We start from the raw sequence: 72,089 nt of genomic DNA, 5'->3' as shown, positions 1-72,089 counted from the left end.
ATATGGGGCAGAAGGCCCACAGGAAAGGTGAGAAGCCACATTTCTGGAACACTCCCCTTTGTTAAAAACTCCCTGCAGCTAGAAAGCCAGTGCATCAAGCCAATGGCAGGGTCAGAGTGTCTCTCCATGGTGTGCAATTTTCCAGTTTGCCTGATGCTTTATTTTGGGACTCTCCTTCCTGTGCAGTCAGAGCAGGGCATCTGCTACCTCACAAATGCAGGCACCACCGTATATGCCAATAAAGGTTACAACAACAACAGTAACACAACCTAAGAAGCCTCCATTCATGATGCAAAGAAAGCCCTCAGACATCTCCACAAATTCCCTACAGGCAGGTTGTCTGTGCAGGACCCCCCAGAGCTGCTGACACCAACTGAGAGAGGAAGGAGATTTGCTCCTTGCCTCCCCCACAGCCTTCCCTCCTCACCACTTGGCTTTGAGCTCTAGCTGGGCAGCGGGTTTGCCCAAGTCCCACCTCTCAGCTGAGCAGCAGTGGAGGAGGGAAGGGGGCTCTGCTGTGTTAGCTCACTCACTCCCCCCACCCGGCCCCTTGCTGCTTGACACAAAGCAAGTGCCTTGTTCCGGATGCGGCCCAGTCCCAGCTCCGCACTGGGCAGTGGAGAAAGGGCTCTGCCTCTTCCTGGCCCATGCCCAGGAGACAGTCCTCATTCCTCCACTCAGTGCTGGCCGGGGGGGTGGGGTGGCCAGGCCTCTCCAGCACATTTGCTGGCTGCCGTGGGGGGAGGGGGCACACCCGTGTGCTCCTTCTCCGCTGACCAAGCCCAACAGAGCGATGGGTTGGCTGAAGCAGGTGAACTCACCCCTCATAGTTTCCTCCCCGGGGGCCTTGGGCTGGGAACTTCAGCCACTGCATGCGAGCCTCACTTCCTCATTGCAGTGGTGTTTGGCGTGGAGACTGAGGAACTTCCAGCTCTGCCCTTGTTTGCTGCTGAAGGTGGAGAACTTCTCCACTTTGGCAGAAGCCCTGAATTCTGCCTCCTCTGTACCTGCACAAGCAGTGGTTCTCTCAGGGATAGTTTGAGAGCCTGTAAGTTCTTGCGGGGGCGGGGAGGGCAGTGACGCAATCCCCAGGATCACATCGCTCAGGGGGCTGCAGGGACTGGGATGTGCTCACCTCCCAGGGGTGCGGGGAGCCTGCACTTTCACTTTTAGAAGGCTGGGGAGCCCTGCAGACAGTCATGCAGGGCTCCCCACACCTCCAGGAGGTTGCTGCAGGGACTGGTGAGTAAATGCCAGCCCGGTGCCCGCCCTTAGCGATACGATCCTGGGGATTGCATCACTGCCCCCTGCCCCCGCCCCTTAAGGGAGCAGAGGCCAGGGCCCTCACGCTGGGGCGTCATGAAGCCCCAGTTTGAGAAGCCCTGTGCGCAAGGATCCTGAAGGTGACAATGTACAGATAAAGGCACAGAGATCACTCTGCGCTCAGAGTCCAGGACACGCCAAACCCTGCCTGGGAGTTCCAGAGAAGTTGGGAGGGGGATCAGAAAGTCATCTTATGCTCCGACATGCAGCGACTCTCTTTGGACTCAGTGGGTCTCTCTGGATGAAACTGCCTGACAACGCCGTCCACCGTGTGGTTAGAAACAGTGGTGCGCATGTCCTGCCCCCCATCCTGTGCACTGTCCCATTCCACATGCTCACTTGGGGGGTGGAATTCCGAACCATCCGGGGGGAAGAACGTGCAAGAGGAACCATGTTCTGGGTGCAAGTGGGACATGCAGGCTCTCCTGTTCAGTCCTGTGGCGGTGGGTCTACTGGACAGAATCACCTAACTCTGGTCAGCTCAACTGACCTTCAAGTGAACCAGCGGAAGGTGAGGTGCCTGCTTACAATTTTGGGAGTCACAGTCCAACCCTTCCCCAGTTTCTGCTTTGGAGTTTCTTAAAGGTAATGCATTGCCTGTGATACTTTCACACCTGATAAAGAGCTTGTGTGTGTTTTGTGCTCAGGAAAAGCAGCACTCACTTGGGGAAGTTGAGCGAGTTGACCAGCTTGTATCTTTGGGGGATTCCCTTCCTTGCAAAGCACTGAAAGTTGTTGAGGGTTTTGGTTTTTTTTAAATTTGTGGGGCTGTGTGCATAGATGATTTCACAGTCCATGAATTTAAAATTTTTTCTTGACCATTTCTATTTATATGTTCATTTTTGACTGAACAATTTATGTCACCCACATGGCCGAAAAGCCTTATTTGTTTTGGCTGCGGAGAAGGGCTGAAACCTGTTTGATGTTCTTCGTGTTCCAGGCTACAGGAATCTGCCTGCAAAATGCCCAGGGCAGCCCCCTGAACAGCCCCCATAAACACCCAATTCTGCAGCTAAGAGGAAACCTGATCTTTCACTCCAGTATATGCTGCCCCCAGTTTTAAGCACATGTAAATAAAACCCAGTGCTTTACCTCATGGCCTGAGAGACACACCTGGGTAATGTATTGACTGGAGAAGAAATCTTACAGATGGAGAGATAGAACTCAGCAGGCACAAGCTAACCATTAATACACACACACACACACACACACACAGAGAGAGAGAGAGAGAGAGAGAGAGAGAGAGAGAGAGAGAGAGAGAGATTATTTAATAGTCTGATGGAGTCTGTTACTATACCCTTGGTTTAGAAATCTAAGAAATCACAACAACAAATCTGTAATATGTAGAGGTGGCAATTTGTAACCTGCAACCCCGAAGGCTTTGTGTCTGGGAAGCCTCAGGGTTCCCTCAGCCTCAGAGTCTGCTCTTGGTGAACCTTGACGGGCCCCATGTGCTGAGAGCTCTGTGAGCCCCTGATGAAGGCACATCTGAGCCCCCTCACTTTGTGGGTAATTTCTCCAATCATATGAGGGGGCTCTTTGCTCAGACCTCCCCTCTACTACCAAACCCACTCCAAAAGGCAAAGAGCTCCCCCCCCCCACATGTGATGAAAGAAACTAAGCAGGAAGTGAGGGGAAGGGCTGGGATATGCACCTGTGAGAAATGCACATGGCTGTAATCATGGGGGGGGGGGGTGTCTTCAGGCTAGAATGACACGGGACTCAAAGAAAAGGCACCTACAGGCCTGCACTGGGTCTCTTTCATTTTCATTCTTATCTGAGTGGCAGATGGACATTTGCCCCATCACCACCCAGAAAAACAAAACAAAAAGAAACCTGGGCAAGTTTCTGCTCTTGGTGACCTTGGAGCTCGCAGCACCCACCTTCAGCCCCACAACGCAGGGGGAGGCATCATGTACTTGCCACCTCTCTCCTCCCTGTGGTCCAACCTCCAAGGTGTTTCTATGCAAGGGAAGGTGTCTACTGTGGGCAAGTTCCTCACCTGTCTGGTGGAACCTTCCCCCAGCAGATTCTGCAGTTGTATTTACTGTAAGAGCGGTGAGAGACACAGCCCCCAAGCCCTGTATCAGTCCAGCTCAGATCACTGTTCACTAGACATCATTTTCTTGAAGGCACCACCCCCACCACCCCCAGAGGTCTCTTTGCCCCATTAAGGAGAACTTCTATAAGCTAGAAGGCCAATGAGGCCAACAGCAGCTTTGGGAGGTAACTTTCATCTGGGGAAAGGGCGTGGGGATGAATGCTCAAACACCTGCCCTCCTCTCAGCACCTACATCCCTGTTTGAATCCAATCCCCACCACCCCAACACCTTCTTTTTGCAAACACTTATAGAGAGACCAGAGATCCTGTCTCTGTTGCCTCGTGTAGTTGGACCTGGAAAGAATATTTGGAGCACATTTCTCTCCAGTGAATTACCCTGGAATGTCAGCAGTGGTGGCCATCCCTTTGTGGTGAAGCATCAGGACTTGATTAAGTCAAGTGGAATTGCAACGCATTGTGAATTTTTAGGAAATTCAGTCTTGACCTCCAGACAGCCACAGTTTGGTGGCCAACTGAAGTGCAATATGCTCTCCTGCTCACATCCAGGTTTGTTCTTTCACTGTTCTGATATCTAAGCTCAACATACAGAGACATTATAATAAGAGCAAGTCTCTTTCCATAGCAGCAACAGCAGGCCAACACAAGTGAAAAGACTTTGGATATTTTCAGTATTTAAACTGATACAAACCCCACCTTTTCCAACAGAAAGTCAAGGCAGCTGACAGCACTCAAGAACACTGCAGAGCTGTGCGGGTGATGAAGCCATTCTGGGGCCCAGGCCCATGTTTGGAGTGGATGGAACTGGTCACAGATTAGCAGGTGGTTCCAGGACTTGCCTTGGGCCAAAGGGGCAGGTGGGATCTGAAAAAGCAGTGGATAGCAGGCTGTTGGAGATCAGCCTCAGCCATAAATGCTGCATTTCGTGGAGACCGTTCCTGGCCCTCCACGACATGCAGCATCAAACAAAAACATCAACAGCAGCATGAAACAGAGATACTATCAAAACCATATTAAGCATGGGAGGCTGCCCACAGTCAGCCAGCAAAGGTCTGCTGGAACAAAACAAAACAAGGTTTCGTGCTCGGCGGCCAACCAGGGTGAGGCTTCACAGCCGTGAGGGTTAGGAATGTGGCTGTCAAGTTTTGCCTTAAAGCCCAATTCGCAACAGGTAAGTTCCAGACTCAGCGTCGATGATGACACCCAGGCCTGTCAGTGAAACCGCCTTGATTACTCTGGCCTTCTGTTATGCTGAGCTCAAGTGCAGTGGCTCAGGAATACATCCTGCAAGACAAAGCTGGCAATATCACTTGACCTCACATTCCTCTGCATTCAAGCTGCAATCCAAGTTTGACCAGCTGGCTGTACTTTGCTGAAGGGGGGGGGGGTTATTATGTGGCTGGCAGGAATCACTGAAGTAGAGAAGCCAAAACTAGCTTTACATTTACTCTCCTTGTAATTAAGGATCTTCCAAACTCTGAAGTGGCTTTTGGTTGAATCCATATTTATGGAAGCAGAGTCACTCCCGAGGCATTGCTCCAGATGGAAGGTCAGTGAGAAGAACGGCCCTGTCCTTGGAAGCCACGTGTGTCCATTCCTTCCTCCAAAGAGGTCAGCACAGGTCGCCTGGCAGTTCACTCTCAGACCTGCGTAGCGTCAGCAGCTTTGGGAGTGCCAGTACAGTTGCAGCTGGGATGTCATGCAGCCTGCCTCTCACCGTGATCTTGGAAGCCACGTATGCCAAACTCTTGTCATGTACTCTACATAAGGCTGCCCTTAAAGACAGTCTGGACAGTCCAGTTAGTGCAAAGAGATGCTGCACAGATGCCCAGGGGAGTCAGGCATCGTAATGAATTGACCCCAATCTTGCATCAAATGCATTGGACCAAGCAGAACGCTGGCATTAATCTCTGGCGCTCTCCAGGACCTGGGGCCTGTTTCCTTGCAGGGCCATCTCTCCTCATACGAGCCCAGCAGTCTCTCTCTGGCCTGCTTTCCATACAGTTTTGCTTAGCAGGCCCCAAGAACAGGGCCTTGCTCAGGTTGACTCCCAGGGATACACCTGATACCCGTTTCAAGCAGGGGGTGAGAAACTCCTCTTCCGCAAAAGCTTTAATTGAGCTGATCTTAGCTGGTGATCTGACAAGTCTGCTCTTTCACTGCTCTCACTGTTCCAGTTTAATGTCATTGTTTTATTGACATTTGCTACCCTGGGAGTACTTGTTTTTAAAAATATACATATTTTAACAATTAAATACATGAGGTTAGAAACCCTGAGCATTCTTAAGAGGAATAACATCCAACTACAGCATTTGTTCAAACTGTTTGGCCTGCTTCATTAATATGTTGAACACAATATTTTGGCCAGGATGCAGCAGGATTGCTGACAACCATTTTGACCAGGTCTTTCTTTCTTTCTTTCTTTCTTTCTTTCTTTCTTTCTTTCTTTCTTTCTTTCTTTCTTTCTTTCTTTCTTTCTTTCTTTCTTTCTTTCTTTCTTTCTTTCTTTCTTTCTATCCAAAATTCAAGGGAAAGATTCAAACGCTGTCTCATGGCCAGCCTTCTCCATTAACTCTGGTTATAACCAGCTGAAACAAATAGATTCAGAAAATACAGCAAATTCAGGCTCTTCAGAAGAGCCAGAATGGAAAGATTAAAACTGGGAATGCCACAGATGCCCTGCAGACCCAGGATAGTGTGGGATGCCCTGGTCATTATCTACCTCCCTTCAGTACCCGGAGGTGGTGTCTGCTCTCAGTCTTCTCTCTTAGCCTAACGGTGGGTCTGCGCTGCGATGCTGAAGAAATTTTACAAGGCAAATAAAATCCAGGATGCAGAACATAGAAAACAGGAGACTGAGCTCTTCTGCGGCAAAGACATGATTTCTTTGGACACAGTCATTCCCTGCACTCATGTCTATAATAGCAGCTTAAATAAATGCAAACATATATTTAGGCTTTCTTGTTGTCAATCCCTCTGATTGTGCATCTCATTTTCTGTGGACCTGCCAACCATGAAGCCTCTTGCCATAAAATCCCGGCTGCGCTCCAGCCGACATCCGCCAAGCTCCACTGGCAAGTTGCTGGTGCTGTCCAGGGTCTTGAGGGGTTTTGCACTCTGCCCCGTGACCCAAGAAAGATCAGATATCCGGCTCCTGAGATTAACTAGCAGAAGATGAACAGTTGTGAATTTCAGCACCACACCTTTAAAAAAGAATTCCTTTGTAAAGAAATAAACGTTATAACCCACTGCCATAGTGCCGATGGGACCAGGGTCAGTTTTCATTGCTATTGTGCAAGGGGAAATATACCTTAATTGCGTTACACCAGTGCTAGCTGTTACAAAAGTGCCGCGATGGCATAGCAGTTGCTGGCCCCAGCAGGAAGGCCCGGGCTGGGCTGTGTGCGCCAGCAGAAGGAGCAGCATATGCCAGGCGCAGTGAGTTCTGCACTGGGCGGGAGAAGGGTGGGGGGGAGGCCAGGAATGGGGGCAGGGCGGATGGATTGGGTCTAGGAGGGGATGAGATGGGTGGTGCACCACATCCTATCCCCTTCCCAGACCTTATCTGCAGCTTTCTCAACCCTTCCATGTTGAGCTGCACCTGCCAAAATTCCCTCTTCTATACAATGGTTAAGGCAGAGGCGCTCCGTCCCCCTTTGTATCTGGTCACCCTGTCTAGGTTGTTAGTAAGAGTTGATATGGCATTTGAAATAAAAGAAAATATTTCAAAATGAGCAAAACTCATGATTAGTGGAAAGAACATTATTTAATCTCTCTGCCACTTCCCAGCCAGGCACGGTGGCCGAGTTGGTGTCTCACAACAAACACGGTCTGGAAAGTGCTTTGTCTCCAGCTTTTTGGAAACAGAGTCAGTCGCGGGACATCTGGGCTTCCAGGCGCTCCAGGCAACCGTGAGCTGCGCTGAGGTAGACGACCAGGAAAAGAACCGACTGCCTGCGCCAGAAGAGGCCGCGCTGCCGGGGCTCTCCCGCCCACTCCCTTCTCCAGTTTGCTGAACAGATTCGGTCCAACTGGGCAGAAAAGGCTTCTGAGCCTGTTGGATGCTACCAGGATATACAATGACTCAGAAGCATGAGATGACACCTGACTGCAGGTTGCAGATGATTGTGCTATCACACACACACACACACACACACACACACACACACACACGTGGGTGGTCACATTCTGACATTCGGGTCACGACCCAGAACGTTCCTTTAGGGCTGCCCAATCCTGAGCTGCCAAGAGTGCAGGGCTGCCGCAGCACCAAAATGGCTGCCACGGCACCCTGAGCTCCGTGGGCAGTTGCCGTTGCCTCCTCGGGAGAAGGGGACATTCAACCCCTTCCCCCGAGTAAGGGGAGCAGCCCTGCGATGGAGCTACTCGATTCAGCAGCCCACCACACCTCCTCCTGCCCTCTGCCTGCGTCTCTCATCCTGGAACACCTCCTCCCCCACACCCCCACTCACTCGTCCACCACCAGGTGGTCCAGGCAAGTGCCGGGTGGGGGAACGCGGACCCAGTGCCGGAGCTGGGCCAGCAGAGGCTCACGCTGGGCTAGCTCCGGCACGGGGCGCACAGTAAGGGTTCACAAACGTGCCTCGTGGCACATCTGCGCCACTGCGTGCCAGCAGTGAGCCAGCGCGCATTGTTCAGGAGCAGGCCCTAAGTGATGTCAAATTGCCTTTAGAGAGTAAAATATTCATGTCCTTTGCAGAGCCAACATTTAATCTGACAACCTGGCTGTGTGAGCAAGTTTACAATCCTGGACCACCCTGAGAGTTGTTAAGGTCAGTGGGAGTTTTGCCACCCATGTTGGTGGGAAGAGGCTGCATCCCTCGTGGGGTCTGTGCCGCTTTCTGGAACGCGCGTCCACTGAGGCTTCTGCAGGGACAGGCCCTGGAAGCACAGGAAACACCGATTAAATGCAGGGAAGTGCCGTGGAACGGGGCAGGTGTGTCCTTCGCCACAGCTTCAGCGTGTTTATGTTGGTGGATGAGCTTTACGAAGCGAACTCTCAAGTCAGTCCTGCATTTTGGCACACGCCTCCTCCACAGCTGCAGGTCATGGAATTGGAAGCAAATGTGGAAATAGATACCATCTCCATAGAACTTAGCAAAGCTTGACGTGTGTGTGTGTGTGTGTGTGTGTGTGTGTGTGTGTGTGTGTGTGTGTGTGTGTGTGTGTGTGTGTGTGTGGTTGTGGATGGGTGGTGTGAAGTGAAGCATCATGTCAGGAGCTCACAGTTGCCACTGCTTCCTCTGCTCTCCACAGCTCTACCTACATCTTTTCTTTCTCTTGACCATCATCACTGATATGCAAGACCAAGTTGATAGGATAGGTCTACAGTGAAGACATTCAGAAAATGCATACTGGATTGTGTATCACAGCAAGAGTTGTCACTCCACGAGGAGGACACTCTGCCCTGGGACCAACACTAGACGGCACACTTTCCTCCACTGCTGAATCCCTTGCGCAGCCTGAATCCCTTCCTACCTACACATTCTTCTCTTCTGCTTGCAGCTCCCAGATCAGGGGCCCCCAGTCTGCCCCAAAAGAACCTGTCTGCGAATCAGATCAGGTACTCTGGCACATCGATGACAGGGACATTCCTCGGGGCCGGGTGGCTGGTCCCCTCTCCAAATCCAGAATCCATGGTATTCATTTGAAATGGGTACAAGATGAAAGTCAGGGCCCCACAGAGACCACCTTGGGACAATCTGGTTGAGAGAGTGATTCTCCCCCATCCTCCTTCCCCTTTATTCTGCCCCCATGTGCTATGTCTTGCTTTGTGCATGAAACCAGTGCTGACACCAATTAAAGACTGGGTGATGTCAACATCTGGTTTGTGGTTCCCGGCGGGTCTTCTTCCTCCCGCTCTCTTTTTCCTGGCGATTCCCTGTTGTGCAAAGGCACACATTCCAGCTCTCAGCCAGCACAGCATTTCCACAGCCTTTCCCTGAGCCAGCCATGTGTGGCTGTACACACACCCTCGTGCGGTGCAGCCACAGTTCATTGGAGGTTCTGTGGGCAACTCACCACTGTGCAACTTGGCTTCTGCCTGTGTTGGACCAGCTTACGGCATGATTGAATCGAGCCTGCAATGGCAGAAGTGATCCAAGCCAGTGGAACCAGGTGCCAGAGAACGACAGCGTCAGAGCTTTCCCACAAGCCTCCTGAAAGATTTATAAATTGGGCACTTGGTAAATGTTGCGCCCGCAAGTCAGAGATTTGCTGCTGGAAGGAGCATTCTCTAATGCGGCTTGAGCACAGTGGTTATAATGACGTAAACATCTGAGACCAACTCCTGCCTAAGGAAGCAGAGGGGCCAGGTGCTGGGGGTGATCACCTGCGGAGCCAGACCAAACTCTCCGGGGCCTGAAGGTGGCCCGCTACATGCTGTGCCTCCTGGCCTGGTGATGCGGGAGGCTCTTCGCCACCTTCCCATCTCTGAATTGCAAAAGGAAGATGAGACTCTGACCCCTCCCCCCGCTCTCATCTGCTGCATCCCTTTCCTCCTTTTCTGATTCAGGGAGCGAGAGGGGAGGAGGAGAGGAGAGAGTGAGTGAGTGAGATGGTCCGGCCCCCCTTCGGCTCCTGGGACCCCTTTTTGACCTTGGGTCCGGGTACAAATTACCCGCTTTACCCCCCTCTCCTAGGCCCTGCGCAGTACCTTGTGCTATGTGAAGTAAGCCAAAAGTGGTGCCTCTCCCATTTTTAAAAGACTAAAGGACTGTCACATGTTGCAAACCAGCGATCACCACAACTGATCTTCCTCTCCTAACAATGTGTTTGTTTTGCCATCCGCAAAATGCTTGCAGTTTCCTATCACTGACCTTAAATCCCCTCCCCCATGTGTTTTTTTTTTGCTTTGTTGTTGTCTTGGATGCCAACAACTTTCAAACCAGAGAACGTTATAGCTGGAAGGGACCAGTGGCAGACCTGCCATTGAATGAAAGGGGCAAATACCTCTAGGACCACACCAAAGCCTCCTAATGGGGTCAGAAACTATGTTTCTGGTTTGCTGGAAGCACAGTTTAAAGCATTGGGGAGGCTTCCCTGACACGTCCTGGAGTCACACAAGGCTCTGTGTGCTCCAGGTAAGTGGGGGGGGATTTGCATGTGGGGGTTGGTGGCATCCCACAGGGGGGGCACCATCACAGGCCTTTGACCCGGGGCACGGGGCTGGGGAGGTCTGCCACTGGAAGGGACCTTAACGTTCATCTAGTTCCATCACTGCTCAGTGCAGGCAGCTAATTGCTACAGTGTGCCTGACAGGTGGCCATTCAGCTGCCGGTAAGATGACAAAATATATAGCGACATGGTTTAATAATAGGTTATTCAATTGTTTTTCCCTTAGATAACCTTAAGGAACAAGAGGAGGGATGCTCTCATTTGTTGTATGTAAGAAATGGGCTAGTAAGTTCCTTCATCATCTACTGCAGAGGTTCGAGAAGGAAGTTCCTTGTATGCATGTGAAATATGCATGTGAGCAACCCCAGGTAATTGACCAGTGGGTCCAGTCAGATGCCGCCAGTAAGGAGGGCAGATGCTGTTCTTCTGCTGAGGCTTCGCAGTTCAAAGTCTGAAACACTCTCAGGCCCGTCTTGGGTTTTGCTGTCTGTTATCGCCTAGAGCAGGGGTGCCCAAACCCCGGCCCTGGGGCCACTTGCGGCCCTTGAGGCCTCTCAGTGCAGCCCTCAGGGAGCCTCCAGTCTCCAATGAGCCTCTGGCCCTCCAGATATTTGTTGGAGCCCGCACTGGCCCGACGCAACTGCTCTCAGCATGAGGGTGACTGTTTGACCTTTCACATGAGCTGTGGGATGAGGGCTTCCTCCACTGCTTGCTGTTTCACATCTGTGATGCAGTAGCGGCAGCAAAGGAAAGGCCAGTCTTGCTTTGTGCAAGGCCTTTTACAGGCCTTGAGCTATTTCAAGAACTTCAATCATTCATATAAGTGTATCTTTAATATAGTCATTTATGTAAACTTATGTAAATTTATTCAAATTTAAATGTAAATTAATTATTTTTTTTCCTGGCCCCCAACACAGTGTCAGAGAGATGATGTGGCCCTCCTGCCAAAAACTTTGGACACCCCTGGCCTAGAGGATTCTGTAAACACAGGCCAGGCTGCCCACCTTCCTGAGCAGTTCAGAGCAATGACCTCCATGTCCATCACTAAGAGCTCATGACTTGTGGTCAGTGCCAGCACTTGGAAGTTTCTCCTGAAGTGTAACAAAGCCAAATTCAACCTGCAGGCCACCATAATTCCCCAAGCCAGGCTCCAAACCGTGCAGACTTCCAATGAGATACGTGGGAGAAAACTGGATATCCTGCAAAACTGAAAAAATAAACCCAGGCGCTAATCAGGAGCTACTGTATACCTGGTAGAAGGCACCAGGCATTTTTTTAAAAAGGTTTCTGCAAGCATCTGTTTTGTTCAGACTGAATGACCCTTACTTGTCACGGAGCCTTTTGTTACTTGCTGGTTGATGTTCGCAACAATGCTCAGGTGTTTGCTGGATAACTTTTGATGACTGGAAGAGAGTCCTTGCATGCAGTGGGACTTGCTGGTCCAGGCATTCTCAGGTGAGGGCTGGAAAGGAAGAGCCGGAAGTTGAAAAGTAGTAGAGACAGCAGGCCTGATGACCTTTTCTATTTTGCAGCACATTTAATGAGGTCATAACTGATTTTTATTGACTGTTTTGATTGCATTATTTTTTAAATGGTCTTTTAAGCAGCTTGAAGTCCCAGAAGGCTGAAAGGGTGGAGTAGACATCTTTGAAACAAACAAGCAGCTAAATAGTTCTGTAGCTTGCTGGGAAGAAGGAGCTGATGATAGGGAAGGACTCCAAGGGTGGGCTGTTTGTTTTGGGGAACTGAATCTCTTTGAAACGTTAGCATTGGCTATCTGGGTGCTTTGCTTGTCTCTCATACTCCGAGTATATGTTTGTGAATCGATATCACAAACATTCCCAGTCTCCAGTGGTGTCTTGAAATAATAAAATTGACATTATAGTTGCTGGGCCTGGAATGCCCTCCTGGTCTTGAAAGCAAGATTGCAAAGCAATATTATAATACACTCAAGTAGTGCAAAAGTGGAAAGGAAGTCAGTGCTTCCTGTCTTGACATGTGTCCCTCTGCATGTCAACTGCAGAAGAATGAAATGAGTGTCCACATCCGCTCCTTGATGTCTTCCATTCTCAGGACTGTCATTTCCCTATTCCTACGTACACATTCCCAGGAATAAGCCCCACTGAATACAGTGGTACTTCTTTCTGGGCAGGCATATATAGGATGGGGCTGTGAGGGCCCAATCCTATCTAACTTTCCAGTGCTGATGCAGCTGCAATGCAGCCCCAAGGAAGGGGAACAGACATCCCCTCCCCTTGAAGGGACTTCCATGATTACCCCCACCACCACAGGGTGCAGCATATGCCCCATTGGCATGGCTGCCCCAGCACTGGAGAGTTGCATAGGATTGGGCCCTCAGTCCAGTATAATGTAGCATGTGCGGCGGCAGTGAAGAAGGCCAATTCTATGCTTGGGATCATTAGAAAAGGTATTGAGAACAAAACGGCTAGTATTATAATGCTGTTGTACAAATCGATGGTAAGGCCACACCTGGAGTATTGTGTCCAGTTCTGGTCGCTGTATCTCAAAAAAGACACAGTGGAAATGGAAAAGGTGCAAAAGAGAGCGACTAACATGATTACGGGGCTGGGGCACCTTCCTTATGAGGAAAGGCTACGGCGTTAGGGCCTCTGCAGCCTAGAAAAGAGACGCTTGAGGGGGGACATGATTGAGACGTACAAAATTATGCAGGGGATGGACAGAGTGGATAGGGAGATGCTCTTTACACTCTCACATAATACCAGAACCAGGGGACATCCACTAAAATTGAGTGTTGGGCGGGTTAGGACAGACAAAAGAAAATATTTCTTTACTCAGCGTGTGGTCGGTCTGTGGAACCCCTTGCCACAGGATGTGGTGACAGCATCTGGCCTGGATGCCTTTAAAAGGGGATTGGACAAGTTTCTGTAGGAAAAATCCATTACAGGTTACAAGCCATGATGTGTATGTGTAACCTCCTGATTTTAGAAATGGGCTATGTCAGATGCAAGGGAGGGCACCAGGATGCAGGTCTCTTGTTGTCTTGTGTGCCCCCTGGGGCATTTGGTGGGCCGCTGTGAGATACAGGAAGCTGGACTAGATGGGCCTCTGGCCTGATCCAGCGGGGCTGTTCTTCTGTTCTTAAGCTCTTGTTCCCTCTCCAAGCTGCAGTGTTTGTGGCAGAGACCTTGAGCTTGATTCAGTCCCAAGGCAGTGATGTTGGGGTCATGAAGGGCAGCAGCAAATGAGAAATGGGTCTGACCTCCGGCATATGATCCATGGGGGGTGTTTCCCTGCAGACGTCTCATGGAAATCATTCATGGAAGCTATGAAAAAGCAGCATCATGCTCCTAGTGAGCACAGCTGGCACCGGGGGGCGTGGACTTGAGCCCCATAAGGTTGAAGCCACCTGCTGCCCCCACTTCCTTGGAGGGAGGCCTCTGAACTACAATACTGACCATCTGCAGTAGAGTTTAACTGGAATGTTGGTGGCAATCCCATCAGCAGCCCTTTGAGAGAAAGACTAAAAGAGCATTACAGAACAGAAGTGGGACCCAATCCAGTCAGGTCCTAGTACCAGTGCTGAGTGTTGTAAATGTGCCTGAAGCCTGTTTAAAGCAACCTGGGCGTAGGGAATGCCAATGCCGAGCCAGCGGCTCCAAGCCCCAGCTCAGTGCGGGGGGACCGCTGGTTGGTGCTGCTGCAGCCCCAGTCAGAGGTAAGCCTTTTCAGGGCACGAGGGAGGTGGGGAGGGGGCAGAATGGGGCAGAGGGAGGGGAGGATCTGGCCTGGGAGGGGTTTGGCCTCCATTGGATCCTATGCTCCGTGTTGGACTGAAGCCAGTTTGTGCTGGCAAAAGAGCTAGCCCAGACTGGAGGAGACCCATTGTGGGGCCTGTGCTCTGACGACCTTTCCCTGAGGGGAGCGTCCCCTTCCCCCGAGCAGACACTGGTGGCTGATGCAGCAGAAGCACCCATAGGGTTCAGTAGCAGCCACTTTGGGTGCCAGGCAGTTTAGGATTGGACTGCCCGGGTTCAGGCTTGGTCAAATGCCTGTTTCTCTCGCCAAGCAGATTTGGAAATGGACCTCTGCTGTGCTGCCTGTTCAAGTCTTATGGGTTGGGAGAGACACAGAATACCATGCTGGGAACTGGCTGGTTTGTGGAAGGTGGGCTGAAGAATTCAAACACACCTGCTGGCAGAGTTCACCGCCCCACTGTGAAGGGACCTGGCCTAAGAGCCGCTCCCCGGCATGTTCCAGGCTGACAGGGAAGCTCTCAGAAGTTCCAAGTCCAAATGCAAAGGGGGTTTTGCTCAGCACCTCCCTGAAAGCAGCCAAAGTGGGAGGGAAACCAATGAAACTCCTGAATGCAAAGATGAGGAAGAGGAGATGCCCATTTTCCAGTCCACGCTGGTGCTAACAAATTATCAGAAATGTTGGAAAGGAGGAAAAAGAACCAAAAGACAATCCCAGGGTTGGTGCAGACGATTTTGTTACCAGCAAAGTGCAAAAGAGAGAAAAAGCACCACGTGATTTGTTTGTATACTCCTTTTCAGAGTGGTTGGCATACAATTGCCTTGAAAGAACAGAGCTGAGCTTCCGGCGCTGCTGCTTCTCAGAAATTCAGCAGGTCCAGCTTAAATATTCCTTGTGGAAATGGCTGCTTGTCCTCTTGTCTGCCAAGCTTAGCGAGGTGAGGGTGTTCTTTGCCCCACCCTGTCCTCCATGAGGCAAGGCAGGAGATGAACACCCTCTTGGGGCGAGCTCAGTCAGTGGTGGTGTGGCAGGCAGGTCTCCTTCTCGACATGTCCTGCCTTTGTTTTACCCATTTCCCCAGTTTGTTTCCTTTTGTTCTGTGCCTGTGTGTCTGTGCATTCATGATTCCAATCTGTTATCCGTTGTTTTTATGCCACACTCCGACTCTTAATCTGCTGTTCCTTCTGTTCAGCCGATCTGTCTCCCAACCTGGCTCCAGGAAGAGTGATGCCTCTCTAGGAATTTTCCGTTGGCACCTTAGATTCTCTGAGAAGTTTTGCATCTTAAGGCTTTTCTGTTCCTTTGTGATTTTTTCCCTGCAGATCTCTGATGTCTGCAGAGGACTCAGAAACCTCCTCTTTCTCTGTGGGTGGTCCTGTGTTGGCTGCAGTCCTCTTGGAATTGGGTGGTGACTTTAGAAACAGATGGAGGGATGTGAACTGATCTAGGTTTGAGGTGCAAGTCAGCAACCCAAATGGTGAGCAGGCAACAATGTGCCGTCTGGTACGAGGGCTGTTACTACTCCCCTGGATTTCTGATCCGTTGCGGATGCATCATAACATCCCTCTTATCTCACCATATGGGATGGTGGGATTTAGGTTGGAAGGATCCCAAAAGAAGAGGAAACAGATTAAGGCTTTTGCTTCAGAACACCTTGAGTGCACTTTCAAAAGAGTCACTGGCACAAATTGGCCTCCTCCCCGCCTCCTCTTCATCTTTCCAACTATGTTTGGGCCATCACTGACTCCAGTCTGCAGGATATGGGCAGGATATGAAATCTTGGCAGAGCTTAAACATTCTAAACAGCAATTTGAAGTAACAGAAGACTCCGGGGCAATCAGCGAGTGAAAGGGGGTTTGGCACGAGCGGAACTCAAACCACATCCAGACTCAGTTGCCAGCTTCCACCCTTTTACTGCACTGATCAGTAAAATCTCTGTCTGGTAGGCAATGAGGATTAAAGTCAGACAAGCCAATAGAGCTACCCTGAGAATATGAATTGCTGTTGATTTTCATGGCCCCAAATCTCCCAGGCTCCACCAAGGACCACCAGATTCAGCAAGGATCTGCCACCCCTCCCCCGAAGGCTAGAATCCATGAAATCAAAAGTTGGCAGCTCTGAAGTCAGACATGAAATGTTTTATGGAAGCCTTTATCTCGTCTATCCCCTGTATTAATTTTCCACTTCCCTAGGATGCATTCATCAAACTGATCCAAACCAGCGCCTCTCAACTTTTCTGAAGCCAGGACTGAGCTTTAGCCTAATGTTCAGGTTGCAATTCAGCTGCAATCCTGTACCCACTTCCCTGGGAGTAAATCCGATTTAGCAAAACGGGGCTTACTTCTGAGTAGATATGCATAGGACTGTGCTCTCAGTTTTGAATTCAGAGAGGGGGAGGCTTCTCCTTTTCTGTGGCTTTTCTTCTCTGGGCCTGCCCTTCTTATTGATTGTAGCTCATTCTCTGTTTCATCTTGTCCCTTAGCTTTTAATGGGATACTCTTAAGAGTGTCTTCTTTAAAAGGAGATTTTAATGTTTATATTGTTTTAAATGTGATTTTACGTTTGGCTGCCACTTTGAATGCCCTTTGGGGAGACAAAAAGGGGTATAGATTTGTAAAACATCCTTGGCTTGCTTTCCAATTGCCCACCATCGAAGGGGAACAATATTCTAGGCATTCTGGTGTGGAGAAGGCAGTTCTGTTCTGATGACGTTAATGCTGCTTCTTGCAGGGAGGATTCTGGGAAGACACAGTGTGGGCAGTGCCCAGGTGGAGCCCACTGGGCTGCAGACAGAATCGGGACAGGATTTGGAGCATGCTGGTTTTTGAGATGCCAGCACTGATTTCCTGTTCACAGTCATGTTATTTACTGTTACAACCAATGAGATGTTGACCGGCTGGAAATACTGAGAAGAGGCATTTGGTGGGGCTCCGCTGTGCAGTCTTCTTGCCTTTTGAATTTCTATGGGAAGTTCTCAAGGATAGCTGGCCAATGCCAAACCAGGCGGTGCCGAATCCAGCACATGACTTGTTTGCTTGTTTAGTGCAGTTCTTTGGACAACAACACTATCGGAAAATGTGCAGCCAAGTACAGAGGAAAACATGATGCAGCCCTTCAGTGTAATCAGTATTCAAACTTGGGCACATCACAACTAAGTGTTCCAGTTCAGCCAAAGAGAACAGATAAACAGGATTCCATGTGCTTCTTATTGGCTCAATGATGGACCTGCGCTGGGTGTGCATCAAATCTGCTTTGGAATGTGCATCTGAGGGTGGGTGTTGCGTAAACTAATGCTGCTTGGTGCCACATTGGGAAAAAAATCTCATCCATGTCATGGAATCCCTGGCCATATGCAGAAACCTTTCTGAAGCACAACAGGGATTAGCTGGGGCATCGTTATTTCCTAAGTGGAATTGATACAGACTCTTCTTTAATAAGTTCCAAGGGATATTAAAAACTGTTGAGTATCTCCAAAATTGCAGCTGCATCCGAACATCAGGTTTCCATACTTTTGTGGCATCACATTTGAGGCTCTTTAATATTAAACCAGTGCTGGCCTCAATTACATGCATATCTCCATCTTCTAGCCGAAATCTCATTAAAAAGCTATGATTGCTTGCGCTGAACTACGGGGTTTACAAAAGCAACAAGGCATGAAACGATTAGCTGGAATCCTAAGAGGGAATTCATGGGTATCTTGACTTACAAGGGGTGCCCTGAGTTATCTCAGGGTGCCACACACTGAGCCAATTATTTTGTAAGGGTAACATCATTGACTGCTACAAAACCGGCGTTCAGTTCTTTGCCAAGCCCAGGAGGTAGAACGACTGTAAAGTTTGCATTTATTTGTGCTGCTTTCATAAACTCACAAATAAAGCAGAAAACAATGTGCAGCCATGGAATTTGGACACAAGCTGTTCTTGATCAATGAAATGCAAGAGCTTTTGTTTCACTGGGAATAGCTGTGCTTGCAAACATGCTGATTTTATACCCCTTTATACCCCTGGCATTTCTTCTTTCTCCTTAAAAGAGAATTCTGGGAATTTTAGCTTCTGCTAAAGATCAGTGCTGAGAATTCTCCAGATCCAGAGACCCTCCTGTTACCAGCAGTGCATTTTAAAGCACAGAACGTGTGCTTATGTAGGTGGAGAAAATCAAATATAGGGACCATGCTAAGAGCATGTATAGGTAGTGTAAAGTTTGCATATAGTGCAGTGCGGGCACCCCCCATATCCATGGGGTTAGGTTCTGCTACCACTGTGGATATCAAAAACTGTGGACAGCAGCGATCATGGCTCATGATCAGAGGGTTTCTGGCCCCATCCCAACATTCCCTCTAATAGGTACATTCCCAGTCTGAACTTCTGCTTTCCAGGCAGGCGCTCAGCACCAATTTCATACATTGTCGAGCCCCAAATGAGAGGAGTGGCAGCTCAGGGGCCAGACTCCTCTGTAGTGGCACCACAACTATGGAATTCTCTTCCAGGGGAACTGAGAACTACTCCCTCCCTGATGGCTTTTTGGTGAGGATCAAAACACACCAGTTCTGTCTGGCCTTTGGTTGCTGAGTAGATATTGGCCCTCTGAGTCTCTGAAATATGGCTGTGACTTGACTGCCTCCCTGGACTTATTTGTTCCCCTAATACAGGGGTGCCCAAACCCCGGCCCTGGGGCCACTTGTGGCCCTTGAGGCCTCTCGATGCAGCCCTCACGGAGCCCCCAATCTCCAATGAGCCTCTGGCCCTCCAGAGATTTGTTGGAGCCCACACTGGCCCAACGCAACTGCTCTCAGCGTGAGGGTGACTGTTTGACTTCTTGCGTGAGCTATGGGATGAGGGCTTCCTGCACTGCTTGCTGTTTCATGTCTGTGATGCTGTAGCGGCAGCAAAGGAAAGGCCAGCCTTGCTTTGTGCAAGGCCTTTTATAGGCCTTGAGATATTGCAAGACCTTCATTCATTCATATAAGTTCATCTTTAACATATTCATTTATGTAAACTTATGTAAATTTATTCAAATTTTAAATGTAAATGAATTCTCCCCCCCAGCCCCCAACACAGTATCAAAGAGATGATGTGGCCCTCCTGCCAAAAACTTTGGACACCCCTGCCCTAATGGCTCAACAGAATGCATCAGGTCTTGCTTTGTTTTTGTTTTTATGTTTCACTGTTGAATGTTAAAATTAATGTTTTTAACGCTTCTTATCAGTTATGACACTTTATTATGGAGCGCTGTAAGCCGCCTTGGGCATTTGCTTCGGCATAGGAAAGGCGGGATATAAATTTCTCAAATAAAATAGAGAAATAAAATGTTTACGTGTGTATCTCCTGCATTGCATTAAACAGAAATTAAATGAAATATTGGTTGAGTTAATACTTCCTCCCATGCACAAAACCTGGATTTTTTGGGAAGAGGGAATGTTGGTTTAAACCATTCCAAACCTGCAGTGCAGATCTCCCCAGTGCATCTCTGTTAAGCCTGAATTTGATAAAGATCTCATCTAAGAGTGTGAGTCAACAATACACTTAAATAAACTTGTTAACTTCAGCTTCCTAAGAAGTTGAGATGGGCTGTATCAACACTTGCTTCTGCTTAAGTGCTTTTTTGGACAATGGCCTAGTCCTTACTTTTTCCTGTTACTCGGACTATTGTCCACACTGTCTCAAGCTCAACCAGGTCCTACTGTTTTGAATGTTTTTGAAGACAGTAGCTGGGATGCAGAGTCCTGTGTGTGCCCAGGAGGTCTCATGTGCATGCAGGGCTCAACTTTTGTCAGCGTCCACAAACACAAGGTCCCCCACCTTCTGGCATGGACATCTGGAACATTTGAAGCTGAATTTGGATGTGGTGCCACGTATGGATGGAAGCTCCTCCGTCAGCTCTCTGAGGCCTGTCCAAAGATTCCAGCAGCATCTGTGGTCACCAGACACGTTCTCCTCTGCATTGCAGCACTTTAAAAAGAGGCTGCAGCAAGACCACATGATTCTCACAGAAATCAGGCACACAACCACATACTCTCTGCCTCTGGCCAGGGAGAAGCAGTCGTGCATGTCTTCCTTATCAGTAAAAGTCTTCTCATCATGGGACAGACAGCAAAGAGCATCAACTCGCTGCTTCACTGGCACATTGTCTTATATTGTGGAACTCTGCCCTTCAGAAGACATCTGTGTCCCTCCTATACAGCTTTTGTCTCTCTCAGTCTAAGGAAGGTCATTTCTAGGTCATATTTCCAGAGTGCCATAAAAGCTGCAACACTCCAAGTCACAGAATCGGACAAAGTGGGTGGATCTGATCCTGATGAAATGACATCTGTGTCCCCTCAGTTAGATTTGCAAGAGGTGGTCTAGCATTAGGGGAAAAATTGAAATGCTCCTGAGCAATTGGTGCAGGTGGCCCTCTAAGCTATAATCACACACAACAAAACATTGTGCACAAATGTCAGGGAAGGCACTGAGAGAAGGCAAGCGGACTGAGGGGAGTGGTGCTTAGTGGTCAGAGCTAGGTACCCTTCCTGCCTGACCTCCACTTTCTCATTTTACTTAGGGCCGAACCCTATGGACCTCCAGTGCCAGCACTGACCTCCAACGCCAGCACTGGGTGTCACGAACGTGCCATCAGGCATGTCCACGACACCCAGAGAGGAGGGAGTACCAGACGGACACTGCCATGGAAGAGCTCTGTTTGCAGTGAGGACTTTGGGGGTGGCGGGGAGGGGGAGGTGTTCCAGGAGGGGGCTCTGCTCCACCATATCCTCTCCTCCGGGTCAGGCTGCCAAGCTGGACACGGAGGTTCTCAGGTCTGCAACTGCAAAATAGCCAGCACAGACTTGAGAAGCCCCATTGCGGGGTCTGGACTTTCCTTGGGAAGATCTCTGGTGGTCCTGGCAATGCTGTTGGATGCAGCGGTAGCCATTTTGGCGCTGCTGCACCAGACGGTGCTGCAGGGGATAGGATTGGACTGTTAGCAGCTGGATTGGGGGGGGGATTTCTGCCACTATCCCAGCCTAACAGAGCAGGCTGAGGAAAGCAGGGGGGGAACGACCCATTTCAGGACAGCACAAAATCAAGGTCACAGTAGTATCAGAAAGCTGTCAGATGTGACAACCAGATGTGTGACAACCAGACAACCAGAAAGCTGTCAAATGTGCATTGGGCTACATAGACAATCCAGAAGAAAATGAATTAAAACAAATGTGGGGGGGGGGGACAGAAAAAAAAATACAAGCAGGCTGATGAAATACGGGTAAACCTGACTGGATAGACAGAAAGAAAAAAAGCTGGCAGCTGGAGCACCTGGATATGCTAATTGGTGGACATGCTAACTGTGTGTGTAGGTGTCTTGGTTAAGCAAACCAACATTGCCCAGAGCCACCCTGGACCGCAATTAGCCTGTGCCAGGGCTTCAGCAGCAGACCCTGTCTGGACAGTGGAGTCACCGGAATGAAAAATCTGGTCCTGGATCCACCCGTGGCTGTTGAAACATCCTCAGGCACCTTCTGGGGTGGGGCTCTCCACACCAGGCTTCCCCTCCCTCAGACACATCTGTTCCATAATCATAATTTACCATCAAGTTGCAGACAGAGAGGCTCATGACTGGGTTCCAAAACAAATAAAACAACACTTACTGAAACCGGATCTTCTATGAAACGGGACCCCAGACCATCTTTGGAAAGGAGGCTTTTCCCAGCCAGGTACTAATGCATCCCCTAAAAGAAGGAGCACAGGTGCTTACAAGCGCGCAAGGCTTCCAAAACATCCGGCTGATGTGTAGGTATGTGGGGCGGTGGGTGGGAAGGCTTCTGGACCATCTCAGCAGATGTTCCAGCAAATCGCTTAAGCTAAAGTTCTCAACAGCATAAAGCACAAGCAAAACTTGGTAGTTTCAACCAAGTTCCTATGAGTGGGAGGAGATGGAAGCCTTTGGTACAGATATATATTTCTGTATCGGGTGCTTGCCTCCACCCTGGGAAGAGTGTCTCCTCCAGCTCCGCCAGCCATGCTGACCAGTCTAGCAGAGGTCCCCCACCCCTCAAGGAAGCCGAGTTTGGTGACAGAGGGGGTTAGGAAGGACCCAATCCCTCCTTTACACCTGGCTGGGTTTCCTTGGGCTGGTCCCAGCTTTCCCGGAGGTTCACCTGCTTGGCTCCACATCCTTTAGGCAGCCCACACAGCCACAATCGAACTGCCCTCATTATGGGCTCATCTGTCTTTACAGTCTGGAGCTTCTTCAGTCCACCTCCACAACTGACTCTTGCCATTTCTCCCCCATCGCCCCACCCTCCATCCCAGGTGCTCTGCCTCTCCTCTCTCTGAAGCTGCTCAGAATGGCCAGGGACAACCTTCTGGTGGGGTGGAGTCACTGTTTCATCACCATCAGGCCTGCTGGCTGGTCAGTTGAGGGCTAAAGTGGACATTGCTGCCCCCTTCTCTCTCTCTCTCTCTCTCTCTGTCTGTCTGTCTGTCTGTCTGTCTGTCTGTCTCTCTCTGCCTCTGCCTCCCAATGTGTGTGTGTGTTGTCGCCACGTCCCCTCCAGTTGATGGTAACACACCTGAAGGGAGAGGAGCCTGGGAAGTCCCACCCCTGACATCTCTCTCTCTCTCTCTCTCTCTCTCTCTCTCTCTCTCTCTCTCTCTCTCTCTCTCTCGCGTGAGTGTGTGCTGAAAATGCAAAGTGTGAAATGGCCCATTGATAATCAGCTATTCATCCCAACAGCATTGATCAGCATTGATAATCAGCATTGATCCCAACCTCTTTTGCAAAGGATGTTCCCGAACAGATGCCTTGCTTTGCTCACCAAGCTGCAGCTGTGGTTCCCTCCGCAAAACAGGCCTCTGCCCCGCATGTTCCTCCTTTGCTCTGGAGCAGGGAAGGAAGACCCAGGGTGTGGCTGCATGGCTCGGGGCAATCAGAGCACCTCAGCAACGCATGGTCAACTGTGATTCCCTTCCTGGGCTCCTGCTTGGAGCAAGAAAGGAAAACAGGGTTTGGCTGTGCTCAGCTGAGACACCTGGGCACATGGCCAGAGGCTGCCCAGCTCACCACCCTCCTGCCCACTCACAGGGGAGGGGACTCAGATCGTGGAAGCCTGGATTGGTGAGCAGCATGGAGTAAGGTCTGATGGAGCAGATCGTTCATATTGGTCTCCAGGGACTGTGCGCAATAAGTAGTGTTTGTTCACATTCGGCTCATATGGAACAGCTCCAAGGCTCTGTCACAGTCTACTCTAGCGTGATGCAGGGGAAGAGAAACAGTGCAAGGATATGCAAATGAACTGGTGAGGAAGCACCATGTCCTTAAAGTCCAAGGCACACAGTCCACCAGCTGCAAAGCGGGACACGATTTGGTGACCACCCCATGGTGTAAACATTTCCACGAGGGGGAAAAAAGCACCATTTGACTTGTGTGGCCAGGTCTCCACTGACAGGAAGCAAACTGATAATGCACAGAGTCACCCTGAACCATCTGCAGGACTCCATCAACGTGCAACTCCTCTTCCACACACCCACACACTCTTATCGTGAAGGGCATTTGGCTAGTTTACTCCTAGAAAGATTTTCCACCACATCGTTTCTTCTCTTGGCAGAACTTGGTACCTCAGTCCCAGCCCATTCACTTGGCTGCCAGTTATTTTCTCCCTTGACCAGAATCAGAGAGGGCTGGCTCTGGTGCACGGTGGGAGCAAACCCTCTAAGGAAGTTCTGGCCCCTATACAAATACCTGGACCAGCTCAGATTTTGCCTGCCAGCATTTTTGAGATGTAAATATACTTAGTTGGGGGCTGCAAACCTATTCACCCTTACTCGGGAGTAACCCCCACTGAATTCACTGGCGCTTACCTCCAAGTAAACATGCACCGAATTGCACTGTAAGTCAGCCTTGCATGTTTTAGAAATCAAGGTGACCTTGACATCTTTCCGTTTATGCAAACTGGATCTTGTGCCAGCCATCTGTGGTTGGATTTAAATGTTTAGCAGCTTTATTTAGACATCAGCTGACCACATTTGTTAGAGAGATGGCTGGATGAATTTAATGCTCTTCGGAGCACAAAAGTGGTTTGGCACCAATGCACAATTTCAAACCAGCCACTTACAAGGAAACTTTAACGCTGTCTTCCATGCACGGAAATGTGCTTTGGTGCCTCCACAGTAAAACTTTATGGCACCCCAGGGCCTTGAATATGGTGGCAGATGGGTCCTCAGATGTGTAAGCCACGCGGAGAGCAGGGAGGCAGAGCGTGTGGGTTCTGTGTGCTTGCACATCTCACATGGCAGCAGAGCTTTTGAAGGACGCCGGTGAGGAGGCTCTGCCTCACCTGCCTTCCCATCCACCACACGTCCCTGAAATCCACACACTGTTTGGTGGGAAGTTCTCAGTCGCTCCCTGGTCAGTATATCTGTGTTCAAGGGAATGGTTTACTTTGGCAAACGAAAACATTGCCAGGTGAGATCAGGCAGCCCACCGACCAGTTTCTCCAAAGCAGACGTTTCTCCCTTTTCTTCCTAAAGGGTTCTTTTCAGGGAAAAGACCACATTTAGAGCAAGCCCTGCACAGTCTTGGTTCCTCAAGTCCATTTGGAAGTCATTCTCAACCGGAAGAATGTTGCCTTCCTGCTCCTTCTGCCTCCTGTGGCCAGACATTCAGAGGCTGCTCACTTCCTCCACGGTTCAGAGCACGTCTGTAAGTACAGAGATGAGTGAGATGGAAACCCCAAATTGCCTCAGGAGGCATCTGCATTATTGTACTGGGGATGAGCTGCACACTGAATAAATTTTGGTCTCACTTCGTTTTAGCAGTTGAATGAATCCTGTACCTCCTCTTCCCAGACACAAATGGGAACTCCAATCTCAAGGACTCCAGTTCTGCTTTATTCCAGAATCCAGTGATAACAACTGACATTTTCCATTGTTTTCAAGAGGTTATTGGAACTTCATAAACAAGCCTTTCTTTGTGGAGTCCAAGACCCAAGACCTTCTGTTCTACAAGCAATACAAATCCGGCATAAGCCATCTTAATGACCTAGCGTGAGAGCTACTCAGCCCTCTTCTGTCAAAATGGTCCCACAACGGCAGGTGGAAAAAAGTCTGACTCCAAGACGGACGGTCCAATCCTGTTGGCTGTTTATGCCAGCAGAAGGCACATCCCACCAGCAGAAACAGCTTTACTGCTGTCGCAAATGCAACAGCACCCGTACACACAGCAGAGGGATGCCTGCTGGGTCAGGCACTGCGGGGGAGGTGGGGAGGTGGTGGAACGGGGCAGGGGTTAGGGTCCTCACTCCCTTACCTGGCCTGATCCACCATCACAGGTCAATGAACTTGCACCAGCTACTGAACAAATGTTCAACATCCCAAAACATGCAGTACAGCAGGAGCCGCATTGGCACAGCTGCATCGCCACCTGGGGAGTTGGTCAGGACCAGGCTGTAAGATGTCTGTTTTTGCTCCTGCATTCTCTCCGCTGCACCTAGTTTTAAAGACGACTCTGTAATAGACCAGGGCGGAGAAGCCCAACTGCTAAAGCTGCTTACGGGACACAGGAAGTGGGTAGAAGCGTTTTTCTTCCTCCAAGGAAGAGAAGGGGCGGAGGCCTGAAGCCCTATAAAAATGGAACTCTGTGGCAGAAGGCAGGATCAAGGGATGTCACAGGCAAGCAAGAGCTGGGTTTTGGGGGGTTTTCCGGGGTTCTCTGTCATTAAAGACCCAGCAAGTCAGCAAGGTGGACACCATCCTACAGGGCTGTGCTGTGGCACATCAACTTTACTGTCAACGTTTGCTTCAGAAACCGCATCTTGCCACAAGTAAGCAGACAAAGCAGAAAAAAACACTCACGTCTCATCCCAGCTGAGAAGCACTTATGCAATGTGAATGTCCACCTGTGTATGACTGAGGTGTGTCCATGCCCAAAACCAATTAGATCAGTTTTCCATAAAGGATATTCACATTTGTTGGACTCTGCTTTACGTTCCATGCTGCCCCCTGGAGAATTTACTTGCTGCCCTCCTGTCTTTGTGCAGAAGTCCTTTGCGAACGGACATTGCTGGATCCATTTGTGACCATCTCGTTGTCTCCCATATTTTCTTCTGTTATGTGATCAGTCTGGTCTGTTTATTGTGATAGAACTCTAACGTTAAACAGGGTAATCTGTTAATACAGTAGAAATTAGACCCCACTCCTGCTCGAAAGAGAGCAGTTGCTGGGGCTGCCATTGCATCTGGTCTGCAGAGTCAGCAAACAGAGGCCCCCATGAGCAACACATGGAGATGCTAAAATAAATTTCGAGAAGACCTTCCAACCTTGGACACCTCTGAGACCGGGGCAAAAAAATAAAAAAAGTCAGCTGACTTCAGTTGAGAGAAACCTTTTAAATATTGTTTTTTTCAATGACCTCCAAATAGAGGAGATTTATTTTATCCTGAGCATTCCAGAAATGCCAGGAGAGCAGAGCAAACACTGGAAGTGACATGAGAGCCCACAGCCCCGTCTTATGTCTATGGAAAGAGAAAGAGACAAGGAAAGTGACACTCAAAGCAGGTCAGAAACATGCGGCTGCACCTTGTCACTCGGGGTCCCATCCGCGCCCCATCACGGTGCCGCCCCAAAAGCCACATCCAGAGCAGCCTCTGCTGCTTCCACTCTCTGTCGTTGCAGCTCAGCAGGCCTCTCCTCCACAATGCCTCCTCCTCTCTTTCCCCCACTTCCTTTTTCTTCCCAGGGAGTAGAAGGAAAAGAGGGACAGCGGCAGGCTGAGGGGGTGCCCTCCCAGCAATCTACTGCCGAAGCAACTGCTTTGGTTGGTGGCATGGATGTGCTGGCCTTGTGGGTGCTTCACCAGCAGTTTTGACCTGGAGGCCGTCAGTTGCTGATTGCAACACCAGAGGCTGCCTTTGGATTAAGCCACATCCAGACACCTCTCCTGAGTAGGTTTCACTGCTTGTCTGAACAGTGGCTGAACACTGGTCAGGTGCACAGCCCAGGGGTCTTGCTAATCCCTACGGGAACAGAAGGCTCTTTGCGCTACTAACCTAAGGCCTTGCGAGGGTGTTCCTCCTCTTTGGCTGGGCACGATCCAGGGAGCCACAGCACTCACTGATTCAGCCTCCCGCTGTCAGCTCCCCAAGTCGATACTCCTGTTCATCAGACAGGCCGTGCAGCAATAGAGACCAGATGCAAATCAAGCACAACACACTGAGGAAGTGCCGGGCCAAACTACCCAAGCGTTACCTCCTGTTAGAGCAGTGAAACAGCTCACTTAAGTCCCAGATTTATCAGCCTGGTTTTAACATTAGAACAAAGAGTGTGGTTAAGCAGGCATTAGTGGCCACACACTCCGGTGGTCTTGAGAACCTCCAAGAATAGGAAATTCCATTTGCTATGGGTACAATTGAGGTGAAACTATTTAGGAAATATTCCACTCAGTTTCTGAAAGCTTCTGCATTAGAAAATGACCAGAGAGAAGGGGCGTTCTTGCAAAACACACCATCAGAAAACAAATATCACGTAGTCTTAAGAAAAATTATTTATTTATTTATTTATTTATTTATTTATTTATTTATACAGGTATTTCTATACCGCCTTTCTCTGGTCGTCAGATTTCTCCTCAGACTTTAATCCAAGGCGGTTTACAGAGGCAGGCTGTTCTAAACCCCCGTAGGGATTTTTACAATTGAATAGTTCTCGTCTTTCATAAGTCTTTCCATAGTCTTTCCAAAATACAACATGGAAGTGGTTATTGCAGTTGTTGGTTTGTTTCTTTAGCTGCCTTGCACACACAAGCATACTTGTGTTGATTTTCTCTTCCAATAGCTGCCCATGTATCAAATGGAAAGCTTGCTGGAGATTCTCCCCGAAACTTTGGGTAGCGGGGGGGGGGGCATGAACTGCAATGGAAAGAGAATTATCCGAAAGCCCCTAAGCATGTGCAGAAGATCAAGTGCAGCCCTTTGAATCCTGGCTACTGTTAATCTTGGTAACAGGAATCTGCTTATTATTTAGATACAACTGCTCATTTCCTTCCCTGAAGTACTAATGGGGGTGTTGGCAGTGATGGCGGTGGATAAAGAGCTTCTGCAGGCTGCATCCAGCCCACGGGCCTTGTGTTCGACACCCCGGATCTAAAGTGATCTGGGATACAGATACTCGCTGTGTTTGACTTTTCTGGTTTCAGGTTTTGCTATCGACATCAGCCACGCAGGTGATCTAAACACGGTCTAGTGCACGTCTGGAACATGGCTACTTTGCACTGGGTAGTACATCATGTGCACAGAGGGACGAACAGAAAAATGGAAGTTGTGATTTGGTGCACTCCGTCAAAAGACCAGACCTCACTTTGCTCTGAGCAGTTGCTCCCAAATGGTTTTCCATCTCTCATTCCTGCCTCAGATCCGGCTTCCTGGTTTGATATACACCAATACTCCTTTTGTGTGTGAACGTGGTACTCTGTGTCAGACGCCTGTGATCAATGACCATTATTTACTAACAACTGTTGCAGTGTTTATTTGACTGATTGATAGAGATGGAAAAGGCTGGACAGATTTCAATCACCTTGCGATTTTAAAGCGGGAGACGGGCCCCCATTTTTTTCTTCTGTGCATTAGGAGACAGAACTTGAGAGTTTAGTTTCAGTTTGAAATTTTCACAAGCAACCTCTGCAGCTTTGATGTGCTAATCGACGAAATGAAAGAGAGCTCTGTGCCTGCATTCCTGAGGCAGCCCTGAAAGTCTCTTCAGTTGGAAAACATATTCAAGCTTTTTAATGCAGTACTCCATAGTTCTGATAACTGAAAAGGCCATATTCCATGTGCTCTGAAATGGAAAGAACAATAAATATATAGCCTTATAATGCAGTGTAAAAATTCAGTACAAATTGAGCAGCCAGACTGCACTTAAGGTGCAGATGTGTTTTTTATTGGCTGGAAGTTTGAATAAAAGCAGCATTTTGAATTTTAAAAAAAGAAAGAGAAACACCAAATGGAGCAGTCTCATTTGGGAAAAAACACAAAGCCTGGTAACTGAGAGCACATGGGTCTTATTTTTAAAAGCCCCTCTCAGGAAAAAGAGGGATCCTGTATCTCAAGTGCAGGCCGCAGCCGCGGTCACTTTCCACTTCCAATTGCCTATAAAGCTTGGGAGTCTTTCCATAATTTTAGAAGTTTTGTGCATAGCCTCGGAGGGCTCGAAATTGCAGTTGTTCCTCAAATTTGTTTTATAAGCACCTGAATTTGGAGATGGGGGGCGTTCAAATCACATTTTAATGTGTGCCATTTCGGACCGTGCGGTTTCATTTCCAGACTGAATTATCCAGATTTATTTAATTTTAATAAAGGCCCTCAGACCTAAACAAGAGAAACAAAAATGCAAAATAAAATATGAGATGTCCTGTCAATCATGACCCACCAAACCCTAGCTGTACATTCAATAAGACTTCATGGGTGGAACGAATGGAAGACAGCGGGGATGTCTGAAAGGAATCCGAGATTTCCCCCTCCTCCTACAAAGCAGCAATTAGTTCAGTTCATTAACTCACTGCTGGAAACCAAACCTCTCTTGATGTTCGCTGATGCTTTCAGAAGTCTGTCAGGCCTTAAAGTTCTAATAGAACATTATCTGGGCATATGCCTACGGCTCAGAAGTGATCCATAAGTTAAGCAGTTAGCACAGATCAGTGATTTTTCTTCTCAAGACCCACCGACCTCCGTGGTCTTCTCTATGGCTTTTGCCTCTTGTGAGGTCTCTTCTGGCTTCTGGGAGACTTGTCCGGGAGCTTCTTCTGGGTGGAGCCAGGAGAGGAAGAGGAACAAACAATTTGTTACTACAGACAGTTGCCCTGGGAACAGAGCCACAGAATGCAGAAGAGTTTTTCAGTGATTTTCAAACACCTGCAGCACACCTGTGGACCTTTCACAGCACACAGGTTGAAACTTGCTGGTACAGGTGGAGCCTTGGCAATGGCTTGATAGAACTAGACACCGTCACATCCTGCTGCGCTGAGAGCGGAAAAATCCCTATTCTTAATGTTTGTGGAGAATACCAGTGTAGATGGTTCCTTAATGGCCACATGAGGCACCCTCCCTACCCCTTTTGGGGGGGGGGCTATATTTGGCCTGGGAGGTGCAGCAGGTTCACTTATCAACCCCCAATTTCTGCACCACCCCATCACCCCATTCCCTGCCACCCTCATGTGCCACCACTGCCCAGCCTGCTCTCCACCTCCTCCTTCTTGCTCCAGCTGGCCCAACTCTCCCTCCACTCTTGCCATCTGACCAGAGTAGCAGGATCAGCTGAAGGAAGTTTGTCAATCTTAAGCCAGCCCTTGTTTTGAAATGCCAGGAGTGGGAGTGGCTGGCAGGGAAGGGGCAGGGCAGTGGTGCCAGCAGATGAAGCACCACAGAATATGGTGGGGGTGGGGTGGCCAAGGAAGTTGCCAGGGCTGAGGGGCATTTTCCCAGACCTAGAAGGGTTGCTTTGTTTCAGTCCGGGGAGCGGAACCGATTCCCCTCTTAGCAGCTCAAAGTCCCCTTCCTCAAACTTCCCTTTCTCCCCACAAAGAAAAGGCCTGGGGAAGGCATATGAGATTCCCTTGGAGGGGACAAAGGAACCTGAGAGCCACCTGCAGTTTGAGCCTCAGAGGGAAAAGGGAACTGGGAGGGGAGAGAGAGAGAGAGAGACCTAAAGTGGGAAATTCAAAGGCTGCTTCTCCCCTCAGGAGATATAAATCCATGGGCAATTTGCTGCCCTTCTACATCCACAGCCCATGTCAGCTCACTCCACACTCTCTAGTAGTGCCTTGCAGAGAGGGAAGCCTACCCTAAGGTAGAGTGCTGCCTGATAAGCTTTTATGTGCTGGATGTGTGTGTGTGTGTGTGTGTGTGTGTGTGTGTGATGTTGAGTGCCTGCCAGCAGAGCACAACTTGGGCCCTTGGCTTGCACAGCACATTGGCACTTGTAAACCAAAGCCACCACGTGGATGCTTCCTGACTTGGAGTCAACAAAGTCCTGGGCGCTATATAAGTGGGTCCTGAGTGCCCAAGCCCTGTGCCCCTAACCCTAACCCTAACCCACGGCAGTGGCGTTCATCTGGTCCAGGAACTTGAGTTCATGCACAGTCCCTCGGTGCTCCCTGAACAGCTCTTTGCCTGTCTGGAGTTTTGGACCTCCCCTCCCCCCATTCTTCCTTAGTGCAAAAGTTAGGCTGGGCCACCTTCCCCTTGTGGAAGAAAACAGATGTCATGTTGGGGAGGCACCCCCAGAAGTAGCCTCAGTCACAGCTGGCAACTGTATTTGAAATCATCAGCTAAGTCTCTGATCACAGGCCCGTAATGCATTTATCACTCTCATAGTGATGTTTCTCATAGTGAGACATAACAGCAGAAAGAAATCCAGGTGCTTGAGGCTTCTGAAAAAATCCTTCCAGTTTCTTGTGTGTTCCTTTTAGAATACTAACCATTCACCCCTTTGACATGAACAAAAGTTGAGTTCACTGATTGCTGGACCCTCAGAGGAGGCATGGACTGCTAAGTCTCTAAAATAATAGCCAGAAGGATTATGGACAGGAACATGCAGCGGTGCTGCCAACCTGTGGGATGCTCAGTTATCTTTAAAAGGAAACTACTCAGTCCTGCCATCGTACCTTGTGAAAGGCAGCTCAGAGCTGGGGCCTGGTGGCTTCAGCAAACCCTTCCATATATGCAGCTCGAGAGCACCAAAGACAATATTAACACGCGCAGGAAAGAAAACACAGGCAGAGATGCACAGCCAGCCACAATCTACTGCTGTTTTTATGCCTCTGTCACAAAGCATCCCATTACTGTGACACACAATCGCTGCAGAAAGCGTCATGGCCAAGGATTATGATGGGAACTTTGCCTAAACACTCACGGCAGAGCAGAAGCCCTTAAAATAAACGGTCCATTTAAAGATTTCCTTTTTTAATATATTTCATAAGGGAAAAACATTCGGAGAGGAAACTCCAGCATGACTTTTGGAATTCATCTGGCCTCCCTGAAAAAAAATTCACTTCCCTTTCGACATTTGTAATATTATAAATATAAAAACAGATCTCGATACTGTCCCCTGTTTCCAGTAAAACCAGTTTGACTTGGCATACTCCAGTTTTGCTTGGCATGCTGGTTTAGAAACGAGTATTGGCAGACAATCTGTGCTGTCAAAGGAAACAGTGCAGAGGAATGCACAAGCAGTGGTAGTGAGACGAAGAGCGGCCGAGTGAAAGGTGGGGCTCAGGACTTACAATGCAGTTGCCGCAGCATGTGATGAGTGTTGCAGCAAGAACTGTCTGGGCTTCTTGGCCACGGCCTGACTAGGAAGACGTTCATTTCCTAGCATTTCACCCACGAGCAGGGTGGGCATTTGCAAAGGACTGGTGGGGACCACAGGCTGTTCATCTCCCCCCAGAGCAACTGACAGTAACTGTCTGCTCATCTTGTTCACCGTGTGCTCCTTCAAGGACTGTGCACTTTCTTTCCGCAACCCAGTTCTTCTCCTGCTCCAAATCCCTCGATCCCGACATTTCTAAGGGCTGTTAGCCAAGCACTGCTGATGCTCAAAGCCTCCTCCTTCCTGTTCGTACTGCAGTGGTGTTTTGGTATCTATTGCTTCCCTGTAAGTTCGAGTGGGATCAAACGCTAGGAAATGCAAATCTTTCTGGTCAATAAGCCCAAACAGTTCTTGCTGCAACATGAATAGTCCTCCCCATGAAAGCCTTAGATTATACGTCAAGTGCGTAATGGAGCTGACTGCTGCAAGCTGTGGTGTCATCCTCATTAGGCTACAAGGCTTTAGACCAGGGGTGCTCACACTTTTTTGGCTCGAGAGCTACTTTGAAACCCAGCAAGGCCTGGAGATCTACCAGGGGGGAAGGAAGCGTCTGACAGACACCCCCTTTAATGTATGGAGCCCCTGCTGGAGTCTAGTCAGTTTCGTCAGTTTTGTTGCTGCATGCCTGAAGAGCAGCTAAAGTGTCAGTTTCAGTTTAGTGTCAGCTAAATATGTCAGTTTCGTCTAGTCACTAGACGAAACTGACATATTAACAGTTTGGAGAGACAGGGCTCCACGATCTACTCATTTTGCCTCGCGATCTACCGGTAGATCGCGATCCACCTATTGAGCACCCCTGCTTTAGACAATGATTAGGCAAACTGATGGGTGTGAATGTCGACGTCCGTCAGTGGATATTAGCCATGATAGCTAAAAGGATCTTTCATATATTAGGGCAATATAATGAATACCAGACACTAGGACAAAAAACCTGAGGAGGTTGAGAAACACAACCTTCTCAATGTGTGTCTGGACTTGTTAGAGGTTCCTGGATGACCATTACTGGACCTCACCCTTATCTTGGAGGTCACTCCAATTTCATTTACATTATCCCAGTTGTCAGTTAATTCTTCTGGTCTGTAGCACTAATCACAAAGGATGCAAGTGATTTTCTGGATTAAGGGCGCAATCCTAACCAACTTCCCAGCACTGACCTAGCCACAGTGCAGCCCCAAAGTAAGGTAACAAACATGCCCTTAGCTCGAGGAGGCCTTCCTTGACTGCCTTCCCACTGCAGGATGCAGCGCATGCCATGTTGGCACAGCTATGTCAGTGCTGGAAAATTGGTTAGGATTGAGCCTGAACTAATTTTGTTACAAAGCTCAAAGTTCCATTCTTAACCTGGGAAAGATTTCAATTATCAGTGTCCTCCAAAAGAACCTGGAGCTGGGACTCTACAACCTGTTCAAGCCCCTTGCCTCAACATGGGACAATAATTATTTGCATCATGAAACTGCCCTGTACTGAATCGGGCCCCTGATCCATTCTCTATAGGATCTGGTCGCGGCTCTCCAGGGTTTCCGGTGGGGTATTTTCCTTCCCTACCTAGGGGCCTGATTTAACCAGGGGCCTCCTGAATGCAAAGAGATGCTTCCAGTTGAGTTATGGTCCTCTACAGCCCTGTCCTACAGGAGGGAATTTAAATCAGAAAGGTCAGAAATGGTTTCTTCAGTTATAGGCATTAATGACCTCTTTTAGGAGGGAAGCCGTGACCAAGCAGACATGAACTAGCCAAGAAAGGGAAGTCTCCAGGGTGCTGCAAAAATTCTGTCCAGTCCTCTGCTTATATCCCAACAGCTGTCCTCTCATCCAAATCTGACAAGAGGAGCCTCCCAAGCAACCCCTGAACAACTGGAGTAAAAACCATTACCAAGTGGAGCTATTGTAGCTGCCGAGTGCCAGGCAAACTCCTTCCAGTGGCTTCCACCTGCTCTCCTTCTGGACTCAGCTGTAAGGGATTGGGGTCCACTTGGAACAGCTCCATCAGATAGCACTGAGCAGACACAATAGTGGGGGGGGGGAGAAAAGAGGTCTCTGTTCATCATTGCTGTCACCCCGGAATTCACCTTGAAGTGGACTCTAGCCCAAGTTTATTGTGAATTTATTATGCCTAGTATTAGGCATAATAATTAGGCATATTATTATATGGCTGAATTTATTATGAAATTTCCTCCACCAGCACTCCAGCTGCTGTTCCTTCCACTCCTTTTTCAGGTTCTATATTTAAAGCAGCTAATGAAGAATCTCAGCTTGGCTTGTAAGCAGGGATGCAGGTGGTTGGAGAAAAGATCGCGCTGGGTTCAGTTAGGCATGATAACTAATTAGAATATCCACATTCAGGTTTAGCACTGCCCCGAATGTGGTTTTCTGTGGGGCAACATAATTTGAAGAGCATCACTTTCAGTGCCCTGCTGGTGGGTCTTTTGGCATCATTGGTTGGCCATTGCGGGGGGGGGGGGAGATGCTGGACGGACCCCCCAGCAGACTTTACAGCTGTGAGCCCTGAATGGAGGTGAGGCAGCCCTGATGGCACTCACTCTCCAAGGTGTGCAGCAACAAAGGTACTGAGGACAGAGACCCTCCCCAGGATCCTGCATGCCCAGTGCCCCATGGCTTGTGGCTGTTTCGGTTCCCAGGAAGAAAAAGAGAGGAGATGTGAAGCAGCTGCCCCATAATGACCCCCTACTTTGCAACAAAAAAGTGGCGATAGGAGGAAGGCACAGATTGAGGGTGTGTATGGTGGGATATGCACTAGGAAAGTTCTTGAACACCCAGAATGCCTTGGGGTTAATTTCCTTTTCCTTTCTCTTCTCTTTTAAAAGAGCATTCTGGGAAGCAAAATTGGGGTGAAGCTGCAGTGGGGGGGGCAAGGTTCTGCCCATTTCAGGCTCTGCCTAAACTTGGGGTGCAGCAGCACTCCCACCAGGTGGGGTCAGGGGGAAGCAGCTCTGGGAGAGGGAGCAGGCTGTTGCCTTCTGTGAGCTTTTATTGCAGCAGAAATCCCTGAGTTGCCAGGACCGCCAGACTGTGGGGTGCCTGGCTTTCCCTGGGCACAGAGCTGCCCCCTTGGGGAAGATGGAAGGGGCAAGACACACTCCATGCACATTCTTCTTCTTGCACACTGGGCTCCTCCACAACTGGCCTGCTTTGTCGCTTCACAAGCAGACCCAGAGGGGAGAGATTTACACACACCAATGAGATGCGCATGACTTCAAATGTTCAGACTGACTCACACTCGCTTTTTCCTCCCAACTTGCATTCCACCCACGTGCACTTCCCAGGCCAGTACCTGCTTCCTTCTTCTTCAGGCCATTCCTGCTGCAACCAGGTTTTGTCTCGGTATAGAAAATGGATTTTCCCAGTCTAGAAGTCAGCCCTTCCAAGCTCCCTGCATATGTCAAATTGTTGGGCTCACAACCTAGGAAAACACAATCCATTCACATTTGTTGGCAGGAAGACTTGAGAGTGTTGTCCTCGCTGAGGCCAGCGAAAGCCCTTATGCTAGTTTAATGAGGCTACATAGATTTGAAAAATGGTGCCCAAGAGCGGGTGGGCTGGCAGCCATAGAAAGTGGTTTCAGCAAAATGGCAGGGCAGGGCTCGTTGGACACAGTTGACAGTTTGAGGCAAACTGCTTGGGTTTTGCCCAGCAGAAAGATCAGTGAGGCTCTGAGGGGAGCAACATGAGTGTTGATAAGACCAGCAGCATTTCTCCAGGGGGTTCTATGAATCCTTGGAAAGCAGCAGTTTTCGCATCAAATGATGAGGCTGCAATTATAACATTTGGTTTGGAATGGCTCAAAGGCAGAAGCCCTTATTTGTACAGCTTGCTGTGGCCTGTCCCAAGGCAGGAAGTTCTGCTAATCTCTTAATTAACATTTTCATCTTTGGTGATGCCAAGCTTGTTTCATCAAAAATCTTCAGATAAGCTCTGTACACAAACCTCAACAACTCATCCTGAGCAAGGTGGGGGAGATTCTCTGCTGGGAAAGGAAGGCACTGACTTTGTCTTGAGGGTTGTCCATTTAATTATACCTACATTTTTCAAAAAACTTTTGTTAGACTCCGCCTTCTAATTCCTTGCTCTTGGAATTAGGAATAGGATTCAGAGAAAGCCACTCTCCTTGATGATACAAGCTTCTATACTTTGTCAGGGAGGCTAAGACTAGGAGTATTTGGAGTTCCTACTGCCTCATAGCTACCCAGGGCTTCCAGTCCCCCCACCAACAGAATTTCTCAGGATCCTCACTAAGTCCATTCCTCCTCATTCCACTCTCTGGATTGGAAGAGGAAGAGTGGGGCAGCGAGGGAGGGAATGCTGAGTTGGAACATTGGGGGGAGTAAGGAGAAGAGGCTGGTTTGTGGTGGCCCTTTCTCCCTTTGCTCTCCACTCTACTCCTTCTATTCATCAAACTTGAGTAGTCTTCCTTCCGCAACTACCAAAACCCAGACAGGAAAAGGCCAGGGGTGGGCCACGATTCAGATGGATTCGAGTCACAAAAACACATGTTTTTCACAACTTGTATGAACTCAAGACATGTGTGTCAAAAACTTGGGCATTGACTTGAGACTCAGGGGTTTTATCCTAAAAATGAAAAAACTCATAGACTTGAATCAAGACTTGCTTTTGTACGTGGTTGCGACTCTGTTTTGCACATGTGCTTCTTGCTTTTTATCCCCTGCCACTTCAGTTACTCCACTTGTTTCTTGAAAAGACTCGGACTTGAGTCAAAATGACTCAAAAACAGCTCTGGATGAGTTGTGAGAGCTGCCCATTATGAGAGTCCAGGGTGGAGACTCAGGACTCGACTCGAGACTTGGTGCTCCAGAAAATCCCTGGAAAAGGCTGCCTTGGGAAAGCCCATCTCCCAAGTCAAAAAGTGGGGGCCCTAAATCTGAGGGGCCTTCTTGAAGCCAAACAGGAGCAAAACATAAGTGATTTGGTAGGCCTGATGACACATGGCCTCCCCATCCACCATGGACCAGGCAGGCAAAGCAGTGCCTCACCCTCCACTTCTCACCAACCTAATCCAGCCCCAGCCATCCCATGCGACACAAGCAAAGGTGATGCTTGGCGGGTGTGCATTCCCAAAGTTCTCCAAAATTGTTTCCAGTAGGATCAAACAACACACTAGGAAGGTTGCAGAACATGGTCCTGTGGGTTTTTTGGTTTTGTTTTTTTTACCTTTTTGGGTGTGTGTGTGGATACTGTGCATGGCAGTACATTCACAAGTAGGGCAGGAGGTCTGGCTCAGTTGGTAGAGCTGCCGCCTTGTATGCCTGAAGATCTGAGGCTGCCAGTTCAAAACAACCGGAAGTACCCGAGAACTGAGGACACGCTGATATACTGATGAGCTGACCCTCGATGGCAGAGAGGAGTTGCCCTCAGGTGGAGCGTGGGAGGCGAAGGGCCAGAGAGAGGCCAGACTGGGAAGGAATCCAGCTGGAAAGAGGAGTTCTATGAAAGACTGGAACTGGTCGATTATAAGGTTTAGAACAGCCTGCCTATGGAAACCGCCTTGGATTAAAGTCCGAGGAGAAATCTGACGACCAAAGAAAGGCGGTATATAAAAACCTGTATAAATAAAATACCTGTATAAATAAAACCTACAGGTAGATAAATAAAACCTACAGGCGCCCTACAGGTGTATAAATAAAACCTACAGGCGCCCTACAGGTAGACCACAGCTGCGATACAAGGACATCTGCAAGAGGGATCTGAAGGCCTTAGGGATGGACCTCAACAAGTGGGAAACCCTGGCCTCTGAGCGGCCCGCTTGGAGGCAGGCTGTGCAGCATGGCCTTTCCCAGTTTGAAGAGACACTTTGCCAACAGTCTGAGGCTAAGAGGCAAAGAAGGAAGGCCCATAGCCAGGGAGACAGACCAGGGACAGACTGCACTTGCTCCCGGTGTGGAAGGGATTGTCACTCCCGAATTGGCCTTTTCAGCCACACTAGACGCTGTGCCAGAACCACCTTTCAGAGCGCGATACCATAGTCTTTCGAGACTGAAGGTTGCCAATACCTACCTATAAATAAAACCATGAAACAGGGCAAAACTGCAGGACATACAGTATTTATATGCATTTAAATATATACAGCTTGAGCCTAATAGGGTTCGTTCCAAGCACTCATGTGGATGGCAATAAATGCACTATAGCTAATCAATTTAAAAAACAAAGTTTCTTTGCTCTGATGATTGAAAAACAGCCTTGCTGACTTTTGTGATGTTAAGATAGAGTTATTAATCCAACAATGAGTCTCTCTCAAAGTGCTTAGAAAGGCTACACTCCCACCCCTCCCTTCACCAATGCAAAGCATCTTTCTTTCATGTGCTCAGGGGGAAGGGAGAGGTCGCCTGGAGAGAGAAGGATTGATGGATTGTCAGCCAGCTGCCCTCTCTCTCTCTCTCTCTCTCTCTCTCTCTCAGTAAGGAGGTTATTGTTTAAGGACTGTTCAGTTTTTTAAACTGATTTTAAACGGATGCATTTTTCCCCTTCTCCAGGGATACGCACATTCCTTCTCATTTGCAGGGGCCATTCGTGTTGAGTCAAGTCCGTGTATAAAAAATCCGTGTATAAATAGGCTGGACCTGTATGTGATAACTTCTTTCCAATCAAAATGAAGCAATGATTGGAGATTGAAACTGCAAGGGGGGCAGAGCCCTAATGCCCCACACACCTGCAGTGGTTTCAGCCCCCGCCCTTCCCCCAAAAGAAAATAGCAGAAACCAGAAGCTTTCTTATACAATCATCATAACATGTAGTCTGGTCCTTGGCAAACAGGGATGAGGAAGGCTTTTTTCCTTGGACTGCCCACCTTCCCTCCTACTGCACACACAGCCTGAGAACTAGTCAAGCTGCAGCTGCAATTGTGCTATTTCAGGATAAGTTTGACTGCCATGAGGATGACCTGTTGATTGCATATTGCGTTGCAGATCAGCCAAACTCACATGGTAATCAAGAACAGCTCAAGAACAAAGCTTTCTGAACACACCCAATCGGCCGAGTCCTGATCAAGGAGAGCAAGCGGACCAGAAACTGCCCAGGCCAGCCAAGCACTGAAATCATCAGCCGATCTGACATTGGGATTGAACGGGACTTGGCCAAACCAAAAGCACCTGCGCTCAGATCATTTCAGGGGGAGTGGCCTGTAGCAGGAGACAGGCCCATAAGTCATCCGACTATTGCGTCTTGCAATCTGGTTCAAGTTAGTCGGTTTGCATACAAGTAGGGACCTGGCAGGAGGCTGATGCATACTGCAAGTTGCAAGTTGTACATTAAGACGCGTGTACGGCATGCACTTGTGGCTACTCCAGAAGTTCAGATCTGGGTCACCGAACAAGCAGCCTCCTTTACAGGTCCCATATTTCATGTACCTTAAATTCAGGTTTGCATTGCATGAAGGTCACTTTTTTTTTCCTTTCGCATCAAAGGCAAAAACAGGCCCAATTTTAAAGATATTATTTAACACATTGATGACCATTCCAGTGACATGGAGAGGGGGGATTTGCTGCGTGGGTAACAGCCTATCCTCCATGAAAGATGATTGGTTCAATACAAACATTAAAGAAATGGAGAGCAGTGAAGAGTTCTAAAACAACTTTGGCCATATTTCTTAAGCTACACACAAAATGAATCCTCTGGATTTGCAAGTTCTGCCCTGAAGTGCAATAATATCTGCCAGCCACAATGATGACAGCAACACTCAAATCAAGAGAACAGGTGCTCGTGTCATTTTCCAGTGTCTTCTCAAAATAAAACTTTATTGGAGCAACATTTCTTAATTGTATGATGTTAAAAATCTCCAAAAACTATCCATGACTGTCCCACCCCCCACCCCCTGGGTGATATTAAACTTAGCGAACTTGACATCACTTCGCAGCATCACCCAGCTGAGCAAAAGGCGGGGAAAGCTTCAATTGCTAGAGCTTCTTCCAGGCCCCCTTTCTGCAATTTTCAGAAAATTCTCTAGTACTTTTTTTTTGTGTGTGGAGAGTTTAGGAAAACAAGGACCACACATTCCACAGTGAACACCAGGCCTTCTGCCCTGTCCTAGAGCAGTGTTCTTCAGCGTGTGGGTTGGGACCCCAATGGGGTCATGGTACTGCCTTATCAAAATGAGTTCTTGATATAATCCTGCATAGACTTGTCTCTCTGTCTTGTTCTGCAGCTCCAAGGCTGGTCCTGCTGAGACTGCAACCTCACAGGGTTGTTGTGAAGGCATAAGAGTGGAGAAATGGGGCAGGATTTACAATGGGCCAAAGCCTCATTATTTGTTTGTTTGTTTATTGGGGTCATGGCACAAAAAAAGGTTGAAGACTGCAGTTCTAGAGCATTTCCAAGAGAAAGTCTGCCAGCCCCTTGACTTCCCTTCAGGGTGGCAGAGAGAGTTTGGGGTACCAGAATACAGTCCGGGGCCAGTTTTGATCAATTCTGCCTTCACTCAGACTGGCTGGAGTCCAGTGCAATGGGAGAGACATCTGAAGTCCAGGGATGTCACATGTGCATTTGACCTCAAGGCCCACAGCCCTTTTGGGACTCACGTCTGTATCTCCAAAGCGACAGGTGAGAAAGTCTTGCAGTCCTGTTCTGGCTGTACTACTTGAGAGCAGGTGGGCCTTTGCAGATGGACTGGTCCCTGGCCACCCACCCACACCCTCAAAAAAGCATTTCTACACATTCATTTTATCATACATATGTATAACTTATATTTCTTCCTGGGGATATTATTGAGTGTATGTAGGGAAACAACCTTGTTCATTCAGTTGTAGAACATAAATCAAATATGCAGTAAATGGACTTCAGTTACATTAATTTGTTTGTGGCTTTATGTTAGATCCAGTTAATCAGACCTCCCAATTCCATGTAAAACACTTTGGGCACAATCCTATGCATGTCTACACAGAAGTAAGTCCTATTGTGCTCAATGGAGCTTACTCTCAGGAAAGTGTGGTTAGGATTGCAGTACTTCCTTGCGCTTTAAACAGGTATTTGACAAAAGCTGTTTTATTACCATGTGCAACTGTGCAGCCATGTATCTCAAGTTTGTGACCAAAGTGTCTTATTTAATTAAAGGAAACCAGGAGAGAAATCCACAAAGGGTTATTTTAAAGCAGTACATTGATTTTAAACATCCCTCAGTGAAAGTCGCAAAATTCCATAGGGCAGGAAAAAAAATTATTGTCCTATATTAAATGAAAACATAATCTATTCCACACTGTGAAGAAAGGGGTCTGGAAAGAAACATACCAACATTTTGAAATTAGTTCTCCTTAAAACTTTGTGGTTTGAATGATCGTTTAAGGATTCCTATTTTCTTTCTTGTAAGGCAGGCATGATCTGGCCTTCTGGAAGCTGGTGGAGATGATTCAGGTCCATAGTGGAAATATGGGAACAATGACCAATGAGTTGAACATCTTGAATTATATTCAGTTGGTATTAATCAGAAACAAACAATCAAGAAGTTTATTTTATACTTTAAAAAAATCAGGTTTGGAAAATATAAAAGAAATACATTATCAATTTAAGTAAAAATGGGGTCTTGACATGATGGTGTGTGCAGGTTGCACACTCAATGCATGACTGATTATACTTTCTGCGGGAGATAGAGACGCCTTTCTCAAACTGGTGCTTCTCTTGCAGGGTGTCTGCATTTTCCTGGTGTTCATAATGAAGTATTGGTGCATTCCTATGCACTGGTGCATTTCCTCCCCTGTGGGAAGAAGAAGGTCAATCACTGGGGTGGCCCAGCTCCAGTCCCCCGGAAACCACCTGCCTGTCCCTGTCCACCTTGCACTCACCCTCTCTCTCCCTGTGGCCAAAGTACTCAGCCATGATGTGTTTCTCAATGCAATGCTGCCGGTGGAGTAGATGAGGTACAGCAAAGATGTAGATGCAGCCACACCAACACTATGGGCAGTGGCCTCCCTTGCCTGGCTCCGGCCCCACCTGAGCAGCACCCTGTGGGATGACCCACCTCAGTAATGGCAGTTTTAAGCATTGCCAGTCTCTGGTTACATGAGAGAGGGATATGGTTCCTAGTGAGATGGTATCACAAGGAACCCAATAAGCACCCAAGACACGAGTGCAGGACTCATCCCTGGGCCAGAACTATAAACAGTCCTAGTTGCTGGCAAAAGTTGTGCGAGTTTCCAGCAAATTCCATCTGCTGTCTTAAGTTAGGTGAATCAGGACTTTTCCTGCAACAGGAACACTTGTTGGTGTAATGACTTGACAGTGAAAACAGAACCACACCATTTCCCAAACACCTCACTTTTCAAGTCTCTTGGGGGGGGGGGGGGAATAAACTTTTCTGAAAAGTTTCTAAAGCCAGGAGGACTTGCCAGGAGAGAACACAACACAGTGAATGTCCCAAATAGTTGCTCAAATATGTATATTGCTGTTCCATTTATTGTGAATTTCTGCTTAAGTTAAAGTTGGTCTGTCCAAAAATAAATGAAAAAGTCTATAAATGCATTATAAAAAATGCATTATCAAAGAGTTTCTATTTAACCTCAAATATAAATTATTAAATCCCAGAGAGAATTCTTTTTTCAGATCAAAGCAGCGTTGTACTTTCCAGTGTACAAGCGGCAACACAGGGAAAGAAAATGCCAAAAGCATGTAAGTCCAATCCCCCAAATATGACATTTTAGAGTAATTCCAGCATCTCTCTCAAACACACACGCACACGCACACACACGCACACACACCAACCCTCCACTTTCCCTTGTTGTTTCTTGCACTACTTCCAGCCTGTCCCCTGCAGCATCACACCCAAGTACACATTTAACGTTTCCCACAGAAATACTCCAAGGTGTGTCAAAACGCTTTCCATGCAAGGATGTGGGGCTTCATTGGAAGTGAACATCTGAACAGCAGAAACGGCCTTTTCAGCCTACTTTTAAAAATGTACTTTCTTGCAATCGCAAATCTGATCGTTTCCATATGCCTGAAAGAAACATGTGTTGCTGTTTAAAAACACATTTGTGGAAACTCAAGATGATCTAACAATTAGAATGATAAAGAATGATGAGGTTGGTTAATGTCTCTGTACGGACTCTCCACAGACTTGCTGATGGACCAGGCCTCTCCGTGGCACCCATGACTAATCCTGTGACCACAGATGTGAAATGCCTTCATCTGTCCAGGAAAGAAGACCAGCTGAATCAGATGTGAAGAGACTGCAGAATCAGAAGAACGGGCACTACCACACTGGATCAGACAAATCCTTCATCAAGTGCAGCCTCCTGTCCTTCAGTTGGTCACTTCCAAGGGAAGGGGTTGGGAAGAAGTTCATGTTCTGTTGTTGCATCAAGTACGTGGGGAAAAAACTGCAGGCTTGCGCATTCTGGAGTCTCCACTTTTTTGTGAGCATTTTTTGCAACACCAGCAAGTGCTGGCAGCTTTTGGGAACTGCTTGGAAAGGGTTCGTCTGCCGAGCAGCAGGGCCTTCACTCAATGGGGACTGTGCTTCTTCTCAGGGACATCTTCATGTCACCAGTATAATTGGTTTTGCGACATTTTGACATCATTCTCAACATGATTGTCCCTGACGTGATCTCCATACAACTGATCAAGGGCAACATCACCCTCACTTTCAGCTGTTGTCTTGGGGTGGCAGCCTATTCTGGCCACCATCAACCATGTAATTAGGAAAAGGTTAATAGTCTCATAACTAAGGGTTTCGGGGGGGGGGGTACCCCCCCAAAGAGCACTACAGGAAGTTTTCAAGAGGTTCTTGGAAACTGCAACTTTCAGTGAAATTACTTCTAACTAAGCAAATTTTACTGTGGGCTTCATAGCACTCTCTCAGGTGGTGGGCTCACTGAGCACTTTTTCCCAGAGTGCCACAAAGCCTGGCCCCGTTCCAGAATGCCTTGGCATTTAGGGGTGCAACGAGGTCAAGAAAGTGGGTTGTGAGCCTGTGTGACCCAGAAGTGGCTTCCGGTAGCCCTACAACGTGCAGCCATGGAGGATGCTGAGGCGAGAAGGCTGAGAATGGCTGACCAATTTTAAAATGGAAACAACTTAAAGTGAAGACTTGCTGTACTTTCAAACGACCAAAAATGGAGGAACATTTGGTGCACCATAACACAATTCAGGGCAACCTGAAGGAGGGTGGCACTCCCTCAGTCTTGGATGCTCACAGTAGGGTTTCCATTTCAGTAGCTGAGCATGCTGAGGTTCCTCTGATGCTTGAGGGGGGCACACAAACACTGCTTTCTTGTATTCTTCTTGAACAACATCTTCACCCATTGCAGGGCGATGCTAAAGCCCTGCTAGAGTCCTCCAGAGTGAGTCCTCAGCAGGACATTCCCCACTTATAGGCCACATTCAGGGGCTCTCTGAAGGTCTGCAGAGCAGGGTCACTCAGTGGGGCATATCCCAAAAACTGAACTTTTGGGGCTGTGGCCTGGCGATGCCACAAGACTTGTTTCATCTTGAAAAATGGGGAGTGGATCAAAGCTCAGTAAATGGGCAGAGGCTGAGTCCAGCCATCACCCCCCAAGTGGCCTGAGATGAAACTCTGAAGTGCATTTTGATTCTGATTTCCCTGTCCTTCTCTCTTGCTCTCTACCAGAACCAAACCAAAAAATTATTTGTGCCCGTTTTTCCCCCAAAGGATAGGAGTGGCTTGGGGGGCAATCTGCATCCCCCGGGTGGAAGGGAGAAGGGCAAGAGTCCTGTTTTTGCCAAGACATGATATAAAACACAAGCCGCTCACTTAGAATTGTGCTATTATTTATTTGTTTGATTCTCATTAAATGTTTCTTATAAAATCCAAAAGGGGTAACATCGTTTGCAGTCAGAAAATGAATGACTGTAAACCTTTCCAAAGTGCTTTTGTCCCCCTGCCTGTAAAACCTGGATCTGGATTCCTAATTCTTCTCTGAAAAGGGAGGGCTAAGCCTCTTCCAGCCCACTTGAAAAGGAGGATTGATTTGCTGGCAAAATAAGATTTGCGTTTGGATGAGCTCTGCAGGACACGAAGGTCGGGAGGAGGTAAGCTCAGGACAAGAGCTGATGCACCAGTTCATTTTCAGTTTAAAAAAAAACAACTTCTGCAAGCAACATGCAGTCTTTTTGATCAGAATTACCTTAAAAAAGAGTATATAGTTGAGGGGTCTTTTGAATATGCAGCTGTTCCTAGATTCCCAGGTGGTGGCAGGTCGGGGGGAGGGGGCAAAATCTCTGAGGTCTGGGCTTCCAGGTGGCCTGGGCCATGACAACACAAACTATTCAGTACAAAAACTCAGTACATAAATGTGTAATTTCAGCATTCCCGGGACTGTTTCCACCACAGCTTTCATCCCATTTCAGAGCACTTCTATTCCCCCAGTGCATTCTGGAGATGGTCGTTTGTTCAGGGTGGCTCCAACAGCTGCCTAGCAAGGTCTGAAATGAAGGAGAAGAGAGTCCTCTTCAGCTGAACCGTCTGAGGACTTCTGAAGACAGCTGGGAAGAGTTTCAGTGAACTTTGTGCATTCATCAGAACAGCCTGTCCGGAGGGCACCACTGGGACTAACCTAAGCAGGAAGCTCAAACCAACTTGCAAGACACAGAAGCAAAACCTGAGGAGACGTGAGGGATGCCAAAATAATTTCTATAAAAGTTGGCAACATTTCCTGACACCACTAATTTCATTCATGGTGAGCCAGTGTGAATCTGACAATTATCTTAGAAGCCGTTTCAGCAATGTCAACGGTGCTGAAGGATTTGTGGACAAAATGGCAGAAAAGAGCAAGTTCGAAGTCACTAAAAGGTTTCAGGATGAAATAAGGCACCATTTCAGGAGGGAAACTCCTGCAAAGGATCTTGTCAAGCTTGGAAACGGGAGGGGGTTCACAACTGTTTGGGGGCATTGTGGTGGTGTCCTTTTTTTCTTTTACAGTTTATGCTGCACCTTACAGGTGGCAGTGACAGCACTCGTCATGCTGTAGTGTCATTCTAAGGGGGATCCTGCAAAACCTGGCAAGTCGTCCTCAGGGCAGGAGTGAGGCAAACTGAACCCTGAACATCAGGTGCCTGATTGGTGCAAGGGATGCAATGACGGCGGGGGGGGGAGAGCTTGCTCCAATGCCTCTTCACTGAGGCTATTGCGAGACTCCTTCTGGGTAGACACAAGATGAGGTACCCAGCAGGAGTCTTGATAGCTTAAATGAGGCGGCTGCAGAGTGTGTGTGTGTGGGGGGGGGGGGGGAAAGAAAGACCATGTATAAGTATGCATCAAATTGCAGCCCAAGCCCCACTTGATGTGGACAATGTGAGTGTGACATTAGGGTGCCAGACTAGGACTTGGGAGACTGGGATTCAAACCCCCACTCGGCCATGAAGTTTGCTGGATTCCCTTGGCCTTCTGACCAAATGTCAGCATAATCTACTTCAGATGGTTGCTGTGGGGATAAAGTGGAGAGGAACCCTGGATCTTTTTGAGAGCTGGAGCACCCCTGCCTGTCTTAGTGACATAGTCTGAGAGTGCCTGTGCCACCTCTGATTTGGTGACAGAGCTGGGGGGGGGGGCATCTTGTTGTTCACCTCAGCAAAATGTCTTGGGCCAGCCCTGGTCCTTCTCAGAGTATCTCAGACCTGATCCCCCCCCCCACCCAAAAAATTGGAAATTGCATGTCCTCTATTGTGGTCACCTGAGTGTAAAGTGGAAAAAATGGGAGGCGCATTTCAGATCAGCACACGGAATTTCTGAAATATAGGAATTGCCAAATACTAACAAGACCATTCTGTGATGGGGCTAATGTCTTTTTGTTGAAACGGTTCTTGATAGAAAATGAATTATACAAAAACGATGTTCACAAGACACATTGTGATAACCCCAGATTTATTTTCTTTGGGCAGAAAAGATAGATGGGTCAATGAATGAGTCATGGAGAATTGTTTGTATCTTTAGCACTGATACTTAACCAGTCTGAAGTCATTTATCAGTTCATGAGGGGAAATCCGTGGCTAGGATGATAGTAAAATAGTTGAAAACTAAACAGTCCACAAAAGTCTCTTGGACTGGAGCAAAGAGCAAAAATTAAGTGCCAGAAAAGGATTTGGAACCAAACTCAGCACATCCTGAACTGTGATGGAGTTGAGTTAATGGAAAAACCACTTCCCTGCATGAAGAAAGAATTAAAAGCTAATCAATATAAAAGAAGGAAGAGGAGAATCATGGGTGAGATCTGATCTAGAGGTCTGGGGCTGCACAGGCGCTTTTCTGGCAGGCATCACTCTGGTATCTCCTTGCATAGCCAGGAAGAGCTCATCTAAGCCATCAAAAATACCGTATATCTCCATTGATATATAACAGATGAGGAACTAATACAATTTCAGGAACATAGGAGCTGCCTCGCTGGATCGGATCAAAAGTTCATCTAGTGCAGTTTTCTGCTTCCAAAAGTGGCCAACCAGATGCCTTGGGAAGTTCATAAACAGGATATGAAGGTGTTGGCCGTCCACTATGACTGTTCTCAGCACCTGGTGGTCACATGCAAGCAGCCTCAGAATGGGGATTGAATACAACTCAAACAGCCAAGTGAAACATTACCTTCTGCTGATGCAGTTCTATTGGCATTTGCAAAAAATCTAGACCAGTATAAACACCCATGTGAGGCAGAAGGATGGTTTCAGCCTTAATAACATAAGAACAGCCCCACTGGATCAGGCCATAGGCCCATCTAGTCCAGCTTCCTGTATCTCACAGCGGCCCATCAAATGCCCCAGGGAGCACACCAGATAACAAGAGACCTCATCCTGGTGCCCTCCCCTGCATCTGGCATTCTGACATAGCCCATTTCTAAAATCAGGAGGCTGCACATACACATCATGGCTTGTAACCCGTAATGGATTTTTCCTCCAGAAACTTGTCCAATCCCCTTTTAAAGGCATCCAGGTCAGATGTTGTCACCACATCCTGCGGCAAGGAGTTCCACAGACCAACCACACACTGAGTAAAGAAATATTTTCCTTTGTCCTAACTCTCTCAACACTCAATTTTAGTGGATGCCCCCTGGTTCTGGTGTTATGTGAGAGTGTGAAGAGTATCCCTCTATCCACTTTATCCTTCCCATGCATTATTTTGTATTTCTCAATCATGTCCCCCCTCAGGCTTCTCTTTTCTAGGCTGAAGATGCCCAAACGCCATAGCCTTTCCTCATAAGGAAGGTGCCCCAGACCAGCAATCATCTTAGGCTGCAATCCTAACCACACTTTCCTGAGAGTAAGCCCCACTGAACAAAATAGGACTTACTTCTGAGTAGACCTGGTTAGGATTGTGCCCTTAGTTGCTCTCTTTTGCACCTTTTCCATTTCCACTATGTCCTTTTTGAGATTTGGTGACCAGAACTGGATGCAATACTCCAGGTGTGGCCTTACCATAGATTTGTACAATGGTATTATAATACTAGCCGTTTTGTTCTCAATACCCTTCCTAATGATCCCAAGCATAGAATTGGCCTTCTTCACTGCCGCCGCACATTGGGTCGACACTTTCATCGACCTGTCCACCACCACCCCAAGATCTCTCTCCTGATCTGTCACAGACAGCTCAGAACCCATCTGCCTATATCTAAAGTTTTGATTTTTTGCCCCAATGTGCATGACTTTACACTTACTGACATTGAAGCGCATCTGCCATTTTGCTGCCCATTCTGCCAGTCTGGAGAGATCCTTCTGGAGCTCCTCACAATCACTTCTGGTCTTTACCACTCGGAAAAGTTTGGTGTCATCTGCAAACTTAGCCACTTCACTGCTCAACCCTGTCTCCAGGTCATTTATGAAGAGGTTGAAAAGCACCGGTCCCAGGACAGATCCTTGGGGCACACCGCTTTTCACCTCTCTCCATTGTGAAAATTGCCCATTGGCACCCACTCTCTGCTTCCTGGCCTCCAACCAGTTCTCAATCCATGAGAGGACCTGCCCTCTAATTCCCTGACTGTGGAGTTTTTTCAGTAGCCTTTGTTGAGGGACCATCCAATTAATGCACATCGCCTTGCTTAATTATGGATCAGTCCTATAATTTGGGAATTTGTAAGATGTGATGCGCCCCGGGTGCTGTGACCATGTACACACACAGAGGCCCATTGCACGCACCCCTCCCTGCCTTGATTGGGCTCTTCCTACAATGCTCACGCTCTTTGCATGACTGTCAGACTACAAAGGAACACAAAAGAGCAGAGTGAACTCACTTTGCATCCACGAGACCCCCTCCCACCATCCAACATTAAAAATAGTTAGCATGCAGTAGTTTTCCTCCCAGCAATACTGTCCTAGAAAGAGGGGTGTGTCTGATCATTTGGAGTGCCAGAAGTACGCATTAGTGCTAACTTTGGCAGCTCCCCATAACCCAATTCCTCTGAAAGAAAACAAAAAAAAGATTTTTTACTTATATGGAAATATTTGCTTTGACTCTTGACTAGGAGTTGCTTAAACTAGCAGCCAAATGGAAGTACCATCAAATAGGCTTTTTTCATCAGCATGCTCAAGTCTGAGTGAAGATGATCCAGGTCATTTTTAATTGGATTTGCTATTTTTTCTCCTAGGATTCTACTGGTATGGTTATTTTCCACATCATCTGGTGGAACCACATGGAGAGAAAAAGATTTATTGCAGCCTCATTGAATTTCAACAGGATGCCATTACTGGCAGCATATCTGCACTGCTAATGGAATACTGGAGTTGGGCAATCAGGTTCCTCACAAAACGGTACTGAATCCAATGGATTCCTGTCTCCTCTGCAAGAGAAGTGTTTTGATTTTTTTAAGGTTCAAATAAAACTTTGAAACCCTTAAAACAATAAATCACAAGGAAGATGCTGAGTGAGCACAATATGAAAGTTATTGACACACTTTTCTTCCAGAACCTACACATTGGAGGATTGAAATATGCCTGAGTTGTTTTTGTGGTATGCAGATGATCTGCTGTGAAACATCTGAGGGGACAGAGATGGGAGTAAGTCTTAGATGCCAAGCATATGCAGGAACTCAGATCTGCCCAGAAAGGGGCTTCCTTATTTCTCCAGTATTGCTCCTACAAAAATATATACTTTGGCCTGCAGTCTTCACGTGAATTCATGGCAGGGGGACTCTTTGGCGGACTCCAAATGTTGTTGAAATGCCACTCAGTGTAGCCACACTAGATTTGGCACCGTTTCAGGCCCCATACAACTAATAGGAACCTAAATTAAGCAATAAAGTATGTGTGTGTAAAAAGAAGTTAAAGGGCTAAACTGGTGAAAATCACATGCAGTTAGTCTGGATTTTCCAAGCAGAGCCAAAGCTTTTATGTTGCTGGTTTCCTTGCCACCCAGAAATTTTAAATGAAATTCAACAAGTGCTCATTAATGGCATTGCCCTCTCCTTTGGTGGGCTCTGTCAACTTCCAGTTATATTTTCATAAATATATTACAGTAAGCCTCCATTGAAATTAAATTTTCTGTGTACTCAGGCAATGGAAAGTCTGAAGTTCACTTCTGCAGAATTATAATTTTTATTGCAATGATCCTTACCCAGGGAGGGATTGTTGCTTTAGATGAATAAGTTTCCAGGTTCAAGCCCTGGTATCTCACAGGACTCAGCAAGAGGTCTCTGCCAGAGGGATACCCTGCCTCTCCTTAATTAACTAACATGCAGGGCTGATTGGCAGCTGGCTTAAATGTAAGTTCTAATTGAAAGTTAGAACTTTAATTTGAGGGAGGGAATTTCAGGCTTTGATGAGTGGGATATAATGCATAGCAGTTAGGTGAGGAAAATGAATGAATTAATACAAAATATAAAGGAGAGGAGGGCAGAAACTGGGGAGGTGAAGCCTAGGGAGCTGATTCTGGAAAAGAATTACAGCCTAATTCTAACCTGATCTGCTCTGTGTAGGACTAGAGACTACTTATGAGTAGGATATCAGGGCAGAGCCACTCAGAAACAACAAAACAGAAGAGGATAAAGGAAAGGGGAAGTTAGTTTTAGACATAAATTCTACATTAGTGTCCTGTCCAAATATTCCAACTCCCTTCTAATGCCCACTTTTTGGCTAATTAACACCCTCCTTTTCCAAGAACAGCAGCTGTGGTGTGCAAAGAAATGAACAGAACTCCTTATCAGTTGAGCAATTAACAAGAATTTATTGCTACCAACACAGACACTCCCTGCAAGTCCTCTTGTCCGGAGGCTTTCCCTCCCCAAAACTCCACTTAACTCAGTGAGTAAATGTCTGAAGTCTCCAGTCCAGGTCCAGTGTCCAAAGCACAGTCCAGTTGTCCCAATCTAGTCTTCTGCAGCAGCATCCCTCTTCTCCTCTCCAGCAGAGGGTCTCCTTTAGTCCCCTTCTCCCGTGTGTCTGTCCTGTAGGTCCATCCAGGGCTCCACTGGCCTTGATTGATAACAGCTGTGGAGACAGCCCTCCCCTTCCCAGAGCTGTCAAACAGCTGTCAACACCACAGCATCCACCTGATGATCTTCTGATCTTCCATTACAATTAGCTTAGAGGTTTAGACTCCAAACCTAGCTCAGCTTAAACTCAAACTACAGTCCAGTTTGAGCTTTCACAAATGTCATGGAAGTTTGGATGATATTGGACAAAAGAGGAAAGTACATGGTTGAATTTTGAAATGTGGTTATAATTGAAAATGACTGAAAGAGCAAAGCAATGAAATTCAAGGTATTGCTGTATATACGAGTTTCATACCAGCAGCACAGCTGTAATTCTAGAGCCAGCTGCAGAAAATGATTTCAAAGGGACTCAGTTAATAGTCAGTTGACATCTCCTGCTCTCTCTTTCCAAAGCTCAGAGCAGCTTATATGGGATTCCCAGTAATCTTTCATCCAGCCAAAGCAGGATGTTGGCTTTAGCAACATCATAGCATTGGGTGTTCCCAAACTACTCCTTTGCATTGTGGTGAGTGTAGAACAGCAACTTAGGCTGCAATCCTAAAAATCCACACTTTCCTGAGAGTAAGCCCCATTGAACAAAATAGGACTTACTTCTGAGTAGACCTGGTAGGATTGTGCCTTTAGATATTTTACCTATTGACCATGACTGCAAAACTGTAAGAGAAAATGCAAAGGATTTAAAAGATGGTAATTGAAATGACCAAGAAACATTTGGATAATATGGATCCCTTTTTATCATTAGTAACAGAGCTGAAAGTTCAGGAAAGTTCATGCAGCATTCAGCCTGCACTAGAATTGTTCTTAGCCGCTTGTTGCCAGGGACAGAGGCCTGGCTGCAAGCTCAGCGTGGACAGCAGAGAGGCTGTGTGTCTTCAAGCACACCAGGAGCTAGTGGGGACAGTGGTGTGTCTCCTCTCCGTCCTCCCATCTTGGGACTGTCACAGACCACAGCCAGCCTTGTGCAGCAAGGGATATATTCCCCGAGTATCTGACAGTTCAGACTTTACAGAAAAGTTGTTCCTGAATAGAGGGGTCTGGTCCATGGTTGAATGTGGGCTTAGGAAGAAAGGGGAGCCCCTGGAGAGAGAGGGCCCCACCCAGCATGTGAATTTCAAAGAAACTCAGCCATTCTTTCCAAATCCTCTTTGTAGAAGTAAGAAGGGGAGGCTGAACTGGAGGAGGACATTGGTGGCAATGGGAGGGACCACTTTCTGGTCTCTTTTTGGGGCATGATCTGGAAGGCCAAGCTTGCTTAGTGAGAGTTCTGGGACTCTTCCCTTTCAGTGCACACCGTCAGCACCTGCATGTTTATGCCAGTGACTAGATGTTTGGATTGTGATTCAAGTACTGCATAGAGAGCCTGTGTCGCCGATTGATTGACAAGGTTTTAGATGGGTTAGACAGCCACAATCCGCCCTTAAAATAAAGATCACTGTGGCTGGCTGGCTGGATCCATTCCAGAAGACTCATTTTGAGTAAACAATTTCTATGCACTATTTTATTGACCTCAAAAAAGTATTTTGAAGCTTCTGTGGATGCAATTTTCAAATGTGCCTTCATCCATTTGAGAGAAACTAGACATAAATTGTAACTACCACACATGAAAGGACCAAGAGGAGGTCCCTGCAGAGACCTCCTAAAGCAGTGATTTTCAACCTTTTTTTCTCATGGCACACTGACAAGGTACTAAAATCGTCAAGGCACACCATCAGGTTTTTTGACAATTGATAAGGCACACCATGCTCTTCCTGGGGGCTTCACATCCCCCACTAGCCCTACTAATAAATGACCCTCCCCCAAACTCCCTTGGCAGACCTGCAGACCATCCGTCTGTTCTGAAGCCCAGAGAGGCAGCAGACAGACTCTTCAGAGAGCACAGCTCTGGTCCCTTCGGAGTCCGGCTCAGGTGGAGCTGCGTCTGACACAGTGCAGGTCCAGGGGAACGACACTGAGCCGGATCCACAGGTTCCACTGGATGACATTTTCCAAAAGGAAGACATTTTTCAGTGATACTTGATGGGTATAGTAATAACTTTGACGAGCTCCTCCCCCTGTTTTAGGTTTCCCACTTCATGGAGGCTTCCCTGCAATGCCATGAGCGCAGCTGAAGGACTTTGGGGGTGCTGCCTCCTCCACTTGGAGCCTTGCCTCAGTCGTGTCTCTTCTTGACTTCATGTTACACATGCCACAAAAACAGAGTGGCTTGGACTGGCTGATGGTTCTGCTCTGTGAGGACTGACTGGCCGCAGTGAAGGATTCCATCTCAGCCATAAATAAGAGTAACACAATATGTCTTTAAACTAGCAGACTATTAGTCTACTCGATAAACGTACATCAGAGTATTTGCAAACAAAGAGAACTCTGTAAACAAATTATAAAATGGTGACAGATGTCCAAAGCAGATCAAGGGCGAATAACATGAAAGACATATGAGATTATTCCAAAGCAATGAGGAGGGGGTTGTTTTAAAGCCTGGCAGGGAGCGGAGAAAAATACTGTATTTCATGGGAACTGGACAAGGGACACATTAGAAGTCGAGTCCCCTAGTAAACTGCCTTCATGCACTCCCTGCAATAAACCTGATCTAAAAGTGTTTATAAATACCAAAGCATTCAGGAGGAGAGGGGATTGTTCAGTTATTGCCTTTGCCCTTTCCAGGGAAGCAATTCGTTTGCCTGTAATAGCTCCTACCCACGGCTTTCCAAGGCTTCCTCAGGTGTTTTCAAGTGGTTAAGATCTAGAACCTACTTTCAGTCCCAGTCTGTAACATGGGACCCCTTCTGAGAGCCGCCCCCCACCCAGGGACAGCACAGGATCCTCGGCCACCTGAGACTGTTCCCACCCTTACTGCGTGATATGTCAGCGTCTGCTTCTGTCAGTAGAGGCAAGATGGGGGGAGACAGAGGTGGGTGCCCCCTGCATGGATCTGCTGCCTGAGGCAACCGCTTCAGTTTGCCTCATGGCTGGGCCGTGCATTCACCAACTGGCCTGCCCTGTCCTTTTGGGTGGCATGTCCTGTTTGGAAATGCTGCACTGATTGCTGGGAGCGTCCTTGGCCTTTGGAGATGTGCAGCCATCCAGTCCCATCTCAAAGTAGGAGGCTCCCTGTCAAAGAGTTTGCAGTGGAAGACCCACAGCATCTGCCACGCCAGCGATTCCTGATGAAGACGCAGGTGACTGTGGATGGCTCTTTCACTGGCAAGTGACTGAAGCTGCACAGATCACATACTGGAACACAGCTTGCCTCAGACATACTGCATATTGTGTGGGGATACTATGATTATAATTCAGTGCTACATAAGCCAAAGTAGTGGAGGTGCCTTTGTTGCATTTGACTAGGGCTGGGTGGGTCATAGCTTGTGGCCTTGCCTTTCATGCCGGCTTGGACTGCTCTTCTCCGATCCCTGTGACCTGAGCCAGAAGGGAATGGCCTGGGAGAAGCAGAACCTGTGTTCAACTCTGCATAAGGTGATGTGGCAGAAAGACGAGGGCCAACAAAGTCAGCTGGCTCGCATGTGTGACTCAGCTGGATGTGTGTGTTTCATGCCTCCAGTGCCCCCTGGAGAAGCCTCATCAATCACATCCCCATTAGAGGATTTTAATTAAACCTCAGCTTCCCTCCAAATTCCTTCGGTATTTTGCCCAAACAGAAAGTTAACATGAGCCTGGAACTGAGCTTGAATAACGCATTGTTTCTTAAAAACGTACGGAACTTCTCCGAGGCATTTTGCAAAGCTTTTTGAAGTGCATTGTGTGTGTTTCTCTCAGAACTCCTCTTCACCTGCTTTGCCTGGGCAGGGACATCCACATTCCAAGTGGACCTCGTATTTCACTGCAGGTAACATTTCAGCAGCAGCTCTAATGGCCCCTTCTGCCCCCAGGAGAGCTCGCAGCCATTTGTCACAGACAGAACGTGTCATTTTGTATGCCGCAGTTTGAGGTAGTTTATGGTGATGTGAGAAAATGGCAGATTCTGCTTGGATGGAACAAGTTGAGGACAAGAAGAAAAATAAAAGCTGCAATTATTTTATTTATTATTTTTATTTTTCACATTGTTATCCCGCCTTCTTCCCCGGAGCTCAGGGTGGTGTGCGTGGCTCCTCCCTTCCTTTGGTTCTCAAAACAACCCCATGAGAGAGGTGAAGCTGAGAGAGAGTGACTGGCACAAGGTCACCCAGGAAGCTTCATGGCAGAGCCAGAATTTGAACCTGGATCTTCCAGGTCTAAGCCCAGCTCCTGAACCACGACACCTTCCTGGCACCCTGGCTTCTTTTCTCCTCTAGTTCAAGATCCCTATTTGCCAGTCATTCTGCTGCTCAATATTTGGCTTTCAGTATTAGAGTTTGAATCAAATAGGAACTTCAGAGAATCCCTTAAAGGGATTAAAGCAGGTAACTTTGCATGTGCTCATGTTTGTTTTTTTCTGCATATAAGCAGCAGCTGCACATAACCCACCAACAGCCATTTAGAGACACATTTCAGATTAGACTTTCTGCTGACAGCAGAGGGTGCCAGTCATCTGGGCTGGTGCGCTGCAATGACAAGCAGGAGGCTAGCCTGTTGTGGGTGAATTCCACAAGTCTCACTCCTTTCCTTTCCTCCTTCCCTCAGACTCTTGGTACCTGGAGGCCACTGGAATCACCAGTCTTCAGCTTCCAGCCTGAAAACCCCCAGGCTATTAGCCTCTTTTCCCTTAGTGTCATCCTTGGTTCTTGTTTTGTTTCCCTTCTCTAGTACCTCCTAATAAAATCCTTTTTCCACTCTGAGAAAACTGTTGTCTTTGAGTATTTTTGGATTGTCCTGCCAAGCCAAGTAATCAAAGGAGGGGCAAGGACTCGGCTGCTTCTTTTTTCCTGGTGCCCACCCCACAGGTATGATCGAGCTATCTGGCTCATCTGTTAGGGGAAAAAACAAACATGGTTCCATGTAATTCAGCTGCTTCTGAAGTCTCCAGCTCCCCTGCTGCAGCTGGAACGGGGCGGATCTGACTTGGGGAAGCTGTGGGGTGGGAGGGAGAGGAGAAAAGGGAAAAGCACCTGATGGGGGAGAGTGCCCTGCCTGAGGCCCAGGAGGGCTTGGACTGGACATGGAGACTCCAGCTGATAACAAACGAAAACCCCCTACTTCTAGGATGCAAGCTTGGCTGGACCAAAACCAGCAGAAATTTAGCCACCAGATTGTGATTTAGCAAAATCTGAACCCGGAGTCAATAGTGCTGAGCCAAGATGATGTGTGTGTTGGGGGGGGAGGGGGGGTCCTTGTTGTGAACTATTTTCTGCCCTTACTATGCCAAGTGCTCTCTCATTCCATGATTTTAGGGCAGTGCTGGAAAGCGGGTTCAGATTTGGGCCTCCGGGTGGTTCACATGGGCAGGCTATACAAAACTCTTTTTTTTTTTACAAATGAGTTTTTTTACAATAATCGTTCTATGAGCAACTTGTAGAACCCTTCGCAGGGAACAGGGCTGAGTAGGAAACTGGGGGCCATCGCTCCATCTCTTTGCAGTGAATTCCATGAGGTTATTATGTATTGCGTGTGTAATTACCTTTGTCTGTGCTAGAGACACCACCAATCTGTTTCAAATTCAACCAATTGTCCTATTGTGCCTTGTTCCTTGTTTTGGACAGATAATCTGGAAGATAGTGGAAAGTTAATTTAAAGAAAGGTTTGTGTACATCATTCTTCTTATAAGTGGTTTAATTCTCAAGATACCAATCACTATGGTATTCCAGTAAACAAAACAACAGCATGGAAATGTCTAAAGAGACATGGTTGATTTCTGAAGGTTCAGGAGTCCCTCATTGTCCCATAATAACGTTCTTCCCATTCCTAGTCCATAATACTAAATAAAAATGCAGTCCGTCTACAAGACACAGGCAGCTTTTTTAAAAACTTCAAGTCATGAAACGCAGCGCTGGAGGGAAGTCTTGTCTCAGAAACTCAGCGTCGATTTGCAACTGCTCACAAATCTAGTAGTGCTGAATGATATTGCAAGTTGCTTTGAAGAGCTACATTTTAATGATGTCAGAGAAGGCCGGGAGAAAGACATTTTTGGCAAGATCCATGTGCCAGGCTGGCAACCCTGTGCTCCCCATCTCCCGTCCTACCTTCGCCCTTCTCTTCACTGAGCTCAGCTGAAAGCTGTTGTGACAACGCTGTCTGGACAACCATCCTTTGTGTGCTGCTGTGCCTAGTTATGGCCACTGTCCAGCCCCTCGGCTCCCTTCACAGCTCTCCCCACCTTCTTACGTCTTGCTGCGGCACATGTGGATAACTTGGCCTCAGCATTCTCCTAGCCCTGCCCCTCCTCCGGCACAGCAGACTCCATCCAGCAGAAGCTTTGGCCCTGGGCGCAGCCTCACAGTTGATCCACAAACCTCCCTCTCTCTTTCCTTGTTTCATGTGCAGTCCAACCAGGGCCTCTGAGCGGAATCTTATCAGAGGGTACAAAGTTTCTTTTGGGCCCCATCCCAAAGAGGGAGGAGGTGGAATAGAGTGGGGAATGGCAATGGGGGTGAGCGGAATGGGGACCAAACAGGCAGGAGAAAGTGGCAACAGCCAGAATAGTCTTTGGAGCCCAGGTCTACCAGTCTTCCCAATGGAGAGTTCAGGTCTACCTGCCTGCCCAGTGTTGGCAGCTAGATACAGTAATACGGAAAACCAAACATTCTCTCTGTCTCTCTAAAATCTTTCAGATGTAGAAAATCATTTCAGGAGATGAGGATTTAGACACACACTAGTATGGAAACATACCTCTGCAGCAGCTGGAGTCCCTCAGCTGTGTCCCTGAGCTCCTCTACACTCCTTCCTAGTAAGTGGGTCCACTGTAGCAGGCCAGCTTCCTCTCAGATGTGACACTGTTCAGGAATGTTCCTGGGCCTGGTGTGTATGGCTTGTGACAATAGTCACTGCCATGTGCCCATGGTAATGCCCCCAGCATCTCGTGTGGGCAGTGAGTCTGGGTGAGATGGGAAAATGTCAGATCCCAGGCAATTTCTGAGCCCCCTCCCAGTACAAACGGGGCAACAGAGAATTTCCAATTCATCAGTCCATCCACAATTTGCAAACAATTCACAATCCCATGAAATGAAAAGAAATCTGGATGGACAGAAGAGCAGGCATATCCTTAAACAAACTTCATGAAATTTTTCAGAGTGGGGGAGGGGGGCTTTCCATACATCACCAGGTTGTCAGAAGATCTCAACAATGAAATCCAAAGCAAATGTGGAGCTTGTTTCTCAGATGAAACATCTGAGGAATGTTGAAAAAAAACCAAAGAACACTGCATTCGGCAGAGGGTCGCACACTTCCAAAGGAGCAATAATGACCTGTTTGGAGAGTCCCTGTGATGACAACACATGATTTAAGGTCTGCCAAGTCTGCTGGTGCTGTCTAAGGCTTGTGTACATGACTTCAACAACTGTGACCGTATTTGCCAAATGCCTCGCCCAGCCTTTAATTGAGATTGATGACACTCCCTGCAGGAATGAAAGCCAGCAAACCTGGACTGTCAGTGTGTCAACCTGTGCTTTGAAGTGGGCAAACAGGGAGTGTATCATCATCCAAGGGGGGTGAGAGCTTTTGTGCGGAAAGCCTGTCAGGAAGATATTGATATGGAGTTTCATTTGCAGTCCTCATTCATCGCAGAATTATGTTGTTAAGATGTATTACCAACATCCAGAAAAATGCTACATTTCTGCCCCTGGCACACTGGCACACGGCCAGGTTTAATTTAGATCAAATCTTAAGGGGGGGGGCAAGCAATATCATCTGAAATGGATTTTTCCAAACAGCAGTGTACATGCACGCAAAAGTTGCATCAAATGATTCAGCTCCTCCGGGATTGATCCCGGGTGCCTAGTTTTTTTCTCTAGACTATGGAGTGAGCTGCAGTGTGGACGCAACGTAAGCAACAGGTGCCTGATTTCGGAGTGGACTGCCCAGTCCATCAGCTCTTCACCTGTCAACTTTGCTATCTTTCTCTTCTTTGAAATTTTGGTTAGAAGATTTCAAAGAGAAAAAATTATGAAAACCTGTGCAAGCCTGGAAAGCAAAGCATTGTGCCGAGAACAGGGCTGTTCAGCAGACTTTACCAGTGATGTTATTGCAGTTGTGGCAGTGAAGCCACGGATTCCAGCTGGTGTAGCACAGTAGAGCAGTGCCCCCCAAACTCCTCTGAGGACACTAGGAACCCGCTGAGTGGTTGAGGGCCAGGGCAGGAGCGGGCGGGGGTGTGTGTGCCTCGACAGCGCTACAGCAAGCACTGCGAATTGAACCATGCTTGGCTCATAGCTCACTCTGTTAGTCACTGGTCTCCATCAGCTGCTGTTTAATACAGAAATAACAGAAGCCCATGTGGGGATCATGTGCCAATTACAGGCCAGCTTTGCCTCTTGGACCCCTCAGGGTCAGAAGCCTCTTCCTACTTTGTGTTTTGTGACACTGCAAGGCCTGAAAATAGAGTTTGGAGAGGTCGAGAAGTTGTGCTGCAGAGATGGTCTCCGCCTGGATGCAGAATGAGGGCTTCCAAGAATGTGCTGTATTTGTCCCAGCACCAACCAAAGCAGCAGGGCTGGCCCGGGAACAGGGCTGGGACCTGCCTCTCGCTCCCTGCCCTGCTCACCACCCGCCCTAAAACTACTCCTCCTCACACCTCCCCAGAACCCACACTGCCCCAGAAAAGCTGGCGCAAACTCATCCGTCCCAGGGCCCATATGCACACCCTTGCTCCGCTCTCCCGACTCGAATGGAGGTGCTCCTAGGCTGTCGCAAGGGACTTGGGCTGGCCCAGGAGCACTTCAGGATTGCACCCTAAGACACTTCAGCAGGAGAGAGTACTGGACATTGGAAAGGACTCTCTTCTGCACAGACAACTGTTTTCTTAAAGATGAGGCAAGGCTGTGCAAATATTTTCTGATGGAGCCCCTTCATATGGGAAGTCCAGTCTTTTTAATTGTGCAGATGAGGTCATTTGGAGTCCTGTTTTCTTTAAAAGTCCAGCTGATGTCATTGGAGAAGCATGTCATGGCAGCCGGCTCTGTGCGTTCACTAGTGTTGCCTCCGTGAATTAATAAGAACTAAAATTTATGGGGTGCTGTAAGGTTTAATGTGACAAACGTAAGGAAAAAAGCAACGTTCTTCCTAAGGGCAAGTAGGGCGTCTCACTTCATTTCCACAGGAGACAGTGCAGTTGCTCGTCACAGACCCTCCCAACACGTTCATTCCCTTTCAGATGTGTGTCCTCCAGCACTCGTCCATTTGGAATGGAGAAGAGTTGGCAGGATCCTCTGTCAGAGAAGCTGAAGGGCAGATCGGAATACGATACTGGCCTGACCTTGGTGACCTGGGGCACCAAGAGACCATGTGGGAGGACAGACCCACATGAACAGAAACTGATGTCCTGGCTGGTCCTTGGAACCTTGCCACGTCCCCAGGGCTCTCCCTCCCAGCAGCCTTCCACTCCGACCCCGGAAAGTGGCGCTCCCTCTCTTGCCCTGTCAGAAGCATGCAGAAGAGAGAGACAACATCCCCTCAGGCCTGCCGATCTTTTCCTAGGCCAGCGTCCCTGGATCTCTGCTTGGCTGGCTCCCTTGGAACCTGAAGCCCCTCAGAATTGGAGGGGAAAAGCAAGTGGGGTGGGGTGGAAAGTAAAAGATTTCAAAACTGGGGGGGGGGGAAATGTCCTCTGGTGGTGACATAAATCCAAGGAGAGCAGAGCCATGTTTAATTGAGATCAATTAATTCAGATGGAGCCTCACTGTTATCTTGGTCATTTCGTCTTGTCCTTCCACTTATCATACCTTTGCTTTGCAGACCTGCTTTAAAAGCTTGAGATTCGTTTTGCTCTCTGTCTCTGTATGAAATATTTGGGGTTAAAGATGATTACTGTCCGATAAATGAGAACACGATGCTCGCCTCTTCTAGAGAGTGGATCCAACTGCACCTTGACAGCCTTGCCCAAAATTCCTTCTGCATGCAAACTTGGGGACTGGGTTACATCAAAATGCTATCTATGGCTTTCAGCAGAATTTAAACAGAAATGGAGTAGAGCAGCAGAAGAGGAATTAACACACATGGATGTGAGTTTTGGGGGAAGAGTGTTGCTGGTCACTCTGGGAGTCAGAAGTGCTCCATAAGTCATGCCAGGGGTGCTCTCCAGAGTGGAGAAATGAGGCTTATGGGATGTAGGACGTAGGGCACAGCCTCTCTTCCTCCCCTGGAATTTCCATACACACAGTTACGGCACCAGACTTGGCTCCGTTTAGTTGGCAAGCAGACCCTCTCTTGGGAAACTTCTATCCCCCTTGCCAAAATTTGTCTTCTGTAAAAAAATTCTTAGCAACCAAGATGCTTACTGAGCGCATACACAGAAGTGGGAATGAAAATATTTTGCTGGGCTGGAGGACAACAAATTGTGATTAAAGTCCGTGGAAATCAACGACCCTGAAAATTATAAAGCAACAACTTGCACAATGTAATATGGCTGATCTATTTACAAGACCCAGTGATGATTCCAAGCATTTTGTTTATGGTCTTTGAAGGAAAGGCCTGCCAAGAAATTCATTACAGGGTTCGATGAAGGTTAAAATTCAACAGCATTTGACAGCTTTCTGTAATCTAAAATACAAAAAAAGGAAACACATAAAAACATCAACCCAGAGGCCTTCCCTTTCAACTTCTCCTTCACTTTTTGGATCTGTGGTCCTCTGTGTCTGTGTTTATTCCTTCCTGCTGGTCCTCTTTTCTTCAGTTAAATCATCCTTTTCATTGTGGAAAAATATGGGCAAGTCATAACCATTATAACCAATATTCTTATACACTGTATGCCTTCTCTAGGAACAGATGCTGAGAAGCTGGATAGAGGTCAGAAACCAGAGGTTCGTGGGTCAACCTGCCACAGCAAAGGGACTACCTGACTTCCCAAGCTGCCAAACTCAGGATTAAACAGAAGTCAGGTGCAGAAGAAGTGGGGTCTGTGACAACACTGGCCAGCAGGCCACTTAGGGAAGGGAGACTGGAGTTTTGGCCCCCTGTCTCTTACTAGAGTGCTAAAGTGGTTCTCCAGGAAAACCCAATGCTGACCAAAGACTAGAAATCCAAATAAACACAGTATTTTGCTGCCGTCCACAAGCAGGTGGGTCTGAAAAAAGGAACAGAGAAAAATCACTTAATTTGACCTGTTTCCCTTCTCACTGGCCTTGTTTAACAAACTGTCTGCAAAGTATTTAAAGCATATGTAATCTCTGGTGCCAAGTCAATTGCCAAAATACTTGTGGTGAAGTTGGCAGAGGAGAAATAGCAGCAGCGGCATCATCAAGTGATTTCCACTTTAGAAATTCCTTAATGCAGCTAATATTCTTACAAATCTGTTCTTACCAGTTCTGGCTACCCTGAAAAGTCTCATGTTATTTGAAGTCCTGAAAGAATGAAGAATCTTTGTTAGAGCAAGATGGAATTTAGAATGGAGATGCTTTATTTCGTATTCACATTACACAGCAAGTATTAATATTCTACCATTGGAAACAATTGTTTTTTTAAAAGCCTTAACATCCAATCTTGATATCCAGCCCATAGACGCTTGTGCTATAATAAATTTGTTAAGACGCCACAAGACTGTTGATTTTACAGCAACATACTAACACGGCTGTGTCTCTGGAAGTTAAAATCAAGTTCATTACACTGCTTGTAAATAATGTACAGTGGAGTTTGATGGAACTACTGTCTTGTCCAAGTCACTGTTTAGATGCAATTATTCACACACAAATCATTTGTGTTTCTCTAAAATGCCTCTTGCTTTTGTTATTCTCTCCAACTGGATAGTGTTGTGAATTTACTTGAAGCTGCAGTTGCTAGGAGGGGAACTCCAAGCCAGGAATGAAAATGCAATTTTTTGCTCTTGCTGTCCAAGGCAGCTCTTTGCTGGAGCAACATTGAACAGACAGCTTTGTGCTCTTAGTGTGCTGAACATCAGAAATTTCTTTTCCACCCCATCTGCCAATGGCCTCTCCTTTCACAGTCAGGCAGCCTTGGAGAAATAGTTGGAATCTTTGGATACAAATGTGAAATAGAAGCAAGGCTTGTAAAGCATGAGGTGGACATTCTGTGCATTTTCCATGCTAGGAAAAGATGAGGGGCGTTCCTATAATGTGAAGCAAGGTTTTAGAAGCTACACCTAAAATCAAGCTGCAAACCACAAAAAGTCTTTTTTGACATGATCCACTTTGCCAACAACGGGCAGTGACGTCTCCAGTGCCTCTCACCTTTGGGAGTGCCACCTAACAATAGTTTGCCCTGCTCAGATCAAAGAGTGCATCCCTGCATGCATATAGTTGAAAATGGTGATGTAGGAATTTCAGTTGACGGGACAGTTACATGGAGCAGCCATTTCTATGCATGTGGAAAGATGCTGAATGTGTCCAAGAGCCTATAGGATGGAATGGGGGCTACTAGAATACTGTTGTGTCAGTATAGTGTAGAATACAGTAGAATATTGTGTAGAATACCAGGTGTGGAATACTGTATCTCCACCACTGTGTTCCTAAGTCATCTGAGTAGCCATTAAAATTTTCTGAAAACTTACACCTCTAACCAAGCTGACTCACTGACTCTGTAACTGACACATGCTAAATCTGCTGATCCTTGGTGCCATTTCAGATTCTGAGGAGGGGAAAAGCTCTTTGGATATTGTATATTCCAAAATTGTGAAAAGCATCATATTTTAAGAATACTTGCTATGGCTGCATCTTCGCTCTGCTACAGTTAAACCATTAAAATTGCTATAATCAGATGACAGCTCTAGATGGCAGAGGGCCAGTCTAATAATGCTTGACATTTGTGTGGCACCTTCTGATTGTGCAAAGTGCCTCACTAACATGAGACCAGGAAGCACTTTTATTGTCTTCAAATTGTAGCTGAGGCTGATGGTCCAATGTGAAGCAGATGCAGGCTGCCCGCTAGAGCAGCTGATTCAGAACGGGTTGGGAGGGAGGCGGGGAGGGGCGGGACAGGACAGGAGTGGGTGGGATGGCAAGGCCGAACAGGGTGGTAGCAGGGGGAAGGGGTGGGTTTGGCAGCAGTAATGTCACTTGCCAAATCCTAACCCCTTTCCCAGCCTTGATTGGCCTTCACTGGTTGATGTGAACTTGTGCCAGCAACAGAACCGGCACAGGTCCAAGTTGACCCAAGGCAGTGCTGGGGCTTACCCTGGAGCAAGGGAACAAATGTTACCTTACACCAAAACGCCCCCTGCTGGAAACAGTGGGAGCTGCATTGGCACTGCTGTTGCATCCTGCAAGGAGTTCCATAGGCACTGGAACCCAGAATGGGCTGATGTACATCTCATTTGGCCACCGCACCGCACCAGCTCCTACTTGCATATAATTCTTTTGTTTGTTTGTTTTGTTTTTTTGGTAGCAAAACCAAAATAACCTCTTTTGCTTCTTAATTGGTGCAGAACTCTATTACAGAGTCAATGACAACTAAATATCACCCTGTCATAGGTGGGGTGCTACAAAGACTGTCCCTTTTCTACTTTGTGAAAGGTTTATCAGGGGAGAGGAGGATCGTGCCGCCTAGCCCTGCACCCTGAGAACTCTGCACTTGCAGCTGATCATCTGACCAGAGCCAAATATGGATACAGGTGTTAGTTCCTGCACATACCTGAAATCCCTGAAAGGGCAGGTGGTCCACAGAGGGCTTACAGAAGCTGTGAAAGCCGTGTACTTGCAGACAGACGCCAGGCCTTCTCCTCTTGTGCTGGAACTTGGATCTCATCGTTTAGGACAATGCATTCCAATGAGACAACTCCAAAGCAGTTTTCTCCCCTCCTCCAACCAGAGACCATCATCACAACCACTCCAAAACAATACGTTGTTCTTTAAATTAAATTATACAGGCTTTAATTTGAAATGTACCTCAGTGTTCTGAAGACATGGAATTAATTCTCGTGCATAAAAAAGTAAAAGAAAAACCAAATTAACTGTGATTTGTAGCTTTCTCTTAAAACAAGAAAGAAAGAAATTTCTGTGTCAAAAAGAAGAGGCTAATGCAGAACACAGGCACCAGGAGGGAAAAGAGGGAGAAGAATGTAAAGAGTGGGGTCAAATAATCTATACCAGCAGTAAAATTGAATTGTTTTCATCCAATTCATATAATGTAAATCAGAAGGCTCAGCAGCAAAAGATATATAGCAGTGTTGCCACATTTGCATTTCTTTCAAAACAAAACAAAAACCTGTCCTGAAGCTGGCCAGAACAAATAAAGAAACTCTTTTATTTATCTGCAAAAAAGAGGCTTTTATAAAATATAAAAACTAATACCAAATCATCAGCGCAGCCATGCTCAATAAGGTCTTTTCATTCATTCTTTTCAGTTGCTTGATATTCTTGAAATCAACAGAGACATCTGATATGCTAACTCCATGCTGTTGGCACTGATCTCTAAATCTCTCCAGGTTGGAAACACAATGCCCGGCTTTCGAAGATCTAAAGCGGTGGTGATATCAGTGGAATGAATGAGGCACTTCATTTTTATCTTCTGCTCTTTCCTTTAAGGATGAAATAGCTTTAAAATGACAGTGAGTGATGCATTAAACATGAAGTTAGTGAGTGGTTGGAGGGTCCTTCTGTATGGATCACTGGGGGGGGGGGCATTGCACTGCTGGACTGGAGGTTTCTTTTGTACTTCTTTTTCTTACGTTTCAAATCTAAACCTCTCAGGAACAATTTCCAACCAGAGCCTGCCAAAAGGCTGTTAACCTGTAATTTTTCTGATTGCAAGATGCAGTGATGTGCTTTCCTTATCAACAAATCTTGCTGAGGGCTGAAAGCATCCTCAAGCCCAGAAATACAATGGATGTTGTGAATAATCACCCATTTTTGCTCCTACAGCAAGAATTGCATCCAGGACGGCCCTCGGTATCTGCAGGGGAACCCACACTGGAATCCCCGTGGACACTGAAACCTACAGGTAATGGAATCCATGTTTGGGCCATCAGATGACCTCTGGACATGACTGGAAGCACCTTCCAGTTATACCTGCAGGTAGAACACCTGCAGAGGTCCCCCAGAGGTCCGGAAAGGCACTTCCAGTTTTCATGCACCTTAGAGAGCGTCCTGAAGACAATCAGCAAGCTTCTGGTTGCATTCAGGAGGTCTAGTGCAGGTTCGGCATCAGCATCATTCAAATTCACAGGTGCAAAAACCTGCATATAAAGTTGCCCCACCTGTATTTACTTTTGTAGAGGTTTGTCCTGAATAGGCATCAGGTTGGCAAACACCATCCCCAGGTCCAGGGGCAAAAGAAGCAGAATTACTATTATGCAATTATAATTATGAAGGCTGCAATCCTGTACACATTTACCTGGGAGGAAGTCCCACTGAAATCAATTGGGCTTACTTCTGAGTAGAAGGCTCTTCTCCAGGCTCTTCTCCAGGCTACTTCTCCAGGCTCTGTCCTGTGGGCTGGCTCCAGTGCTCGGTCTAATCCCTTCCCCATGTGAACAGCACTTACTGTTCAGCTGGGGATCCTCCTTACTAAGCTACCAACCTCCCTCAAACTGTGGTCCAACCAGCTGCTTCTGGGTTCTGTGGTCCTAGCAGCCATTGTGCCAGGCAGACGTGGCTGGCTGGAGCACAGTTTTGCAGAGGTTGGCAGCATAGAACAGAGGCTCCCCGGCTGAACAGTAAGCGTTATTCTGCCGGGGGTGCTTTTTCCGCAAAAAAATGGTCTCCAGTTTGAAGACTGCTGTTGTAATCATATAGAAACTTATATGAGAGTAAATCCCATTGAATTCAATAAAACTTACTTCTGAGCGGGCACCGGCTATCATGCGATTGTGTGGTCAGACTATGGTGAGCAAAAAAAAACCTCAGAACCCCCTGGTCACAATTGTCTTTTCTATCACTTGCAATAGGTCAGGATGCCAAGAGAACAAGCATAGACTTGACTAATGCATTCATCAAGGAAGAAGGCATCAGAAAATTGCAACCATCAGTTCAGTCTCAGTAGCTGCTGGTAAGCGACGTCTACGCCTCGACAGGTATGAACTTTGTCAAGCACCAACCTATGGTCACAATCCAACTTTCAATCTTTGCAGCATATATTTCGTAATTCAGATTCACCCCAATAGATTTGCTTTGGGAACCAGAAAGACAGTTAACTGGCTAGCAACACTCCTACGCTCTCTCCACAAGCCCTGCTTTCTGTGTTCATCTTCTCCCAGGGGCAGGAAACATCAATCCCACAATCAGTTAAATATGACAAGAGAATCACAAACAGTATAATGTTATGGGAGTGGAAGGCATTCCTAAAGGAATTTGGAGCAGATCACAATTAATTGCAGGAAATTAAAACCAAAAGAGCTTTAAACTTTGCTTTGATCACAGTCTAAACATCACGGGGATCAAGATCCTGCTATCGATTTCTGACTGATTCCTGCCAGTTTATAAAAGTTTAAAGGGGAGAAAAATGGAGCAAAGTCCTCCAACAGCACAGTGTGAAAAATGAAACTGGGATGTCATCCCAAAGGGCAGAATTAACTCCATCATCCACAAAAACCCCTTCCTACCTGCCAAATTACTGTCTACAGGCAGGGATCAAATATATCTCCCCTTTTAAATTTTGTAATATGTACAAAAAACAAAACAAAAAAAGAGGCTCTTCCAGGTTCTCTTTTTTCTTCTAACAAGCAATCAAATATGTAAACTTGTGGAGAGCCACTAAGAAGCCATAACAGGGCCTTTTCTTTTCAGGGTCTTGAAATGAAATGGAAAACTCTGGAGGCTCTAAAAACTTTTGGCAATCTCCAACTTGAATTTCTAAGCCTGGCTAAAGACTGCCATCTAGAGGCACAAAAAATGCTTCAAGCCCTAGCAATCCTACATTCTTTGCTAAAATGCTGCTCCCATCCATTGTGTAAATTCACCTGCAGTCTATAAATGAAGATGATCAAGTTGTGCATCTTTCCTGATGGCTGAGACAATCTGTGTATATAGAAATATGTTAGGAGCAAGTTGCTTGGGATGGGTCATGAACATTGCCTGGACAACTGTGCACTGGTAACAATTTTCCTTTGTGGTTACTGTGTCCCAATGTTCCTATCTTTTGCTGATACATTCAGGGCACGGTCCTAACCAGGTCTACTCAGAAGTAAGTCCTATTTTGTTCAGTGGGGTTACACTCAGGAAAGTGTGATTAGAATTGCAGTCTCAGCTGCTTTTCAAAAACCCTGCAACCCTCTCGGCATCTTCTATCTCAAAACTGCTTGAGGGGTGCTAGAGGGTAGAGTTCTTAGTTGCCGCTGCAAATCCACCCTTTTCATCCAAGGCTGCTGGAATATATGAGTCCAATCTGCCTAGAGGGCCATGGGAGTGTGGTGTAATATTTTATACAACTGTGTAACTTAAAGAATCCCATTGCTCCTGTGGAGAAAAGCAGATGAGTGGTATCCAGGTCCAAAGTCCAGCTGAAATGTCTGCATGACTTCCTCTTTGCCGACGATGCAGCTGTCACTACCCACTCTGCCAAAGATCTCCAGCAGCTCATGGATCATTTTAGCAAGGCCTGCCAAGATTTTGGACTGACGATCAGCCTGAAGAAAACACAGGTCATGGTTCAGGGTGTGGACTCACCTCCCTGCATTACAATCTCTGCACATGAACTGGAGGTTGTCCATGACTTTGTGTACCTTGGTTCAACAATCTCCAACACTCTTTCTCTCAATACTGAGCTAAACAAATGCATCTGTAAAGCAGCTACCACGTTTTCCAGACTCACAAAGAGAGTGCAGCATGGCCTCTCCCAGTTTGAAGAGACACTTGGCCAACAGTCTGAGGCTAAGAGGCAAAGAAGAAAGGCCCATAGCCAGGGAGACAGACCAGGGTCAGACTGCACTTGCTCCCGGTGTGGAAGGGATTGTCACTCCCAAATTGGCCTTTTCAGCCACACTAGATGCTGTTCCAGAACCACCATTCAGAGCGCGATACCAGAGTCTTTCGAGACTGAAGGTTGCCAACAAGGAGGTATCCAGGTGTTAACTCAGAGGGCCCACACAGCTGAGCTCACCTCCTGAACTTCTCAGCACCAGTGGCAATGATGAAGCTACCATCAAGAGTGGAACGGTTGCTGCTTGTGCTGGCCAAAGGACTTGTGCCAGCACTCCACCTGATAGTTAAAATGGCAGCATCCCCCAGAAGCCTCTGCAGCATCATAGGATCTGTAGGGGCTGGTGGTGGCAGAGGGGCCTCCCACCACTCCTGCTAAGTTTGAAGGAGGGTGCATTTCAGGGCATGGAATCATAGTGTTGGAAGAAACCCAAAGGGTCATCTAGTCCACCCCCTGCCTGTAGCAGGAAATCCTTCTAGAACAGGGGTCTCCAAACTTTTTGGCCAGAGGGCCACATCAAATATCTGGTGTGGTATGGAGGGCTGGAAAAAAAATTTAAATATAAAATTTAAATAAATAAATTAGAGATGGAACATTGATGAGTGAATAAATGAATGAATGGGCTCATTCATTCAACCTCTCTGGCCCTCAGAAGACCCTCCAGACACAATCAGAGCACAGCTCTGGTCATGTTCAGTTGAGTGGGCCACAGGCTTTCAGGGGACAAGAGGTTGGCTGTGGGTTGCAAAGAGGCTTGCTGTGGGCTGCATCTGGCCCCCGGGCCGGGGTTTGGAGACCCCAGTTCTAGAGCATCTCCTGTCGAGCTTCTGCTTGTAGATCTCCAGTGAGGGAGAATCCTCCACCTCTCTCAGCAATCTGTTTCACTGCCAAAACTGTACTGACCATCAGTTGCCCTCCAGTTTCCAAAAGCCTTGCTTCTCCACAGGTTGTATTAGTAGCAAGGTTGCTGGAAGGGCGGACTGTCTGTTGCAAATTCTAGTTAGGCCTTTCAGGTGATGAATGTAGGGTGTTTTCTCACTATTTAGCTTAATAATAGATTATTCTAGTAGCTGTTCTAACTACAAGGCACTTCTGCATATGTGAAGGCTGGTTCACAGACAGACTCTTCGTCACCCAGCTCCCAAAAGCATTAATCGAGATTAAAGCAGTTGCTGCTTCAGAGATCTCTGGGTTTCCCCAGCTCATATTATGCATTACTGATATGGTTAGATGAAAACTGTGAGTAATCTAAAAACATCACCTTAATTGCCCCCCAAACAGCAGCCAATCATAGGATACTTAAAGCAACTTGCTTCTGCTCATGTTGGTATCTTGCTGTTAACAAGTGAAAAAATTCCATTTGCAAAGAGCTCCGTGAAGTGCCACTTAAGCCTGAATTCCAGATTTATTGCCTACAAATGAAAATATTTCATTCAGAAGGTACTGATTGGCCAGGCAGTTCCTCCTCATTTCAAGCGGAGCTTGACGTGCAATTACTGCAGCCAACATTCTAAGGACGTGCACAAGATCTTATGAAAGTGAAAGATACTTATTGGAAAGTCATTTGATCTGAATGTGTGCCATTTTTCATCCAAAATTTTCTCCAAATCTTAGAGTTCTAAATTTTCTGGTCTTGTTTCCAAAGTTGAATTAATGTATTTGGAATTTTTCATTGTTTTCATAACCCAATTTCATTGTCATCGTCGTCATCATCATTGTAATCATCGTCCTCTTCTCCTTTAATCAAAGAGGGAGCATCTTCAACCAAGGTCATCAAATCTTATCTGAAAAAGTAAAGTGACTTGCCAGTGCTGGTTTTTGTAAAAATTGCGTCAGAATGGCCAGACACCGAAGAGGGCTCTTTTCCTCTTGTGGTTCTTTCTGGAAGCCACATGCTCACACGGCAACAAAAAAACCAGAAGGCTAGAATTGTGAAAAGAAGCATCTGGAGGCTGCCTTGCCGGAGCTCACGTCTTAATTATGGTAACAGATGTCTTCTCAAGTGTTTCTGATTAGGAGACTCTGATGATAATTAAGGCCACACTACAGCGTCTTGTGGGCCTGAGACACACATCTCCTTTGCCCAATAAAAGCACTACAAATAGATTCCGTATCATTGCTGCCATCAAGATTCAACGGTTTGCAGATATTGCCAGAACACTGAGTCATGCATAGTTCAAACCTGTCGAGTGCCACATCCAGGAAGCAAGGCACTTGCTAGCACGACTCTGGGTGCCTTGCTCT

This window comes from Tiliqua scincoides, chromosome 7 (genome assembly GCF_035046505.1).
Source record: "Tiliqua scincoides isolate rTilSci1 chromosome 7, rTilSci1.hap2, whole genome shotgun sequence".
NCBI classification, from domain to species: Eukaryota; Metazoa; Chordata; class Lepidosauria; order Squamata; family Scincidae; genus Tiliqua; species Tiliqua scincoides.
This window is presented reverse-complemented; position numbering follows the sequence as displayed.